The sequence below is a fragment of the Ambystoma mexicanum genome, chromosome 9 (genome assembly GCF_040938575.1).
Source record: "Ambystoma mexicanum isolate Mex_15411 chromosome 9, UKY_AmexF1_1, whole genome shotgun sequence".
Classification (NCBI taxonomy): domain Eukaryota; kingdom Metazoa; phylum Chordata; class Amphibia; order Caudata; family Ambystomatidae; genus Ambystoma; species Ambystoma mexicanum.
The window spans coordinates 589,740,668-589,812,756 of NC_090931.1; positions in this window are offsets into that span (position 1 = coordinate 589,740,668).

A 72,089-nucleotide genomic window follows, 5' to 3' on the forward strand; every position below is an offset into this window, starting at 1 on the left:
TCATGGGGGCTTCTCACGATTAGACCTGATGTGGATCCCAAGTTCTCTGTACCTGTATGTGAGGGGTGTGGAAATAGGTACTTGGACACTTTCCGATCACGCACCGGTGTCCCTCACTCTGACCATTGTAGACAGGACGGCGAAGGCTAGACGACCTTGGAAGCTCTATGATCTGGTGTTGTAGGACCAGGTGCTATGTAGGGAGATAGGTGAGGTTATCACAAATTATTTTCAGTTGACGCCCTTCACCGGGAATCTTCTGTGATGCATTGAAGGTGGTGGTGCAGGGGGAACTAATTAGTAAAACGGCAGCCTATACTAGGGAGCGACAGTTGGTCCGTAGAAGCCTAGAGGCAGAGGGGAAAGTGGCTGAACAGGTACATAAACTAGGCGGTTGGGGGGTTCACATGCCTCGCTGTGTAAACTGAAATTAGTGGACACAAAAAAATGGAATAACACCTAACATGGAACAGCGCAGGCAATGCTAAAAACCAAACAATACTGCTATGTTAGTGGTAACAAGGCTAATTGTCTCTTGGTGACTAAACTGAGAAAGCTTCAAACCTGCAATACTGTCTTGCCTCTGCACGGTGACCAGGGGATGTTGCGGAGGGTAGACGCTGATAAATTGGAGATATTTCAGAAGCAATTCGAGGCAGTGTTGTCGGGGGGGTGCTTGCCCTAGGGATATGCAATTTATATAATTAAAGGAGGCTGGGGCGCCTAGACTATCGAGGGAGCCTTGTGACTCCCGGAAGGTCCCCTTCCTACCTAGTGAGGCAGAATGGGTGATCAAAACCTTGAAAAATAAGACCCTGTCTCGATGGGTTCACAACTCCCTTTCAGAAAAGTTTTTGCTCACTCTTGGTTCCTAATCTTACGGTGCTTTTAAACTAATTTCTGGAGTCTGGCAGGACCACTCCTACCATGGGGACTTCTGCAACTGTTATACTTCCCAAACCAGGGAACGACCCACCTTTCTGTGATTCATTTCACCCTACCAACCTCACCAACATTGACTCTAAACTGTATTCTAAGATTTTGACCTGCCGCTTGATGGAGGTTCTCCCAAGTATCATAGACAGTGACCAAACCGGTTTCATAACAGGGCGCAGCACCCAGGACAATGTGCAGAGGATCTTGAATATAACTGAGGTGGGACATGCAGCGGGGAGTGATGTAGGGTGGAGTGGCCTTGGACACCCACTAGGCATTTAACTGGGAGGACTGGGGGTACATTTGGCAGACCCTTTCAGCTTTTGGCTTAAGCCCCAATTTTACTACACTGGTCTTGGCCAATATCAGGGACAATCAACCTCAGAGTTAATGGGCACGACTCTCCCAACCTAACCATAACCAGGGGAACCAGACAGGGATGCCACCTGTCCCCGCTGGGGTTTGTCTTAACAATGGAACTGCTTGCGTGTTATATTAGAAGGAATGCGGCCATGGTGGGGGTGAAGGCAGCAGGAACTTTCATTATAAGCTGATGATATCCTGCTGACTTTACAGAACCTGTGCGCTCCGGAGGCTTTGCTGCGGTAGCTAGCAAACTTTCGGAAGGTCACAGGCTTTAAAATGAATTACAATAAATCGCATTGGGCTGGATGTCTCGGTGCAGCCAGAGGATCGGGGCCCTCTGGCAGCTCTTTCTTGTATAAAATGGAATCGGGTATCCATCCCGTACTTGGGAGCTCCTCCCTTGTTCAGGGAATTGGTGGATTTGATTAGATGAGGGAGGTGGGGGGTTCAGGACATTTCCTGGTTTGGCAGGATTTCCACGGTTAAAATTAACTTGATTCTCAGGCTGCTCTACTGTTGCTTGGCAAGATGACTGAGCAAGTCCATTCGGCAATGGGGTTAGCCCAACTTCCCTACGTGGATAGGTGTGGGTCTGGGGGGTGGTAGGGCCCTCACTTCTAACATCTACTAGAAACACACTCTATTATCTGGGTAGGGTTCTTCGCAATAGATCCACTCACACCTGTATGGAATAACCCAGGTTTTCAGCAGCAGTGTGCAAAGGGGAGGTTTGTAGCTTGGACTAATAGGGGTTTGGCAAGATTGCAGCAGTTATATAGGGATGTGCGTCCGCTGACTTTCACTGAGTGCAAGGAACCCTTTTCAGTAAATGAAACTGAGCGCTTTTGTTATGTTAAACTACGTCATTGGGCTTCCCACCCTTCCATGAGACGGGGAGCAACCAGACAACTAAACGCGTTGGAACATTTGATCCAGGGGGATATCGAAGGGCAGAATCTCTCAACTGTACAAGGTACTGGATACAGGGGAACCAATAAGGTGCCTGCCTTACATGCGTAAATGGGAGGCAGATCTTGGGGTTGAAATAGATGATGACGCTTGGCTGCGTATATGGGCACGGATGCACAAATCATCCAAATGTGCGATGGATAGAAAGTGCTCCAATAAATTCTGTTATAGGTGGTACCTTACGCCACAGAGGTTGCATCACATGTCGGCTGCATATCCAGCCAATTGTTGGTGGGGTGTAATGAAGAGGGTTTTCTCTTTCACATGTTGTGGACGGGTGGGAAAGCTAACCTCTTCTGGAAGGAAGTGCTGGCAAAAATTAAAGAGATTATGCAGCTGATGTTACGGATGGAGCCAACGCTGGTGTTACTGGGGGGGTTCTCTTTATCGGGGCCCAGGGCCACTCTACCAGGGCACCTTTTACTAGAGGCTAAGTTAATTATTGCCCGCAGTTGGAAGAATCCTAAAGGCCCGATCTTTCAGATGTGGTGACGGAAAATGTGGGGCATTTTAGTTGCGGATAAAGTCACTGCCCTGTGTGAAGGAAGATATGCTAAATATGTATCTGTCTGGAGGCCTTTATCGAATATGCAGAGAACTACCTGGCTATAGTTGCAAAGCCTCCACTTATTCGACAGTTTTCACTCTGGTAACGATTTGAATAATGGGCGGGGATATTGGTCCGGAGCAATGTGTTCTCAGGGAAAGGGGATTTGTGGAAGGTTATGCGGCAAAGTACGTAATGTGTAGGACGAGGAAGTGTTGGACCCTGCATGGAATGTAATGCCATATGTAATCTGTGCTAATTTGAGTAAGATGTGAGATCTATCTGTATATGTCTCTTCCCACAGCCTGTTAAATAAAGGTTTTTGGAGAAAAAAAACGTCTAGCATAAAATATCAGTTACATATAAAACTGTTATAGTGTAAGCAATTCACATAGCAGCAGTAAAAGGATACGGAAGGATTAGTCATTCAGTACAAGCCTTTGTTAGGACAAGAAGGTCCTACTAACCAATCCAGGTTTACTTGGCTATTCTTCTCTGGGCATGAGTAGAGTCATCACAGTTAAAAGTGTTGACAGGTGGAGAAAGTGGATAAAACAGAGAAGAGAGAACAGAGAAGATAATGAGATTGTCCTTGCTCTTCTCTAGCTCAAAGAAAGGGCGTCCCTGCTCTCCTATCTTATAAGAAAGTAGCATACATTTTAGTATAGTAATTCAACAGAGGGGTGCCTGGAATTACGTAATCCTACAGAGCTATGGATAAAAAATGTAATTAGCACAAAATATCATCACTTCGCTGGCACGGTTTGGACAAATTGCTACAGACTGCCCTAAAGTAGGTCAGAGTGGCAAAATATAACAAACTTCAAGTTCAATTACTCACATTACAATGTCAATTACTTACATTACAATGTGGATTTTTACAACCTTACATTGTAAATTCTTTACTTTTTTTTTTAACAAGTAACAGAACCAGAGCACAATGATAATTACATTATTTGGACGATGACCAGCATGATTTGTGGTGCTCTATGATGCACTTTGAGTTCAGTACAACTCTTCTTGAGAGACTTATCTAGATCAAAAACCGATATATCCAATGTTCACAACTTTTATAATCATACTATACAATACTAGCACAGTAATTTAGCCAGATAAACCAACTCCAAGTTCAAGCAAAGATCAGTGGTTTAAAAAATCTACTGATCTATTAATTATGAGACGCAAATTAAAGAATCCAATCAATGCAAAAAGAAATTCCTGATTTTTTATCATATCCTTCTAAGTAACCTCACTCCAATTACTGTGAATTAAAAAAAAAGACCCCCATAGGCACCCGTGATTGTTCTACTTTATTGATATACCAAGATTGCTCAAAACCACTTCATACTGTCACAGTGTCAATAGTAAGGTACCTCACATCACATGGTCCTTAAATCTTGCCCCCAATCAAAACTGTATAATCAGAACAAAAAGCATCAAAATGAAAGTGAATTACATGCCACTGTAACGCACAAGCACACCGATCAAAAAAATCTGAGGTAGAGCAAGTTACCTATCAATTGCTTGGCAGCCACCCATCTGTGTCGGCAGCCACAATGGTAATGATTTAAAACTCTGCACAGTACGACTGTTTAAATATAGTGCCCTGTATCACATTCTATGGACTACCATAGAAATGGAAGAATTACTGACTTTGGTAGTTCACAAACTACAAACTCCAATCTTAGGTAGTATGGGGAAAAAAAGTGGAGGTACAATAAACCCTTTTCCTGCAAAAAAATATTAAGACTCATTTCATGTCAGTTACTCACAACATTCAAAGTTACAGTGCTCAAACTACATTCCATGTGATGTATTATTCATTAAATCACTTCTGAGTCCAAAGTTAACCCAATGATATATGATTTTCAATATCAAGCACCCAACGGTGTCAAGATACTCAAACTTTTTTAGAATTAAAAAATCACCAAGCGTCTTGGAGATGTCCAATGCAAGAATTTTAAGCGCACATTGTATGCTGGGTGGAATCAATTAAAATATAAAGGAAAATAAAAGCAAAAACAAGGAAAACAAATCAGACAAAAAAAGGTTTATTAGTTGGTTTCAGTAGTTCACCCCAAATGTACGCAATGTGTGCCTGCCAGAGTTAATAATTTGTATTATTGGGGTTAGTCAGTCTTCACATGTCATATTTTAGGTGGGCCCGGGATCCCTGGCCCACATTATCACATCAGAGAAAACTAATTTAACAATACAACAAACTGAATTACATTTGTAAATTGAAAACGACTTTAGGAAATTCACTGCATCTTAATCTTTCCATCTATAACAATGCCTTGCATTGGGTGGTATACAAATTGTCCTAGTATCGGATAACTTAGTCCTGCTTGGAATTTCCATCAACCACAATCAGGATATCTCATCTTATTGATATTAAACAAATCACAGGAAACAATTTAAAGACAATGCCTCATTCATCCCTTTAGGGGACACAGTTTCCAACTTATAAATGCAGAACACTTCTCGTTGAAGCATCTTCTGTTCTGTATTGCCACCCCTGTAATATGCTTGAACCTTCTCAAGCACAACAAATTGCATCTGTGCCACTGAGTGTCTATGCTGTGTGTAATCTGATGCAACAGGTGAATTCATATTGGCAGTCCTAACATTACTTTTGTGTTTATTCCATTGGACCTTTGCTTTACGTGTTGTCATCCTGACAGGCTGACATACATAATCTCACATGGATAATGGATACCATAAATGGCATAACTTCTTTCACAACTTGCGTAATGGTTCATGGGAGCCTTATTTCCTGTCTGCAGGGGTGAACAATATGATCAACTCGGTGGAGTCACATCCGCCATTGCGAGCATGATCTTTAAATTCTGCGTATTGCTCAAGGCAAATATTGACTGTTTTGGAAACAATTTATGAAGCATCACGTCATGTTCAAACAACCTCCAATGTTTCTTAATGGCATTTCATATAGAATTGCTTTGACTTGAAAAGTTCATAACATGTATAACTCCTCGATCTTGTTTAGTCACCACTTTTGTCAACAATTTATCTCTAGGGACAGATGATACTACCTCTTTAGCTTCAACTATCCGTTCATTAGGGTATCCCCTCATCAAAAATGTATTTTGCATCTTTGCAGCTTCCTCATCCAACAACGCTGGATCAGGTACAATTCTCCTTAATTGAAGAAATTGTGAGAAGGGAAGAGTTTTTAAAACATGTGCATGGTGAACACTTGCTGGATGCAGCATGTTGTTCCTATCTTTAGGTTTTCAGTAAATCATGGTATGAATCCTGTCATTCCGCCATTGAATCCATACATCTAAGTAATGTAAACCTTCCTTGTAAACATCGGATGTAAATTTGATATGTAGATGCTGAGTGTTCACAAAGTTTACAAATTCATGGAATTTATCGATTGACCCTGTCCACATATCAAAGATGTCATCTGTGTATCAGCGCCACACCTTGAGTTTATTTAACCATAAGACATTTCTCAGAACATGTGTTGTCTCAAAAGAGATAATAAACGCATTAGTTGCCCTCGCTCTTTTCATCCTTAGGTCTCTGATCCAGGAAAAGAAGGCAAGCTTATGTTCTTTGTTATTTTATCCACTTTGCCTTTTCCTTCAGGATGGCTGATATTTAGCAGTGGCAGAAAGGCTGGAGAGAGTGTGGGGCAGGGACAGTGGAGTTTGCTGTCCAGACCTGATAGCCATGAACCTGTGTGAAAATATCATGCACAAACTGTAGCTCTCTTCATTTTGATAGATAGTCAAGAAGGACCACTCTGTACCTTAGTTTACTGGGCATATTGTGCAAAGGTCCGATAAAGTCTAAGACCACTTTTTTCAAAAAGCTTCCATGCATTTCGCACTGTACTTGCCTAGTGTTCAATCTTCTGTCGCTGTTCATGCATTCAACGCAACTATGGACATTATGGTCTATGTCAGCGCCCACACTGGACCAGTATATTTCATAAACACTTCTTTTGTAAGGTTGGGGTCCAGGTGTCCTTCATGGGCCGCTTGGAAACTGCTTTCCTCAATCAACTCAAGGGTATGACCTTAACATTTGGGAAAAGTATTCCCTCGTGTACGAATATGTCTTCTGTTTCTTTTCATTTAGGCTGAAGGATGAGCGGAAGAGTTCCTTCAGTCAGATAATTTTTAACATTACTTCATCAGTTTGCAGATTTTCAGTAAATGCTTCTTTAGACAAACTAGTTGTACTTTTACAAATTACATTGTTCATGGTGGCTACAACACATTCGTCCTTGAGGAACATGTCTGCATCTTTTCTTCAACAGAGCAATCTGAAAAGGCAGTCAGAATGTATGATATGTTGAATGTAAGTCCTGTAGTTTGGCTGCTCATCTGGTTTATAGAGGCAGCAATGCCTTGGTGCCATTCAGACTTAACATATGGATTAGGGTTTTGTAGTCAGTGATCAATAACATTTTTCCGCCCCATATGTATGACCTGAAATGAGTGGTAGCCCACGTACAAGCAATCGATCTTCCTCTCTGATCAAGAAGTTAATTCCTGTGGGGTTAGCCACTTCGATGCAAATGCCACAACATTTCCGCCAAAACTCCTGTTTGGCATCAAGGTGGGTCCGATTCTGTAAGTGCTGGCATCTACAACATTGTGTGAAAGCAGTTAGGGGGAAAGGAATTTAAATAGGGGGCCAGAGAAATGTTAGTTGTATAAGCATAAAAAACTGCTTGAAATTCATTGGTCCAGAGAAGTTCTGGAAAACCTTTGTGTAGTACTCAGCAAACCCTATGAATTACTTTGCTTTCTGGATGTGACCCATTGGTAATGGCTTCTAACAAGTCCCTTTTGCATTTAATCCTTTCAGCTGGCCCATTGTACAATTATCCTTGTGCATCTTGAGGAAAATAACTTTGCAACTTTTTCCAAACATGATCTAGTATAGTGCTCTTCTTTTCAGAGTTTTCACCACAAATGAACATTTAGTTAGGGGAATATGCAGCATGGGCAGTGTTTGAGGCATAAAATCTATCATCCATTGGAAGACAGACCCTGCAGAGGCCAAACAGCACCCTTTTGTACTGCAATACTCCAAATACAGTGATGAATACAGTGAAGGATTTTGATTCTTCATGGGAGGGATCTGGTGAAAGACGTGCTTCATAACAAGTGTCATGAAGAATACTGCCTTAGTAAGCATCAATTTAAATTCTGAAATGCTGTGGTTTTTATAATTATTAGCTATTATATCTCTATTCAAAATACAGAGAGTGACACATAGCCTTAGTTTTATTGGACTCATGCTTCTGTATCAGGACAGCTCGGCTCAGCAAATTGGTTACTTCGACTGCTTTGATGGACCATTCTCCTGCGAGTCACCATTGGTGGTTTGAGTGAGTTGCGGCAGTGGCAGGGCCTCATGCTGTTTCACTGAAGTGGCTCCCTTATGTGATTTTATTTTGTGCAACTATCCTCTAGCACGTCCTGTGTGATAATCGAAGAGAGTTACATAATTCATTATGACTACTACGACTTACTCTCATGAGGGTATCTTCGCTGTCATCTCTTGTTCTTCCCCTTGGATGTCAAGCTTTCTTTCCAGGTTCGCTTGGTCTTCCCATGCCAGGATTGATATTCTCTTTGAGCCACAAATACTTTTGCTCGGTCACATATTTCCTTGAATGTTATCACGCTTTTATTATACTGCAGTAGGTGGACCTTCGCTCCGACATATGCTCTTGGATGAATGCCTTTTTAACAGAAGGGACAGCCCCTGCTGTGGAAGGACGAGGGCTCTAAAACAATGGAGAACAAAAAGGGCTCCAACCACAGATGTAATTCTTAAAACTATCCTAATGTCTGAGTGTCTGCATGATTCTATTATGAATTATTTCAAAGTGGGGCTTCAAATAGTAAACCAAGTATCCTTTACATGCATAATCAGATCACCATATATGGCAGAAAGAGGCACAAATCCCTCATTCTAAGTCATTATTCAATTTGATTTAACCATTGTTCATGTTGTTCTTTTTTATTTTTAATCAAAAAATCATAAACCATAGCTGGCTGGTTTGTAAATAGAGAAATCAGACATAAATACAATATGTGGAACAATACTTTCACAATGAATATTTTCACTTTTCGATAGTCACACAGTGAGTGAGTTAGTATCAATTGGGTGTGCAAGAAACATTTGTGCACAATAGGAAAATGAAAAAGGTGTTTGCATTTATAACAATGAATTGTTCAATATTTGTAAAGCACCAATAGAAGGAGCATACTGGCCAATTGTTTGGTTCCCCAGTTTCAGCAAGGGCTGACTAGTACCCCTGTTTGAAGCTGGGTGTCTAACAAGTTAGGTATAGAGGGTTAAGTTGAATTTAGTCAAAGCAGAACCAAGTTAGACTGACACAGAGATGCATATTAACGGAACACAGAAAGTAAGGGAGACGTATAATGAAGGAAAACCTGATTCGTCAGTCCACAAGTAGAGCAAGGTGCATAAGTAGCCTTGCTAAACTTAGAGGTACGGAGAGGTCAAATCAGGGTGTGAATTGAATTTCACATGCAGAGGACCAAAACCATCGTTCAAAACCTTCTTCAGCCTGACCTGCCCCACACATAACTGTTTTTGTATTTATCAGTGGGGATTATGGTGTAGTACTACCCAGAGTCTGCCAAGAATCCATGTTCTTCCCAATTATTTTGATCTCTCTGTATGACGTTTTACTCATCATTGTCAGAACTACTTGTTTGCTTTCACTTGAGGATTCACTTTCTTGGGCCATGTTCTTGAGAACTTCCACCTGCGTTAGTATTTTGGTCTTGCACGCTTTCATTATATGAGCTATGCGGTTACATATAAAGTCATGTTCAGTATTTAGCTATCCAATGGTCATCATCAGTTAAGACATCTGAAGCCCATTCTGTCAAAGAAGCCTTGAAACGGTTGTTTCAAGTTTTCTCATTTTTTGTTGTTGTTGTTGTGCGGCCCTTTGTTTATGGTACCTTGAATCTATGTAGTGGATTTCAATATGACATGTTTGCTTCTCTGTGTCTTTGCATCTCGTTACAGTTTGTTCTGTTGCTCTGGCAATAGTCACTGCTTCATCCATGCTGTTTTTGTATTTTTTTTTCCTTGGCAAAGTGTTCCTAGGATCTTCGACTTATTGCAACTAACAATGAACATATCACGTGTCAAGATTTTTAAACTGACAGGCGACCAAAAGTTCTTATATATAAACCATAATGTCAGTGTGCCATCCAATGCTTTGAGGTACGTGTTGAACATAGTCATCCAGTGACGCCATGAGCACATCAGTTTCCTTGGATTCTGGAGAAATGGTGGCAAAGGCATGGCACTCTGAATGATGAATGACTGGATGTTCAAGTAATAGAGATTGCATAAAGCTTTTTGCAGATTACAGCCTTCAGGAATTAACATTGGAAAGCCACTGAAGTTCTTTGATGATACTACATGGCGATACATGCCACCTGTAGAGGTATACCAGTGCTTTAAATGGGCAGTCCCTTGCCGCTCCTAAGTACCTTCACTTCTTTTATTTGAAATACAAAGTAACAGCACTTCTGACATGAACACAGCATTAAAGACAGTTTTTCATCTCATGCGGCCTGTAACCATTGAAGCAATGAAAGATGTAAAAGACTGCTTTGCATATCTCATGCGGCCTATAGCCATTGAAGCAATGAAAGATGTTCTTCAAACATACAGTACACTTTAACACAGAAGGTTAGTGTGCAACACTTGCTGAACAAGTATTCGTAGGCTCTGCAAGGTCAGCCGATGTCCAGGAAATTGTACTTTCCTGTTCTGGCAGATGAGCCAACCACAAAATGACAGCTAACGGCCTGTTTTAACTGCACACCAGTAGGTGCTAGTTTTGACTTCACACCATTCGGTGCCATCTTAAAGCACCCATTTGACATCACACAAGGAGTGTCACATCTGATCAGGAATCACAAACAGGAGCATTGTGCTCATTCGCACAGGTAAGGCCCATGGGGTGCCATACAAAGTACTGAGTGACAAGTCAGAGAGATGTCTCTTGATAACAGATAGCCGACTAATATAGCTTGCAGAAGCATACCATGCGTAATGCTGCAGAGCTTCACAAATACCATAGAGTACAGTGAATGCATTTACTAAACAGGCGCAGAGATCTGTGAACTGTGAAGTACAAACACCCACCTAAGGTAGTTTTACATAGGAGGCCTAACTCGAATGAACACAGTGAGACACTAGCTCTAGCCATCACTTTTCCAAATAGTGGAAATGAAGAACGCACATGTGCAGGGAAACCATGTTACTTGATACATATAAAGCCCAGCACAAAAAGGGGAAAAGGAGGAAGCCCAGCAGACTTGTAAGTCCATTCAGGCCGGAGGGGCTGGGGAGGAGTGCAGAGCAGCAGCATAGGAGCGAGACAGCCAGACCCAGCTAAGCAGAACTCATCACCCCAAGAAGGAGCTCTTTCATTTAAGGCATATTCCACTCTAAACATGAGTGAAAGGTGGGGGCTTGCTGTGTGGTGGGGACTGATGGTGTATAGTATAGGGTAGCATAGATTAATGAGAGAAAATGTTTACCCATGCGTTTAAACTAAAACCACAACTTGTTCTATTTACACATTCAAACGTGTTCTTTGCCCACATGGAAATATTGTTCATAGGTGTGATGTTATGTTATATCTGCTGTTGCTTTAGCTTGTTTAATTTAAATAAGAGCCTTCAAAAGATAGGGGGTCATATTAAATGCATTAACATGATAACGCCTGTGTCAAGTGTATGATTCAGACTAATGCATCAGAGTGGTATCTCTATGACTCCAAGTACAATTCCTGACTGTATATGTCATGTTGATAAGCACATGGACCTAGGAATGCCTGTATTTTAGCACTGGGACACAGCCTACGGTGGGTTTTGACATGAATGACTGATGACCAGGGATCTGTTTTCACAGCCTCAAAAGAGGTGGAGATAAGAGGCTCATGGTCACGCCTAATTATAGGCAATCAAGACACTTCTATGAAGGAAGCCAATACGTTTTATGGAAGGGTACCTGCACTTCTCAACAGTAGGCAGGTTCTCTGGCATAGTGAGAACACTTCTGTGCTTCCATTTCAAGCACTGGGTGTACCCCAACTGCATAGCATTCCTGAATACTAGAGACACCCACTGCTGCGTAAAGGCCTCAAGTGCTGCGTACGTACGTACGTACGGGACACCCCACCTTACTGCGAATTTTCACAAGGATCTCATGGGTGTTGCCTGACCAAGAACGAAATTGCAGGCCTTGCAAAGTTTATGGTTATGCAGGATCCTTTCAGCATGCAAAGTATGGTTTGCAAAGAATATGGAAAATATAATTCATGTTAAAATTTGATACGACCGTTGGTGCAAATGGTGGATGAGCCTAGAGCACTGCTCCCACCACGTAGCATAGCATAAGGCCCAGTGGTAGAAGTGTACTGAAAAAAGTAGTAGAGCTGTGGTCTCGGAAGGTGAGAGGGTAGGCGGATGCATAGTGTAACAGGTGACAAGATGTTGCGGCTGGGGCATTGCAATAGTCTCAGTGACTAGTAACTAGGCTCCTATTACAACTTTACACTTGCAGAAGGACATGAAGTTCACGCTCACTGATAGGGCCCTACTCACGTATCCTTCTGCTAGAGTCATGTTATCTGTATTTTTGTAGCATGCTTCATACATCCCAACAGGATGCCCCAGAGTGCCCAACAGAAGAAATCCTGTTGGAAAAATACCCAGGAATATTTATATAGGCAGTATATAGGATTCAACAGTTTGCCGGTCAAATAATTGAGTATAAACAGGAGCCTTTGGGGGTCATTACGAGGTTGGAGGTAAGTACCGGTCATTACCGGCATGGAGCAAACACTGTGTCCGTGCTGGTAATAGACCGCTAAAAGCAGCCTATTACGACTTCGCGAGCACGAGCTTTGCGCCATGCCGGTATAGACCCTACCGCCATGCCGGTAAAGGGAGAAAAATCGCCTTTACCGTCTTTGCGCGAAACGTAGATAGCTCCATCGCCATCCAAATTAGCGGTGACAGCTATTAGCGGTGACCGCAAATAAGCGAACCGGAACCAGCGTCATCGTACAGGAACGGGAAGGAGCGCGGCGGCCATCTTTAAAAACACAATCCATTGCCATCCTCCACAACCAGGAGACATCTGACCACCACAGCTGTACCACACCTCCACCACCTGCTGCATCTTACCATGCCGAAAGCAGTAAAAAAAAAAGCACAGATCACCTGCGCAAGGAGCGCTTCTCCCGAGAGGAGTTGACCATGCTGGCGGAGACGCTGCAGGAACATGCAGATGTTGTCTTCTCCGACATGTCCTGCCCTGCAGTGCAGCGCAAGAAACAGATATGGGCGGAGGTTGCTCAGAAAGTAAGTGCTGTTGACACCACACCCGCACTCCCAAAGATGTCCGGAAGCGCCGGGACGATCTGCGTTTACGCGTGCGGAGCATTCTCTCCACCAACCGCCAGCTGGGGATGGCGACAGGTGGAGGTGCGGACTCCCCCATCAAATTGCAACCGTGGGAGGAGATGTGCGCAAGCACAATAGGGATGGAGGCCATAGAAGGAGTGGGGGACATGGAGAGAGGAGCCCCGTCGTTCGGCAGATGCAGGTAGGTGTCACAAAACAAACACTCAAAAGTACTAAACGATGATGTCCCCGTGCAATGATGGGAGGCAGGGTCCACCAGAAACATAATTGCAAGACTGCCTACAGGCAGTGCACAGCACCAACTCGTCCACATTCCTGATGCACCCCATATATGTCTCTTCCCAGACGCATCCCTTCATTACCCACCCAAAAGCCAAGCAACCCGTATGTCACTACCCCAATGGCAATCTCCTGCCATTCCATAGAGAACAGCAAAACCAATGCATGCCTGATGCACGTTGACCCATCACTAATGCCCTACCTCTCTTGCTCCCCCACAGGCACGCAATCAGACACTGATGAGCAGGACACCAGGGAGGATGCCGCAACGCCCCACAAGAAGGCCAGTGGCATGGAGGGACCAGACTGCCCCTCTACATCAAGGGGAAGAGGGCAAGCTGCAGTTTTGTGCAAGATATCCCCAGTACCTCCACCACCAATTACCATTACGGCCAACACCACAGCACCCACACCAGCCACCAACACCCAGGAGGTAGTGGCTGAAGGCACTGTTTCGGGTGCCAGCAGTATTGTTGGGGAGACAGCTGCCACAGCAGCCATGTCCGACGATGAGGCTGAAAGTCTGACACAAGGCACAACTGCCGCTACTGGGCCAATGCATTCGCCACAACTCACACCAACTAGCATTGACGACATCAACAGGCAAGAGCTGTCTCCTGGGGAGTCATTGGCCGCCAGTTTCAGCCCCCCACAAAGCCTGCCTGAGGAACCAACGATGGCAGTGGCACATCATAGCTCCACCAGTGTCACAATCAGCCAAGAGGGGATGAGGGCGATTCAACAATGGCAGGATGAGCTGGCAGGGCTGTTAACCCAGCATATCATAGAATGTGGACATGCAAGGGATGAGATGCGGGAATGCGCCTCTTCCATCAGATCTGCTATAGAGACAAGCTCCAAAGAAATTTGTAGCGAATTGGCAGCGATGAGACAGGTACTCTCACAAATGGTGGCAGCAATGCAGGCCATGGCCCCGGCACAGGTGAACCACATTAGAAGCCATTTTTGCATTTGCAATACTTATTTGTGACAAGTGGGTCCCTGTGTTTTTGCAACAATCTCAAGAATATTGCTTAAGTACTCATATGATCCCTGGTACCGTGGTTCACAAAAGTCTTTGTATAAAGAAAGAACTCATCACGTTTCATTAGTCACACATTCACGTCCATTTCTTTTTTTTAATGGGAATGTCTATAGATAGCAATTAAGATCCCAATCTAAATTCTTCCCTCTGGGGTTCATTGTGTCGAGCTTCTCGATCCAGAATATTTCTGTTTGTTGTAACAATCTGGTGATGTTACCTCCTCTTTTTGGTAGTTTTACATGTTTTAAGATGACAAACTGGATGTGTGCAATGGAATGTTTAGCAGCATCGAAGTGTTGGGCTACTGGAGATTTCACTGAATGATTCCGAATATTTGATTTATGTTCACACCAACTGATTTTGGCTTTCCTGGTTGTTAATCCAATATAGTAAAGTCCACACGGGCATTTTATGCCATATATGACATTCTTGGCGTCACAAGTAGAAGTGTGTTTCAAAGAGATACTTTGTCCAGTATGGGGATGATTGATAGAATTGCCTTTCATCACATTATTGCAAGAACTACAGTTATTGCACGGTATAGTCCCCCTGTATATTTCTTTTGTCGAACAGTATCTTTGACTGAAGTCAGATTTAATCAAATGATCCTTCAATGATCTGCTTTTGTTATATGCAAATAATGGAGGTGATGGAAATAATTTAGCCAATGTAGCATCCTGGGACAATATTTCCCAATTCTTTTTGATTATTTTCTTTATTGTGCTACTTTGCTGTGAGTAGGTGGTAACATATACCAAATCAGTATATGTGTTTTTTGCTTTTGTCGTTAGTGATTCTTGTCTTGTGATGTTCTGGTCATGGTTCTGGTGATGTTCTGGTCTGAGCATGGTCCATTCTCCCAGGCACTCTCAGCCAGGTGAAGCATGCATCTCCCCCCCCCCACATCTCAGCCAGGTGAAGTATGCATCTCACCCCCAATCACCTACCCACATCGCAGTTCCATGAGCCTAACATGCAACTCACTGAGAAGCCCGGATCTCTGCCCCGCATGTCGCTCCATGTAGCATGGTATCATGGAGTTCCGCAGGACCATTGAATTGTGGGTTGATCCGGGGAATCGGGCACAACTATGTGTGATTATCTTGTTTGGGTCACATACCATTTGCACGTTGATGGAGTGGTATAACTTACGGTTGTGATAAACTACCTCCATGGCATGTGGGACCACCAATTCCACATGGGTGCAGTCGATGGCGCCAATGCAACCAGGGATGCCGGCCAGTGAATGGAAGCCAACTTTGGTGTTGTAGATCTCTTGGGCTGTCCGTGGTAGGTAAATGTGGTCGCCTGTGTGCTTCAGGAGGGCATCAAATACTTGGTTCAGCGTATGTGAGAATAATGGTTGTGATGTGCCATGCATGTGCCCCACTGTGTGCTGGTAGGTGCCTGTGGCCAGGAAGTGGAGCACAGACACTACCTTCAGTAGGGGTGGGACGGCGGTGCGTATTTCAATCAGGCTGACAATGTCGTCATGTATCATGTACACAATGGTGGTGATGGTGTCCCGGTCCAGACGGTACAGGGTGTGGATCTGCTCAGGCGTTAGGTTGAATGGACTGGCTCTGATGCGAGGGATTGGGGGCTGCCTGCGTGGTGCCACTGGCTGCACTGGTGGGGCATGCTGGGCCTGCCGTTGTCGTTGTCTTTGTCATCGTTCCACTGCAATCATGTCCTCCAGCCCCAGCTTTGCTAGTAGTATTGGAATCATTTTGGTGTGTGACTGGGTGTGGGAAGGGGTGGGGTGTGCCCCTTTTGTGCTGGCCCAGTCTATATTGCCTCCACCTGTGCTGATTGTGTGCACCTGTGGCAGTTGGGACCACTGCACATGGCTGTTTACGGGTGGTCCGCAATGCCGGTATTTGCTCCATGCCGGTAAGGTACTTTTCGGGCTTCAGTAGGGCGTTATTTGCATGTCCGCCTGATTTGTGATGTTCCCCTGTTTATGCCATGCCGGTATTGCCGGCATGAAGGGGTGCGTGCCCGCGCTCCTGCCGCTAATAGCGGGTTGGTGTGTCATAATCGTGCAGAGCGGTAAGCGATGCCGGTACTCCTTTACCGGCATCGTTATTCACTTACTGCCCGGGTCGTAATGAGGCCCTTTAGGTTGTCCCTAAATAGCCCATGTTCAGTGATGGAGGGAATGTTAGAAAGAGGCACATGCACCAGTGTGGGGTCTATCAAAGATTAGATCTCGCCCCCAGAATTTGACTCTGTTTTCTCTTGTTACGGTGTCACAGACTATAAACCTCCTGAGGAGGTAGGCGGGTCATATATTGAACTGTGCACTGGCCAGAGGGTGTTTAAATCTCTCCACCCCATCACTGGCAACCAAAGAAGCTGGCATAGATTTGATGAAATACGTTGCCTTGGCTCCGTGAATCTGGTGGCCTGCTATGGCCTGTGCAATATTGGCTGTGGCTATTGCCAGCCTGCTCAGTTGCCTTGCTAAAGCAGAATACACCGAACTGAAATAATCCAATCCCGAAAGTGCTTATGATTTGATCAGCGGATTGCGACTATGTAAAATAAGAAAAGGAGTTATATATGTGGCAACGTTAAGCTGGTCGCTGAAGGCTTTCCCAATCTCTGCAGCGCACTGCTCAGAAGCAGCGGTGTAATTCAAAATGTGGGGGGCCCCTGTCAAACATGGTAATGGGCTCCAAATATTCCCATCACCCTGATAGATATACCAACAATGGACCAATGCCCTTTCCTTTGGTTATTGGTTGCCCCCCTGACTCCCTATCCTTTAGGGGTCTTTAGAGGTGTCTGTTCCAACCCTGCTCAAAAGCTAAGCATTCATCAGAAATGATGTCCTGGCTGAGGCCCTTGCCGGCAAGATGCCAGCTAGCATCTAACTGTCAGGAAAGGGTAAATATTGCCTGTATTCAGGGGAGGTGATAGACTGGCCTGCAGGGTTTCCTGCTCGCTATACCTGGCTCACCTACTGGAAAACGCGGCTCAGCTCTTAGGGGAACAATGAGGTTAAGATAATGTACAACAAACATACAGCATTCAGTAAAAGAATGGCCACACAAAGAGATTATGAAAAGTAGACTTTATCTAGTGTGAAGCGAAGTATGTGTTGTGCAAGTGCAGATAGGTAAACCATAATACAGAAGAGGATCTTTTAGTGTTCTGGGGTGCCTGGTGGCAGGAGCAAGATGGATTTCAATATGTCTGGACACTTCTGCAGTGGTGCAGACAGGCTACCAAAGGATAGTAGGAAAGGTTTTCCAGAACAATGCCAGTGGTTGTGCTTAAATGATAGCCCTTTACCCATTAAATCTTTTGTTTATAGGTCGCCATCCTACTAGCTATGGTCGATGTAAATTTCAAAAGTTCAGGGTAGGGCTCACTTGCACTCGTTAATACCAGTGATGGGCAAAACAGATTTTCAGTGCCACAAACAAGTGCTTTAGAAGTGGATATACCAAACTATGACCAGTTTGGTTCCTCCAGTGTTGGGTATCCTGATCAGCGCTTGAGTCATGCTTGTGAAATACCTCGGGTGCATGCCTCGTGTTGGGCCCAAGCGGCGCCTCCTGAAGAACCTTGGTGTCATGACGCAAGGCCCCCCCACCAACACACAGAGCAGGGAGCTCAGGTGTTGAACTAGGTCAGCACGTTAGGGTCTTCACCTGATATGAAACTCACAGGAGCAGTCCATCCAATGATTACGTGAGCCCTTCTGCTGTTCAATAGTGTGGCCAGAAAAACCTACGACCAGGACCTGGAGCTGTGTAAAATATCAGGTTTAGTATTCTTGTGCTTCTGATTTGTTATGTTATTTTGCTTTTATACTGCGTGGTGCAACAAAGACACAGATCTCCCTGGTCATGACTCATTTCCAGTATGTGCGTTCACGAGTGCGACCAAGTCATACACGGTCATGGCAGCCATCTCTGTTGTCATTTTCTTTTGTTTCTGCACAGCTCACTATTATTTTCAACCCCGATTTTTCTTTTGTCATACAAATTTCACATATTACATTAAATATCCCCAAAAACTGAAAATACTCGGCCTCCGCACTCACAATCACCCCCCATTCCCCATTTCTCTCTCCACCTAAGACAACAAAAACTAGTCAAGACAAAACGAAGCCAGGTCATACCTTCCATAAACCCAAGCCCTTTCCATAATATTTCTTTCCATGCTTCACTACCATCTTCAGTTCTCCCCACAAATGAGTATAACTCTGAGGATTCTTAAGTCACTAATCTTTATTCCTATGTCTACGCCAATGAAGCTCCTTTGTCCCTAATTTTTACTCCACCGCCTCTGAAACTGATTATCCTCCCGATGATCCAGGTCTTAAATATCACTTAGGGGATCCTGCACTAAGCCTTCATCCAAATACCTCATCAACCTCACAATCTGCTTTAATATTTAGTATCTTGCATCCTAGCCAATTTACTATCTTTCTTTAGGGTGCAGTGAAGTCTATTTATAAAACTGCACCTGTGCTATGTTTCAAGATTTTAGTACTTTACTGCCAACTATAAATCAGCTCCTACCATCAGAAATGATCAAATTGAATGGCTGCTTCAATTAACCAAAGTAACCATACCCGCTCATATCATACCCCCAGTTCTACATGATTCTCCAAACCATAATCGAAGCTGCCCTTTATCACAAGTTTCAGTCATAACCTCTCACAAACAATATTACAAGGTATTCTATGCAGAGAGAAGAAGCGTAGAATTGCATGGAGCCAATTGGCAATGTTTAGGTAGAAGGCAATGTTTTATTTTTCAGTTTTCATTGCCGCCACCCAATAGTAAATTGTAAGAGTATCAATCAAAACTGTGCAGAGGCGGGCATCGTCCCGCTGCTAGCCACTATAGTAGCACCCCATACCGTGAACACATATGCAATACAATATAGGCCAAGAAAAGTCAGCAAGGAGGAAAAACTCAGAGATGGTCAATTTTTCATGAAATGTTTTTAGAGGGTAATGAACTACTTAGGTATAGGGGGTAAGGGACCCTGAATGACACCAGATCTGATATTTTCCAGAGGTGAGTAGAGCAGAAACAGTGCAGGACCTATCGTATAATGATGATGTAATGGATTGAGAAGGAATCAAGTGGAAATTATACCCTTCAAAACAAATTGCTTACAGAGAACAAGGAAACAAAGCACAATCCAGGGTATGAACCTGGGGCAAGGTACTGCGTCACATATTTTTCACATGAATAAAAATACATACTTCGTGCCCTGGATGTTGGACGGGGTGTTAATCGCTATTGTGATGGGTTTGGCTGGCACTACTGCGAGTTAATTGACTGCCCCCTCGATAAAGGACCCCCACTGTGCTATGGCTTATTACCACCGGTTGCAGGCCATTACCTCATAGGAGGGTCCGCCAACTGTGTAATTATTTCCTAATGCTATCATGTTCAGTGATTCCCTCTCGCTTATATCGTTCTTCCAGCTTTCCTAGTCTCTCCAGCTTTTCCTCGTCTATTCCCCCTCAGCGCTTTGAAATGGCCTGTGGATTGCATGAGCAGCATGGAAGCCATTCACATGGCATTCTATGCCGCTAGCTGGCAACATTCAAACAGATGGTTCTCTCTTGCCTGGCCTATGTGTAAATGTAACCAAGCCATGTGTTTCTACCTTTTCAGCTGCTAGCGGCCATTCCAATGCTGAGCAAGACTTGCTGAACGAAGCAAACTAAGAACATGTTCAAAATAATCATCAGGATCTCACAAGGTTTGAGGTAATTATTTAATTAATTTAGGGGTATGGTACAGCACTGTCACCTTGTGGCATATTTGCAATGTCAGCATTATGGTCTCATATGTAGATGCATAGGTATATAGGTAGCCACTGTAATTGTCCTCTCCTTAAGTGATGTCACTGAAAGGCAAAATGTTGTCTAAGGCACTCAAATAATCATTGTCACTGGACCCTCCATTGTTAAGGGGAAATGGGGGGAGGTAGTACTAGACTTTAAGAGGAATGTCTGGGGAGACCTCTTTGAACAGTGCCATTTTCAATATCCTCAAGCTGGGGTCCGAGGCATCAGAGTCACAGGCCCTGCGCCTTAGTGGTTTGAGCCTTGTGCTTGTTCCTTCTGAATCCGTACTGGCACATCATGCTGGAGTTGATGGACTTCAGGTTGTGAGTTGATTGTGGTGAGATATGGGGCAATCATTGGCAGTATAATAAAATGCGTACACCTCTTTATCTTCACAGGATCCTCCCCTGTGGAAAATGAGAAATACTTGACCGGGGAGGATCTAATTAGGATGTCAACTTTAAGTGCAACTAACCTTGGAGTTATAGAAAACATTTCAATAAATGCTGGTCTCACAATAGTTAGTCCTGTTGAAGGATGCACTGGCCGAAACACACGAGAGCCTCTTAATTCTCTTCGTATCTTGGATACTGACTTATTTGGCTTCATCGCGATGCCCTCACCTAGTCTAGCTATTCCTCATCACTTGCTCAGAGTTCTGCCCACGGACTCCTCCTTTTAATCTAGATGTTTTCACTCATACAATGTCTCTCTTTGGTTTCTTGTGTCACTTTTACCCCTAGGATTTTCTAGTATTACTCAAACCTCTATCTAATCAGTTACACTGTCTGTTAAAACATGGGTGTCCACCATCCATTGCATCTTAATTAGTTGAAAATGACAATTCTCATCTCCCATGCTCCAGTCTCACCTATGCCACTCTGGTTTCCTATCTTCTTCACACATTGCATATCTGCACACAGTCTGTGTGATCCTTGTACAACTTTTAAGGATACTGCACCTGCTGTTACTTATGTTTAAGCCTCCAGGACCCACAAAGCTCACTCTTTTCTACGGCCTATCTGCTTTTTCAAACTTCTGACTGTCCTTCGCTTCACATCCTACACCCAGGATCACCGCGTTCTCAGTTGCACAACCTGCATCATGTGACAACCAGTTCATTATTGCACTGGGACATACACCTCAGCCCACTTTGTCCCTGTTTGCTGGATTTCTCTTCTGTTTGATTTTTGTGAGTTTGTTGCCTTTATCTTGTCTTTATATGTAAGAATAGAAAAATAACACTCTGAGAAAACCCTTCATATCCCAAGAACCTTAACAGGCTGTTCATTCAAAAAGTGAATATTTTTCTCTGAATGTTTAGGGCATGCATGAGATCTATAAATAGAACAACATTATCTATTTATCCTTCCAGTACTGTTCAAGAGGATACATAAAGCATTGTTTGTTTCTTTGAGAACCGTTTTCTATGTTTCTGAAGTTATGCTTTGACTACTTCTGATGTGAAGTCTAAATGGAGATGGCCAACTGACAGCGCTTCTGTTGGTGAGGTGCTTCCTGACCTATTCTGATCCCTCTCTGCACACACCAGAGACAATTTAGTGACTCACCCTATGCTTCATCAGATTTTCCAGGAATGTTTGTGGCTCAGGGCCCTTCATCATGTGCGTGCTTTGATTACATAGAGATCTCTACCATGCGGTGTGCAAATCAGCAGTAGTGGCAGCCATTGTTGCGCTTCTGCCTTCCAATTGCAACAATGACCACCACCATCCCGCCATTCATTGTGATGGGTTGTGTTTGGCTGGTGACGGAAAACTGGGTATAATCCATCAGAATCGTCAGATTCTGTGGGGATAGGAATAGTCATGCCCGCGGCATGGGGTGATTCTGCACGGGAGCATAAACCCTGTGGCAAGATCCAAGATCCGTGCAGGAACATTCTATGTAGCAAGGCATTGGAATGTACAAATGCTAAGAGCATAGTAGTCTTGTTTTGAAAATACTTGTTCTGCATCCACCATGATCAGGATGAGCATCAGTGGCCCTTGGCTTTTATTTGTGAATAAAATAATTGTGGCCAATGTAATGAAGGTGCTGATTCAGTGCCAAACAGGGGGACGCACCTACAAACTGAGGGGATAAAGGGGTGGGCAAAGACACCTCCTAGAGGGAAGAAAACGAGGGAACTCTGGTAGCTGGAGTCATCTCTCTCTCTCTCTCTTTCCAACTTGGAGAGGGTAAACACACACTATGGAGGACTAAAGGGTGGGCTTCGTCCTGAAGGCCTGCATCGTAAACATGTCCTGTGCACTGCAGCCAAGGGAGGGGGGAGCTGAACCCAAGCTGCTCGTCTAGAGAAGACCAGAGTCGCTGAGACAGGACTGGTGATGTAATCAAGGCCGGCGAACCAGTCTCACGGTTGCTAACGAAAGCTGCAAAGGTTGGCCAGATTCACACACACACACAACAGCACAACTGCTAAATTAACCATTAGCGAACGGGCATGGGAACGGAGAGGTTCTGACGTCCCTGGGAAGTAACCAGCCCTCAGAGAGTACACTACAATGTTTATGAAGGTCGCTATTTTGCCTTTGCCGTGTGAATGTCTCCCTTCTCACTAGTTCAGGGTGTCTCGTGTTCCATCCGCTGTGGTGCTGACCAATGGCAAACTAATAAAGAACCAGAGGTCAGCACAAATGTTTTTACTAATTGCAAACTGTTTGCGAGAGGAGTCAGAAAGCAATGTGGCACCAAATGGGGAGAAAATGAACTAAGTGAGGACAGATCAGTTTTCTCCAATCATATTTGACTAACGTATGCTTAGCTATAAGGGAATGACATATCTTAAACGGTAGTGTTTGTGGGAACTGCAGAAAAATGAAGCTTGAAGTGAAACAGTTTCTAACATTATAAACATTGTATTACGTGTATAAAAATGATGTTCACTGTATGCCAGTTTTTAGCTTTCATCAATCAGTTCTGGTCCACTGTTCTGCTTGATTTTTGCTCACTGAGTTGTAATAAACAGCGTTACTTCTTGCCCCGGTGTGCACTCCTCTTTGGACTGCCTGTGGTAATCATTTTTTGCGAGTTCCGGAGGACCCCTGGTACATTTTTTGGAGGCCCCTTTGAGATCCTCAGTACACTCAATTCATTGAGGGTATCTCAGCCACCCTCCTCGGGGGCGCGGATCCGGTGACTACAGACCTGATTCCTGCACATCACTGAGGAGGTCCTGCAGACGCCAAGTTCCGGAAGGTCTTACGGGCCCAGAGTGCCGCCGGTGCTCAGGGGGAGAGTGAGCACACATCGGAGGCTTGGTGCCGAGGGGATTTGAGGAACTCAAGGATGTGAATGTAACGGCGCAACAAAGCGATGTATCGCAGTTGCATGCCCATAGTGGGGGAGGGATCGAATTTTATGGTGTTTTTCGATGCATCGTCAAGGTAGGACGACGATCAACCTTAGTAGTAGTCGTTTTTAGCACATACTACCCTGTAGGGAGCAGACATCAGAGTGGACACGCCTGCACTAGAGCAGGCGAGGTACGTAGTAAGTGGCAGGCTCTGTTAAACGGGAGTTGCGCATAGCTCCGGAGATTGTATAGTTGCGTCATTGGGGTAGACAGATGTTGTTTTCTTTTATGTTGTTCTTTTGGAGGTATCGAGAGGGACGTGCGTGTGTTAACTAGTTTTGTTCAAGTGGTGTTAGTTTCATGGTGGAGGGATCAACATCGAGGGGTACCTCTTGTAAAATCATGCGCTTGGCATTTCTTTCTCTTTTTCACTAACAGGAAAGGTGAGCCCGTCGAGAGGGCCGTTGCTGAGTAACTCAGAGTGAGTGGTCGGGACTGGGGAGAAGCCCAGTGTGCTCCGTGAGTGGGCCTAAGGAGAATGCCAGAGTAAGAGTTAAAGGGGAAAGGAGTAATGGGTGATGAGTGTAAAAAAAGGGAAGAGGGCCTACTGTAATACGGTGAAAGGGGGTAGGAAAACAGGATAATGGCCTATTTAGACAGTCCCCTCAATCATATGTGCAGAAAATTGCCCCAGTATCACGATAAACTATTGAAATATAATTTAGTTTCAGTGGGTCCAGGAGACTGCAGGTCAGTGCTTCCATGAGTGGCCCGGGGAGGGAACGTTCGACAGTAAAATGATAGAAAACATGTTCTCATACTTGTTAACAAAATACAAGGGTGCCAAGCTAAAATGCAGACAGAATATATTGGGGCTCTGGCAATTATACGAAGAAACAAAGGGTAACAAATGAAAAAAGAAGGACAAAGAACAAAGGAAATGGTCGGACCCAGTGCCTCACCCCCACCCTACAGTGTTTATCTGACATTATGGCCCGTGGCGGGATATACAAACCTACAGCGGAAAAACACAGAAGGAGTTAAAGAAACAACAGAAAAAAAGAGGGACATGGACCCATGACGGGAGGTAGTACATCAAAAGCGGTAGAAAAAGTGCCTAGCAGACATTGAAAAGAATACATGACTACAGGTGAATGCCCTAGTTATCGAAGGGGAGAGGGTAATAGAGGAGGAGGTGAGAGAAGCAAAAGCAGACAAGGGGAAATGGTTGTCAGGGAGGATTAGATGACAAGGAGGAAGAAGACAAGGAAGGGGTAATAGAAGAGGGTGGCGAGGATGAGGGAGGAGTAGGAAGTGAATGTAGCGACGGAGATGGCATGGACACCAGACTAAGACAGGAGAAGGGGACGAAAGCAAAAACGACGACTGGATAGTGGGGAGTGTGGAAGGGACTGTTCAACTTCCCTCTGCAGTAGAAAAGAGAAGAGAAAAGTATGTGTGGTCCTGGCCACCAAATGAGCAGGGGGATTGGGACAAAAACAAGACAAATGCCACTGCTACAAAAGGGAAAAGTGTATGCAAATTACGTTCCCTGGCAGACTATGGACCGAGACAAGCTAATATGTTACCTGCCCTCCCTTCAGGCAGGGGCCAGCAAATGGATACAGGCACTCAAGAAAAAGACAGCCAGGGTGACACTGGCAATAACGAACATGAAGAGCTTCATAGGGGAACAAGGTGGCCATCATAGGGGAACAAGGAGACAAAATATGGGAGCACAAATGCCCACGGTGGGGCTTCATTTAACAACTTCCCAGCACACGTATGGGAAGTGCTGAGGATAATGTATCCCAATAGCTATGATCTAGGGATAGTAATGGCACATAAAATGAAGCCTGACGATGATCCTACAAACTACATAAAACAGGTGCAGCATCTCTGGACACAGAAGACACGAAGGTCCTGGGACGAGTGCAAACCTCTATTTTATCACAAATTGGTCAAGGGGTTGCCAGCTGAGGTTCAAGCATCACTAGATAAGATTGGTATCAGGTAATATTATTCCCACCATATATATAGTCGTGGGGTAAGGCCATAGGCGATATTATTAGTGGGCATAATTTATGGGGTTATTGGGACTGGGGATGACGGGGGTGTCCCCCGCTCCATTATAAAAATTATGGGGGCTGCAGGGGTGTCCCCTGCAGGTTCCATGGCTTAATATTGCCGCTAAAATTTGGCAATATTTTTGTATGGCAATATTTTTGCTGGGATATTAACACATGGAACCATATGATTGTGGGAATAGAAGCAAAGGGATGGCGGGAAATGCAGGCAACAATAGTACATTACTGCGAACGAAAACAGGAGAGCGCGAGACAGGTAGCAGAAAATGCTGCCAAAGCTGAAAACAAACTGGTACAAAAGAAACTGGCAAAGTACACAATGGAAGGAGCAATGTTCCTGCCTGATGCAGCTGCAGTGGTGCCCACCCAACAGCGAGGGTTTCCAGTGGGGAATATGCAGCAGCAAGGAAGTTACATGCAGCCACAATATACGCTACAATGGGGAATCCCACAACAGGGAAATTATATGCACAGGTTACAGGGTCTTTGGACCGTGTTATATATGCCAGAACATGGGGATCAAGTACAAGCACAAGCAATACAAGTGGCACAACAACAGGGGTTTTGGCACAGTACAGCCGCAGTGGCAGCAGATGCAGCTCCTCCCAGCCCAGCCACAGCAGGGACAGATGTCTGTGCAGCAAGGAGGGACACAGACACAAGGGGGGGACAATGGATGTTGGGATAGCAACTCCAACTATGACACAACCTCCAGCAGTAGCGGCAGGAAGTGCAGTGGTGTTAGGACAGGATGTAGTACACTATTACACCGGGGTCAGCGTAGTTAGAGGAAATCCTTTTCCTTTCCCACAGTGTAACCCGCAACAATAGGGGGGCCCACCAAACGCCTAAGTGTGCCCAGCCCTAGCAGTAACTGATGGCCCCGAAGAGGAACCCGAGGTAGCAGTGAAAATAGGATCAAGAGAATTTTCCTTTCTTATAGACACAGGAGAAACTAAATCCTGCATTGGGGAGGGAGTATTCCTGTTATCAAACAAGGTGATGGATACGCAGGTCTTCTCGGGCAGTAGTCATGGTTCCAGTAACACAAGATTTACCGCTAACCATAGGGACACAACACATCGAAGCACCACTACGGTTTTCCAAAGACACTCTTATCAATATACTAGGGAGAGATTTGCTCAGCAAGCTAAATGCAACAATCTCATTCACAGAGAAAGGGATGGTGTGAACAATGCCAGGGATTTATTATATGTTAGTAGCCGCACTCCTACTGGCGACACATGCTCAGAGCACCCATGCAAGCCCAGCCCATGTACCCGAACATGTTCCTGTACGGGGTCGATATCCTACTGGGGTGGGTCCCGGGCATACAAGGGAAGGTGTTCGGATTGAGAGTTCCACAGAGCTTAAAGAAGCACTGGCCCACGCGCCAATATTGGCCACCCCTAATTACAGAAAGTATTTCTACCTGTTCTCACACTCTGATGGCTCAGTGATGACAGCGGTTCTCACACAAAAGAAGCCACAGGGACACAAGCCATTGGCATATTATAGTGGTATTCTAGACCCAGTAATGCATCAGCACTTCCCCTGCAAACAAGTTATTGTGGCTGCAGCATTTGCAATAGAGAAGGCAGCGACAATCACCCTGGGGTATCCCGTAGTACTGTACGTGGAGCACTCGCTATTTGTCATTCTGGAAAAATCAAAAAGCACACTAACAGCACAGAGGGTATCAGGCTATGAGGTCATACTGACAAATCCAGCCAGTGAGGTGCTGTGTGGTCAACCCAGCTACCTACATAGCAGAACCTGCAGAGGAAGGGGATTACATACACAATTGTACAGCGCACATGGATCGAATGGAAGGGAAAATACAGGTAAAAGATAAAGAAATAACACAACATCATTAAATGGCTCAGAGACAAATATCACTAACTTATCCACTTACTGACCCTCCTCTGCTCTACCGTATGATATCAACTATTGTACTCAGATTCTGTATAGCCTTTTAAATGCTGTATTCTAACATTGTAAATTATGTATTTATACCCTTGTAGTATATTTTATATGTATGTACTTATCCGGCATACAATCCTTAGTGCATCTTTATTGCATCTTTGTGAAATCCCTATAATTAACATTTGTATTTTTATTGCATCTTATGTGAAATCCTTGTAACCTTCTGTTGTAACCTGTGTAACCATAAGCTGAAAGTATTCTTGTTTCCCTCAGTTCCCTTGCGCCCTGATACCTTTGGGTCTGGCGCACATTACAAATAAATAAATAAATAAACAAACAAACAAATAAAAGGGGCAGACATTGTGAATATTGACGGGTCATCAAGCATAGACCCTGATACTGGAAGGAGACCTACTGGAGCCACAGTAGTATGTTACAGGAATGCAGAGTATGCATTATCATCTCAACAGCGATCACCATCACATTACACGGCACAGGCAGCAGGATTGGTAGCTATGATCAGTGCACTAAATATGATGGAAGGACATGCAGCTAACGTATCTGATTCTGCCTATGTAATATCAACAATACTTTCAGGATTGGCACAGTGGGAAAGAAGGGGGTTCAGGAGAAGGGACGGGTCCCCAGTACAGTATGCAGAGCTGCTTGGGCAATTGATTGAGGCACGGAAAGTGCCAGTAGAGGTGGCCATAATAAAATGTGCCACCCATAAAGGTAAACAAGACCGAATATCAATGGGAAATGAAATGGCCAACAGAGCAGCCAAAGAAGCTGTCTAGTTAATTGAGGAAGTATGAGGTGGTACCCGGGAGCACAAGGAAGAACCCAACTTATGGCAGCAGAAAGGAGGGTGGATCAAGCGGAAGAGAGAAGCAAGACTTTCAACACAATACCAATCATCCAAATAATAGAGCTGCAAGGAGAGGCCCCAAAAGAGGAGAAAGACTTATGGGTACAGCGTGGGTGCTCACTTTCACCAACTGACCTGATCTGGAGAAAGAATGGCACAGGGAAGCCTGTAATACCCAACAATTTGTTGAGTGTAGCACTACAAGAATTGCACTTTCCAGCTCATATATCTAAAGAAAGTATAGCAGCAGATATAAGTGAAGGATGTTATGTGCCAAATCTGCATTAGAGGGTGGCAGAGTTCATGGGGAATTGTGTAATCTGCCAACAATTTCTGTCTGCTCATACTCTAAAAACAATCAAGGGAACTATACCATGACTGGAGGTGCCCTTCCGGGACTTGCAAATGCAAGACAGATGTGCCTCTTATAGGTACATGCTTACGGTTGTCTGTCCATTTTCACGTTTGATTGATGCGCGATCCCATGCAGAATATGATGCAAAGTCAGTTGCCAAGTTCCTGGTGAGGGAGGTGTTTCCAAGATGGGGAGTTTGTGATGAAATGGGGTTGGATAATGGCCAACATTTTACAAATTACCTATTCGCGGAGGTAACACACCTCCTGGGGATAAAACATAAACTTTGCACAGTGTACCGACTGCAAGTGAATGGGATTGTCGAGAAACTAAACGGCTTGCTCAAAGCACACCTAGCAAAACTAACATTGTCATTGTGCCAAAATTGCCGTTATTGCCTCCCATTGGCGCTTTGTGCCCTTTTAAACTCACCCGGTGCGGATCATCACTGGACTGCACGAAATTGTTACTGGTAGGATGATGCATGCGCCTATCCCTCCTGCACATTCAATTTCGGATGCTAACCTGACAGCAGAGCTTCTAGGAGAGGAAATGAAAGATTACTTGATAGAAATGTATTTTATTTATTTTATTTTGCATTTGTGAGGCACTTATACATCAAGACATTTGTTTCAAAGTGCCCACAGAGCAAATGGAAGGTAACAAGGGAACAGCAAGACAATTGAGTAGGATAACAGTGATGAGCAAAATACAATAGTGGTCCTTCTAAGCCTTGCCAACATTCGTAGCGTGCAAGTGAAGAGAGAGAGAGAAGGGAGAGGGGAGGGGGTAGTGCTAGAGCTTTCATAGAGCGGGGAAGTGCCAGAGAGCCAGTTGCAATGGCAACAGGTAAGTGCCAGGCAGTGACAACTTGGTGGACAAGTGGTCACCAGCCAATACAATATGTTCAGGCTATGAGACATCATGGGCCAGTTGGTGCCCAAAGACAAGTGCAGGGGGAGGGCAAATGCTGTGGGCGATTGGACAGAAGGCCAGGATCCAAAAGGACACATAAGGGCCCAGGCCACCAATAACAGCGACTGTGGGGGCTTTAGCACAGGAGGGAGAAAGGGAAGCAGGAGGAGAAGAGGAAAGTCTTCAGGTGCTTGCGGAACTTGAGGCGATCCGGCTCAAGACAGAGATAAAGGGGGAGGCTGTTCAAGAGGAGGGAGCCAGCCACGGAACGAGAACGGCCACCCACTCTATGCTTGGAGAAGTGCTTGACAAGCAGAGAGTTGGATTCAGAGGATCAGAGGGATCTGGAAGGAGTATATTTGGTGAGAGCAAGTGGTGCAGATAGCGTGGTCCCCAGACAGCCTTATAGATGATGCAGAGGGATTTAAATGTGTTCCTTGCAGAAACAGAGCAGAAACAGAGCCAGTGGAGAGATTTTAGGGCTGGAGGGACATGGTCCCTGGGCTTGATGCCTAGTATAATCCTGAAGCCCTATTCTGGATTAGCTGGAGAGGGCGGAGAGAAGAAGAAGGTAGATTGAGGAAGAGGCTGTTACAATAGTCCAGCCTGGAGGGTACCAAAGCTTTGGAGACATTAAGCTTCTGGGGAAAAGTGAGGAAAGGGAGGATGCCTCTGAAGAGATAGAGTTGGAAATGAGCCTTCTTGGCAAGGTCCAAGATGTGTGGAATGAAAGAGAGAGAAGTCGAAGATAACTCCCAGGTTTCTGGTTTCGGGAGGCGGGGGAGGGGGAAGAGCCCATAGAGGTTGTTCAGAGTGAAGGGAGAAAAGAGGGAACAGTAGTCCCGAAAGCAAGAATCTCAGTCTTGCTGGCATTGAGACAGAGATCATTGGAGGTGTACCAAGACGGGATGGCGGCCAGGCAATCCAGAATGACAGAGGAAGTCCGAAGAGATGCAGAGGGTAGAATAAAGAAGAGTTGGGTGCCATCTGCATAACACTGGAAATGCAGGGAGAAAGTAGAGATAAGGTGAGCAAGATGGGAGAGATAGTTGTTAAAGAGCAAAGGCAAAAGGATAGAGCCCTGGGGAATGCCACAGGTTGAGATAGAAGTGGGTCAGGAGAAAGAACCCAGGATAACCTGGGAGGGATGGTCAGTGAGGAAGGAGGTCAGCCATTCCAGTGCCTGCTCGCAGATACCAAGGGTATCATGGAGCCGCTTTATGAGGATGGAGTGGTTGACTGTGTCATAAGCAGAGGAGAGGTTGAGTAGAATTAGAACAGCAGGTCAGTTGGAGTCGAGGGATCCAAGCAATTCTTCATGGGTCTTCATAAGAGCAGTTTACCTCCCTCTGGATGCTCAGAATACAGATTAATGGTTGTGCAGGCACCCAACAAGCTCAGTATGCTTGGTCAGTTGGGGGAAGACCAGCTTCTCCAGGACAGGGCCAGACAGCGAGGAGACTTGGCCCTTAGAAGGAGACCCTTTGAGGGGGCTGGCGATCACCTGCTGGCTCTGGGGGTCTGAAGGATCTTCCATGAAGGCCAGCCAATTAGACGGTAGTACCCAGGAAGCAGGATAAACTGCTCCAGGGACCACAAAAAGCGGCCATGATTGAAGGTACTTGTTGAACCGAAAAAAGGAAGGAAAGTATAATAATCCACCCCAAGTGGAGATGGGGGCAGGTGCCTCCACACACACAACCAGGCACACAAAAAATGTGATGAAATACATTTCCCGCCAGGTCCAGCGATTGAAATGTCGGCCGACCAACGTTGAGGGACAGACAAATGCCAACAGGGAAGAGGAATTTCCACAAGCAGAGCTTCTTTATCCCGGCGACAACATACTGATCCATAACACTGTGCGGAAGTGGAAAGGCCATCGGTTTTCTGGCCCGTTTGAGATCATCTACACAACGCCACAGTGGTAAAAATCACGGGAAGCAGAGCATGGACTCACATCACAGACGTCCGCAAGGTCAACAACAGCACAACAGAAGAAGAAGGGAGAAACAGTTCTTGATGGGAAGTATATGTTACGCTCACATGGCTCCCACAGAGGCGTCGATCTGGACTGGACTGCTGCAGTCTCCACCAATGTGATGCGTAGGGCCGAGATGATGGACTGGACTGGCCCACCTAGCTTTGTTCGCTTGGCCCGTAGGAATATTCTTCTGCAAGTGGAGAAAGGGAATTAACCACCCGTAGAGTTGAGCGTAGATCCCCACCCCGCTGTTCTCCCCACTGATCACCTTGAATGTTCCCTCTTATAGTCTCACCTGATGATTTGAAAAGATGAGCTCTCCATCCTGCATTGAGCGCAGGGGAGCGTAGATAACCAGTTGCTTCACTGGCTCAAAGGAATTGGTGAGTTCCAAGACAATATTGACTCCGATATTCCCGGCAAGACGCCGTAAGTATGTAGTTCGTAAGAGTTCAAATGCCTGACTTTCACTCTTGTCCGATTCCTTGCAGGTTGCAGCTTGACCCTACTGAAGAGTTCCTCGTGACAACCGGTAATGTTCTGGTAAGGATTTGTATTATCCAACACAGTTCGATAAAATAATGTCCATATGTAACCTGTTGCTTTCTCCCTTATTCAGGCGCTGAGAGAAAGTATGAAGTCTCGGGGAATAATGCCTCTGGCGGTAAAATTAGTTAAGTCTTTTGTGGTGAGGAGGGTTCCCCTTGTTAGTCCCTTGTTTCACCTTGCTGTCCTTTTGTTTCCCCTTAGGGGCTGGGGTTCGGCTAGGATGCAGTGGAAGCTGCACCGACCCGTGAAGAAGAATAGTACCCCCGGTGGTAAAATCAGGTAAGTCTTTGGGGGGTATTTCTCTGTGCATTCCCTTGGCTCACCTTGGTGTTCTTGGCTTCTCCTTAGGTGCCGGAGTGCGATGGTAACATGCAGGAGGATGCGATGAAATGTGAATATGCTGCGAAGGCCGGTGAGTTCAGTGCGGCGCTGCAGCAGGCGAGGCGACGCGCATAAAATAACTTCTTTCTTCCAGCTCGAAGGCGCGATGGGTTGGGAATTCATGTAAGGATCAAAGGTATTGCTCTTGTTCTAACCTTTTCCCCTTCTTTCTCCCTTTTTCTAGGAACTCCAAACTCGAGGAGGTTGTGGCAGAAGACTGGATGCAGACTTACAAGCACGGTGAGCGTTACGCTGCTGGATGTAGAATAACGCGAAGCGTGTGCTGCTCTTCGGGTGTGGTTTAAATAGCCTCCAAAGTAGTCCCAGGTAAGTATTCCTCCCCAGCCCCACCCGTGTAAAAAAAATAGTCCCTAGGTAAAATAGTCCCTTCCAAGCCTCATTTGGCTTGACGCTCTTGCAGCATGGTCTGCATCAGCTAAGTTTGCAGCATGGTCTGCATCAGGTAAGTTTTAATCTTTGAGCCTGGCACCTATGGCGCCAGGACTGACTCTCCATATGAGCCTGGTGCCTATGGCGCCAGGACTGCACCCAAATAGCCCCTAGCGGGGGTTGTTGGGTTTGCTTGGGGTAACTTGATGCCTGCTTCCGGGGTTTACTGGACTTGGTCTGGGTCCCCAGGGGTAGGCATCATGACAGTATATTACAACTGCCACTGACATTCTTTTCAGCTATATATGAATGTATCAAAGGCCCACAGGTGAAGAAGATAGCGGGCAAAAGAACAGTGGGGTTGGGGGGGTTATGATAAGAAAAATAAATAAGTTGAATATGAAAATAATAGGGATAGGATTGTTTTATCTCTTTGTCTTCTGTCTTTTCTCTCTTATCTGGATTTTGCAACATAAAGACAATAAAGATACATTAGCTGACAGTAGTGGGGAGACACGAACCCAGAGAAGCATACCTACATTTGAAATGGTATATGCACCAACTGGGGAAGGAGCGGACATGGCATCTGAAAATATTCGGTATAACGAGATGAAGAGGGTGGGGCAAGGGAGAACCAACAGTGGTTGCTATGTGTGTTCCCTAATCCAAAACATCGCAGGGATACCGAAACAATTCCTGGCCCAACAAGTAACAGCAGAGGAGTGGGTATGCCTGATGCACTTATCTCTGTGTAGAACTAGAAGGCTGTTTCATGGCCACAGGGTGAAAGTGCAATGGATAGACAAGGGGGAAGAGGTTTATACAATTACTACATTCAGCTTGAAACCATGGTCCAGCGAGAAGCTACTATGCATGTGATACTGGAATATCACACTGAGGGGTCTCAGAGAGGAATACAGTTGGCTACTACCCACAAGAGAATACAGTGCAAAAATTAAATGGAGCACAATATCTCGTGGTGCCACACCAGATCCCTGATGCGAATAGGGGGTTTGTGTAGCACAACACGCAATGGGAAAGGGGAATGATGCAGTGCTGTGCAGAGGGGCTGGTGGGATATAAAGATGGGCTGATGGGAAAAGTAAATAGTGAATGCAAAGGGATATGGGATGGTAATGTGCATGCATTGACATGGATAGATGAAGAACACTGCAAAGTATATATAAAATACGCTCACACAGCATCCTTTGTGTTTCAGAGCGACAGGCATGATTGCACTGGAGGTGAACACTGGCTTCGAATGAACGATGAGCATCTGGGCATTACAGAAAGGGAAGGCGGCAGTGACGGACATCTGGTGGGCCTGCGGGTCCTGAAAATATGTCCAGTTGCCACCAGAATGGGGAGGTATTTGCACACTTGTGAGCCTCCATAGCCCTGCCTTGGTTGTACCACGGACCAAATTGCTGCCTTTCAACGAACCTTCAACCCTAAGAGAGAAGAATAAGGGAAGGAAGCAGACGGAGGAAAGAGACCAGCCAAAGCCAATAATAAGGAGAAAAAGTGAAAACAATTATATTTCAGGAGAATCAACACAAAGCTTGAACACAATCCCGCAGCATTTACGACTCTTCAGCAAAGCATATTTATTCTTCACATTTCTCTTGCTTCCCGAGGTATAAACTGCCACCAAAGATAAAAGGATTCAGATCATGCAGTATGAGGTGCTCCAGTCTGCTAACATGACTGAAAAAGGTCTGAACGCTTTGCAAAGAGAGCTCCATGCACTGCGCCTCAGGACCTGGCAAAATCGTTTTCTTTTAGATCTCATGACTGCAATGGAAAGTGGTGTTTGCCACAAAATAGAAAGTAGCTGCTGGGGGGCGTGGCTTGGCAGCCATGGACTAGGCTGCTCTTCTGAAGAGCACTGGGATCCGAACATTGATCCGAGCTAACGCAAGCTATTTGACGGTTATTACAGTAAAACAAATAAGCCTACTGCAGTCGGAACATACAAGGACCCGAACATATGCAGCTGCAGCCTGAACATATGGCCATGTAACGAGAAGACTCGGACGAGCGCTGCGGGGTCGGAACAAAATGGCCACGACCCCGAGACAAAGAAGCCACTGACCGGGAGGACTGGCCCCGAACTGGAGGTTTGCCTGGATGGAACGGCTGCCGTGCGGAAGGAATTGTGCCCGGCGAGACACCTGGGAGGAGCGGGACGAATTTGCCTGCATAGAGGAGTCGCGGGACTGCTGGATCAAGGAGCAACCCCATGGTGCCATGAGGAGGGAAGCAGAACCCCCCGCAAGCAATAAAGTGCGGCGGAGGACGGCAGACTGGCCGGAACGAGCGGGGAAGCCCAGCGGTCCCCCAAGACGGATTGGGAAGCAGCTGAAAGCCCGCCTTAGTGCTCGGACACTGTGCACCCGCCCCTCCGGTAAAACGAATTAGCAGGCATATTAAGGAGGCGAGGCCGCACGGACCTAGCAGAGGAGCTGCACGCTGCGAGGTGAATGCATGCGTGCAGCACTACAACACCGAGCAGGCGGATTGTGCACGGCATAAGCTATATAAACACTCAGAGAACACGGGGCCATGATGAATAAAGTGTCGGATGTTGGTGAGATGGCTCTCCTGACACAACGAGCCTGCAAAATGGGGAAGCCAGTCCTGTGAAAAGTGGCAGGGACGGTGATTTGTGACACGGGGCACGCACCCAGTTGTGGGCAGCAAACAGAAGAATGGATGCAGTGTGCGGTGGTGCTGCAGAGTGGCGCCTAATGTGACATACAGAGGATTTTGAAATAGGGCCACGGCACGCCATAAACACAACAGGGCGTGTAAAGAGCGCCCTACCAGAATTGAACTCATTACTACAGAAGCCCCACTCCGGACACTCCAGTAGGTGCGGGGGCACTGGCTGGAACGGTGTGGTTACAGCTCCACAGGAGTAGGAGGCAGAGAGAAGCTGGGAAAAACAATAGGTGGAGCCGATTGGAATATAGATAGGTGCCCTGCTGGAAGGAAGATGGGCAGTAGTACCCCTTGAGGTGGACATGCAGCTCTGAACCTTGCAGAGGTCCGAGGCACAGTGAAGGTGGCAGGGAAGGTGGTCCCATTGCCTGGCAGGAGGGGGCCACAGGGATGTTGCCTGAAAAAACCAGAAGAAGGGGTATGAGGACACAATCCACTTGAAACGCAACCTCTCGGGCCACCACCTATTGCAGACCTCTGAAGTGGACGCCCCAACGCTGGACAAGACAGCCAGAGGCACAACACCACTGAGCCGAAACTAAACACGCAGAGTAGGCCACACAATGACAGGAAGAGGAGCGAAGGCCAAGAGCAACAATCTACTATGGAAACCTTCGCAAAGGCGCAGCGGACCCCCTCGACCCCGGCGCAAAGTACAGTGACGACCGCTGAGGAGGACACCCCAGCAGGAGAAAGCCAACAGGTCCTGGCTGCCATATCAGAACTGAGCGCTAAATGGGGGACGGCAATGGCGGATATGCGGACGGCCTTGGAAAACAAAATAGACGCGGTTGGAGTCGAAGTCACCTTGCTGCGACAGGATGTCAGGGCACTGGCAGAAAGGACAAGTAGCCTGGAGAGCGCAGTCGAGACTAATACAGAAGTCAATACAAACAATGCGAAGGAGGTCCACATACTGAAACAACAGGTTGCTAACCTCGAAAATAGAGCGGAAGAGGCGGAAGGAAGGGCCAGACAGAACATCCGAGTGGTCGGCCTGCCGGAGGGAGAAGGACAAGACCCCACGGACTATGTTGAAAATATGATTCTGCAGGAGATAGGAGCAGACAAGCTCTTGCAAGAGTTCGCAGTCGAACGCGCACATCGAGCGTTAATGAGGAAGCCACGACCAGGGGCCCCGCCGCGAGCAATAATCGCGAAGATCCTGAATTATAAAGATAGAGAGAAGATCCTGGAGTATTTTCGTAAAGGGGGAACGATAGAGAGAGCATCTACATACATCACGGCATATCCGGACTACACCATGCTCGTGCAGAGAAAGAGGTATAGCTACGTAGCGGTCAAGAGGAGATTGCGCACGGCCGGAATCAAGTACATGCTCTTGTACCCTGAAAGTTTTGCACAAGGGTAGAGCGCTCTTTTTTGACAACCCAGAGGAGGCGGTGAAGTGGCTGGACTTGCAGGGCTGCCCAGAGCAAGACGAGGAACAAGATGGCCAGAAACATGATAGGTGAAGAGAAGGTATTGGGAACACCAAGGGGACAGGCGGGAGAAAAGTTAAGATATGAGGCTGTGGAACATTTGAACTGTAACGTGTGGAAAATGGACTATATAACCCTGTTGGACTGGAATATAGTGATTGTAATGCGCAAGGGAATTGGGTAGCAGTAGGCGTAGCAAACTTTGAATAAATAGGAGCGACAGAATGAAGACAACCTACCCCTAAGTATTAGTAGTATGTCGGCCACTAGGGCGACTTTACCCTGCTGGGCCGCGAGTACAGGCTTTGCCAGAAAGGGCTAGATGCGGGGGTGCCTGAGGTCCAGGGATGGAGCTGGGCAACAGTTGGGGAGGGTGTTGTTGGGGGAAGGTAGAGTGTGTTGTTGTTGTTGGGGGGGAATGGGAGGCGGGTGGTAGGGAGGTGGGGGGGTTTGTTGTGTGGTTTTTGAGTGGAGTTTAAGTTAGGGTATGAGCCTATATAGACGTCTCCAGCAGACGGATTGGGACCAGACGAATTGGGGAATGAGCTTAGATAGATTGAGATGGAAGTGGGATCTAGACTGCACCGGTGGGAGGGGAAGGGGAACTCTAACAGGCCATGGGGGACCTTAAAATAATAACCTGGAATGTCAGGGGACTTAACAGTTATCTAAAAAGGAATAAGGTCATGTTGTACTTGCGCAGGCAAAAGATAGACATTGCACTGTTGCAGGAGACACATCTGACATGGGAAAAGATGAATAAGGTTGTGAAGAAATGGAAAGGGGTTGTGGTGGGCTCGGCATACTCTGCTTATGCTAGAGGAGTACTCATCTGGGTGGCGCTGCATGTCCCGTTTCAACTATTACAGGAAGTGGCGGAAACGGATGGGAGGATGGTCATATTGAGGGGATTAGTGGAGAATAAGGAGATAAGTATTGTAAATACATATGCCCCCAACCAGAACACGGCAGCACATTTCAGAACTCTGTGCACCAACCTTGGTACGTGTATGGGTAGTGCAGAGATCTGGGGTGGAGATTTTAACTGTGTATTAAACCCCACGGTAGATAGATCAGACGACAAGATAGATAAACCCACCCCAGCGGCTAAAGCACTAAAGACACTGCTAGACGACTTTGGCCTGGCAGATGTGTGAAGAACTAAATACCCCTAAGAAAGGCAATATTCGCACTACTCCGCCCCGCAGCAGCTACATACAAGGCTGGACTATGTCTTCGCGACGTCGGAGGTAATAACAGAGATTACTCAGGTAGAATACAAAGTGCGGGTTCTCTCGGACCACTCGCCCCTGGTCCTAGGGTGGCAATATTGCCCCCCGAGAGCACGGATTCCGACATGGCGCCTCCGAGCAGAGGCGCTTAAGGACCCTGTTTTTAGGGAAGACATAAGGGAGGAGATTACAAACTACTTCGAGACGAATACGGGCAGCGTTGACTCGGCAAGTACATTATGGGAGGCCTTTAAGGTAGTGATGCGAGGAGTAGCCATAGCAAAATCAAAAGGCCTGCAAGGTGGGGTTTTGGCTGACCTACAAGGAACAGAAAGGGAACTAGAAAAGGCATTAAAGGGGGGAAGTGAGGACATGGAGCTGGTACTTAAACTACAGCAGAAATGTGCGGAACAATGGGAAAGACTGTGTAACCTCAATTACAAAAAATATATAGAGAGACAGCATGCGGGAGGGGATAAAACAGGACGGCTTTTGGCTTAGTTATACAAGAGCGAAACCCCCAGACCCACAATTAGGACAACAATGAGAGAAGATGGTAGTGTAGTGCACACCCAGGAGGGAGTTAACCAGGTGTTAGCGAATTATTATAAGTTGCTATATGGGGATGAGGAGGGAAGTAGCCATGGGGAGATAATGGAAACATTGGAAGACATAGGATTGCCTATGATAAGTGTTGAAGAAAAAGAGGAGCTGGATGCACCAATTACTCTGGAGGAGTTGGAAGAAGTGGTGAGGCAGCTGCCTACTAGTAAGACTCTGGGGGCGGACGGGTTCCCAAGTGAATTTTATAAAGTATATAGGGAGGAAGTGCTCCCCCCAATGTTAGAAATGTTAAATGAAGCGTTCGAGGAGGGACGGTTGCCGGAGTCACTTAGAGAAACGATCATAATACCGCACCCAAAACCCAACAAGCCTGGGCATAGCTGTGGCTCTTACCGACCTTTGTCGATGTTGAACCAAGACAGCAAAATACTGATGGCTGTCTTTGCCAATAACTCTTCGCAATCTGTTTGCCAACTTATACACCCCGACCAGACAAGCTATGTTCCGAATAGGAATATAACTCATAATTCATAGGCGACTCCATCGGGTTGTTGAATGGGGAAGTAAGAATGAGGGCGAAATGGCGATTGTGTCCTTGGACGCAGTAAAGGCTTTCGATTTGGTCAAGTGGCCGTGGCTGATGGCGGCCCTGGCGGGGTACGGAATGGGGCCTGGATACAGAAGGTGGGCAAAGACGCTATATAGTGAACCGCTGGCTACAGTTAGAACAGGATCAGTGATATCCAAGAGATGGCAACTCAGTAGAGGCACCAGCCAGGGGTGCCCGTGGTCCCCAATGCTTTATATACTAGCTCTGGAGCCCCTAGCGATATACCTTAGACAACAATACGATACTGTAGGTATTGAGGTGGGAGGTGAACAACACTTGATCTCCTTATATGCGGATGATCTTTTGTTGTACTTGAGGTACCTGGAGGAAAATCTCCAATACATCATGGAAGTGATGGAGAGATATGCGGGGCTGTCTGGGATAGCGGTGAATCCACAAAACACCAGTATTTTCCCGTTGGGTAGTTATAAGGGAACCCCTGTGGGACGGCTACCGGTGTACAAATACCATGGGCGGTCAGTACTTTCCGGTACCTTGGGATAGACGTGTACCATATAGTCGAAGAGGAACATAGGCAAAATACTCAGGTAGCTGCTGTGAAAATCGAGAAGTGTATGAATTTCTGGGTGAAGTTGCCCCTAGCAATGATGCGACGAGGTGCAATGCTAAAGAGGGTGGTCCTGCCTATGCTCCTGCATTATTTTGGGTATGTTCCATACATGATACCCAAGAAGTTCTTTGCTAAACTGAATAGCATCTGTAGGGATTTTCTGTGGCATGATACCCGGAATAGAGTGGCGCTATGGAAGCTGCAGAACTTTTATGAAAAAGAGGGGATAAAACTGCCTAATTATGAGGTCTATTATGTAGCGAGCCAGCTGCAATATATTGCCAGGTGGCTCTCAGATGAAGCGACCCCCAAATCCAGACTGTTTGGACATGATTGCGCCCCATTTTATTTAAAAGAGATGATCTGGCTGCCCAAGACAGAAATGAGAGAGCGCCCTGAGATGATGATGATGCTTGGGTGGAAGATGTGGCGCCGGGCATGCCGGATGATGGGGAACCCATTCTCGTGCTCCCCGCAGATACCACTAGTCGCACTGGCAGGGGGAGATAAGCAGCTGAGGATGATAATCAGGAACCATTGGGAATTGGTGGGGCTGATAACATTAGGGTATATCTGGCGAGAGGGGACTATTATAGATTTTGAAGTGCTGGGGGAGGAAACAGGGTTAAAAACGGCCCAGTACATTACATATCACAGAATGGTGCAGAGAATCAAGAAAACATGGCCCGAAACAGTATTGGAAGAAGAACCAGATGCTATTATAGATGCAATATATGATATATCGGAGGGGGGGCATGAGATCTCTAGACTGTACGAGATGGTGATGTCAAAGGTCGGGAAGGATTTAACACAGTTGAGACTGGATTGGGAAGTGGAAGTAGGAGCCCCGATAGAGGATGGGATGTGGGAACGTGCCCTGGGATACCACAAGGTGGTGTCAAGGAATGCGAGGCTAAAACAGATACAACTGTACATTACGCATAGGGCATATATGACACTGCAGAGGATATCCAGGTTTGAAAATGCTAGACGACAAGCATGTCCCAAATGTGACGAAGAAAAGGCTGACATGGTACACATGTTTTGGTAATGCCCAGTAATTGAGCGTTTCTGGGGTGAAGTGGCACAGAAACTAGCAGAAAAGGGGGTCACGATCATCAGACACAGCCTGGGCCGGATTGCTGGGGGGGTTCCCCAGATCGCAGAAACTTAAGCATGTGGGTAAATTGAAAGATCTAGCATATGTGCTCCCAAAAAGAAGGATTGCCATGGGATGGAAGACATGTCACATGCCACGGGTGGCGGTGTGGTGGAAAGAGCTGCAGAAATGGGCAGAGGCAGAAACCATGGTATGGCAAGAGGCAAGCAATATGGGGGGAGAAGAGGAGGCGGGAACCCTGATGGCATGGAAATCATTAATAGCGGAATTGTTTGGAACAATACAAGACCTGACGGAATCCACGGAAAGTGAGACCCCACAATGTGCGGCAGACACAGAGTGTGTGGCACATATAGGCTCATAAAGGGGGGTGGGATGAGGGGAGCAGTGACCGAAAATAAAGTAAAGGACAATTGAACTGTTGATAAATGCACTGCGAGTTCGGTTTGTATTTTTGTTTGCTTGAATGAAACAATAAAAATTCTTTAAAAAAAAAAAATGGAAAGTAGCTGCTGTACCGCAATTCCTGCTAACGATGCCACCAATGGAATACTCACAGTAGCTGTTGAGGAACTATGCACACTGCATGAAAAAATTGTGATATAAACACATGACACGACAATGAACAATTGGCTCAATTCACAATTTGCCTTGGTGCCGGGATGGCTGGCCGCTGTGTTCAAAATAACTGTCGCAATGCTTGTTGTGATCTGTGTCGGCCAGTGTATCATCGGCCAGTGCCAGTATCACAAAAGGAAAGCATGGTATACTAGGTCAGCTAATAAAATTGATGAGGAAAGAAATTAACTAAAAAAGCAGCATTCCAGGATAATTGAGGGGGAGGACGAGTGCGTGAAGTTTTCGTAGCACCCCCACAAAATGTAGAAGATTATGATGCTTTTTGGGTACTCTGCTCCTCAAACGGGCAGGATTGTTTGATAATTGGAAACACACTTGAAGGATATGAGGAGGAAGGAGAAGACATGAGCAAGGTAACTAGGTTATGGATGCTGAAGGAACAATGTTGGAAAAGAAGGCATCGATTGAAAGGTAGAATTCAATGAAGGTGCTGATTCAGCCCCAGACAGGGGGCTGCTCCTACCAACTGAGGGAATAAATGGGGTGGCCAGTGACACCTCCTACGGGGAAAAAATGAGGGAACTATTTTTCTCTCTATCTCTCCGCACACACACTAAGGAGGTCTTCAGGGTGGGCTTCGTCGTGAAGGCCTGCATCGTACACATGTCCTGTGCACTGCAGCCAAGGGAGAGGGGAAGCTGAACCCAAGCTGTTCAGTGTGTATCGTGCTCCATACACTGTGGTGCAGACAATGTTGGGCTAATAAAGAACCGGAGATCAGCACATATGTTTTTACTAATTACAGACTGTTTGCGGGAGGAGTGGAAAAGCAATGCGGTGCCCCATGTGGAGGAAATGAACTAAGTGAGGGCAGATCTGTTTGCTCCAGTCAAATTTGACTAACGTATGTTAAGCTATAAGGGAATTACGTGTCTTAACCAGTAGTGTTCATAGGAACTGCAGAAACACGAAGCTGGAAATGCAACAGTTTCTAACATTAGAAACAATGTATTACGTGTATAAAAATGATGTTCACTGTATACCAGTTGTCAGTTCTCATCAATCAGTTCTGGTCCACTGTTCTGTTTGATTTGTGCTCACCCAGCTGTAATAAAACAGCGTTACTTCTTGCCCGGTGTGCACTCTTTTTTGGACTTCCTGTGGCAATTATTCTTTACGAGTTCCGCAGGACCCCTGGTACACTAAATTGATTAATGCTGTGTCTCCTCTCTATTGTTTTCCCTATCTGTACTTAGCATTATCGCAATACCTCACATCCCTTTATCTCTATTACTTTATCTTACTTTATTCAATTTCATTTTCCAATGGCCTCACCCTTTCCTCTTTGCTCTTTTGCGTGCTCTTTTGTCTCAGTCCTATCCTCTTAATTGCCTCCTCAAACTTCCTTCAGTTTGGACCTTGATCTCTTTCATTTTCTTTTACATAGTTCAATGCTTTTACCCCTAATTCTATATGTTCCTTGGTCTCAATTTGCTGTCTGTCCCACCCTTCCTTCACCTCATCAGCCCTCTCTGTTCCTTGCTCTCTTTTTGGATCTCACTCTCTCATGAGCCCATCTTGTCTTCTCTCTTCTCTATGCCTTTTCCTCTTCATTGCCTACTTTCTCCTTCCATGTTCTCGCCTCTTTTTCTCATTATTAGTTCTCGTTTTTGTGGACACCTGCAGCACATCACCAAATAAACCAATTGGGAGACAGGCAGCAATGGTAGTGGCAAGGTTTATTTCCATACAGTTGTGCAGAAATGGGCTGGGAAACCAGATAGTATCCCTGTACGAAAAAAGACTGGCTCAGAGCACAGACACTGCTGGGAATCGTACTAGTACTGCGACCACATAAGATCGCCTCTTAATTGTGGCAATGGGGGTCAGGGGTTGCTGGGGTGTCCCCCGCTTCCATTACATGTAGAGCGGGTAACAAGTAAGTTTAGAGGGGAAAAAAAGAAAAAAGGGACTGTGCAGCGCCAGCAGTGACCCACGTAAGTGGGTGGGAACTGACGCAGCAGGGATCGAGCGAAGTCGGCGGCACACTTCTGTGTCTGCTACCATTAAGGTAAGTGGCTGGGGGGGGGAGTAGGATAGGGGGATTCGGGCCACAGTTGTCTATATGATCACTGTGCCACGCTTGTCATCAACATTTTTGTCGGCGGAATTACAGGCAGCGCAGTGATCCCATAGATTCCATTTAATCTATTACATTAACAATGGACTTCCTAACAGGACATCATGGTGGCATGGCTTTTCAGGACCATCCAAGCTCAATGCATTACTGCCAGGAAAACCTGCATGCCATAGGCACCTCCTCTTGTGGAGCGTTCCATCACACCTAAGGGTACTTAAAGTGGGGACCCAGGCAGCTAAAGCCTACTACATGATCTAACGCTGGGCATCGAGGTAGGTGTACCTGCATCTCGGACGGTGTCTTCATCCTTGCACAGCCTTAAGGACCCATGGGTTTGCAAACCAATCACTATTTCTGTCTCTTCACCTCATGACCTCACCACATCTTTTCCTTTTTCTTTGGTCTCTTCTTACTCGCCATCTCCGCCCCAATAGGCTTGTTCCTCCTATCTCTATCTTGGCATCTCTATACTGTCCACATCTCAGCCCACATTCTCTCAGTCAGTTGATCTCACTCTACCTTTTCTTAAATGTTCATGATCTTCCCGTACTTATCTCAGTTAACTGGCTTATCTGTATGAACCTTTCATTATCTTTGCTCTCCACTCCCTGTTTTTTGGATTCTCTTTTTCCTTCTCATCCTTTAATTGTCTCACCCCTCCATCTTGCAGTTCCTTTATCTGTCTCATTCCATTATGTCCATTCGCTCCTCACACCCCCTCCTTTATTTATTGGATGTCTCGCTACAATCTATGTCATACTTTCTTGGCCCTCCATCACATCTTTTCATGGCCTCAACCTTCTTTCCATCAGTTGTTTAATCTCTCCCTTTACTCTTTGTCTCATTAAAGTATGTCAATTTATTTATTACAGTATTTATATAGTGCTTTTTTCCAAAGATCTGAAAATAGATTAACACAGTAACAGTAAGTGAACCAGAAAATGATTTGTATGACGAAGTAAACAAGTTAAGAAATAACATTTTGTGGAAAGGCAGTCTGTAGAAAATGAAGTTGAAGCTGTTACTTGAAAAACGCCAAGTTAACAAGAAAGAATGCTATGAGGGAGGAAATTCCAAAGTTTAGGAGCTAACAGTTTGAAAGAACATAAAGGAGAAGATTCAGACATAGGAGGAGGAACAGGAAGAAGAAATTGAGAAGCTGAGCACAGACCCCTTGGTAGATAATACAAAGGAACCTGAGAGCACAGATAGCCAGGAGCCAACGCATGAACACATTTAAATACCAAGCAAAGAAAAAAGAAAGTCAAATCTTAATTTAATAGAAGGCCAAGTTAAATAAATCAGATAAGGAGAAATACTAGTGAAGGGATCAAGTCTGAACAATATTCTTACAGCCGAGTAAAGGACAAAACGGGGCGGAAAAAGTGCATTATTAGGAACACCCACATACGAAGAGACGAGGTGATACAATACTTGTAATATTGTTTTAGTAGTGGCATAGGTTTACAAATGAAAGATTGTCTTAATATTGAAAAGATGACACCAACATGGCTAGACAAACATGGAAATATGTGCCTTGAAAGAAAATGAATAATCAAAAATAAAAACACAGATTCTGAGATTGTAGGCCAACTGAAAGTTTAAGTGGCAGAAAAGAAATAAAGGAAGGAGGTAGAAAGGATGACTAAGCAGGGAAAGAAAAATGTAAATTGTCTTAGAATTGAGACAAACAAAACGTGAGGACATCCAAGATGTTAGAGCTAAAAAAAGGTGGAGAGGTGTTGATGACTAGAATCATCAAGTGAAGGAACGGAGAGGACATTTTGAGTGTCATCATCATAAATGTGTGCCTGAAAGTCATTCCCAGAAATCAAGGAAGCCAAAGATTAAGTATATAGATTAAATGAAAGCGGATCTAAAACTGAACCCTGGGAAACATGATATGAGAGAGGATAACAACGTGAAGAAGAGCCCATTCATGAGACAAAAAAGGAACACTAAGATTAATAAGAAAAAGAACCACTGAAAATCTGTCAGAAATCCTCAAAGAGGACAGACCAGAGTGCAAAGTTATATGATCCACCATGTTGAAAGCCGCACTCATTTCGAACAAAACCAAAATAGATGACAATTTAAGATGATGGCACAAGCAATAGAAAAGAAAGCAGAGCTGTCTCGTTGGATCGACCTGAGCAAAAGAGGCACAGATGCGAAAGAAGTAGATTGTTCAGATTTAGATAGGAAGTAACCTGAGAACGGATCGTACGGTCCAGCAACTTAGACAAATATGGAATAGGAGAAATTGGATGGACATTTGAAAGCTCAGTAGCATCTTAGCAAGGTTTCTTTAATAGACGGATAACAGTGGCTACCTTAAAATAATTAGGACATATCCCAGGTGATAAAGAATGATAAAAGAGAACAGTTAAGATAGAAGCAAATGATCAAGGTAAAACAGATTTAATTATAGGAGCAGGAAGCAATAAAAGACATGAAGAAAATGAATAATCACAAACAAGGGAACTAGAAGCATTAGATACACGGGTTGACAAGCCTAAGTGATGTAATGAAAGTCTGATATCAGGAACAATGGTGATGATAGCTTAAGAGAAGAAAAACTGCATGTGGGAGAGGAAGACTGAATTGTTCCCTTCTGCTCATAGGTCTGCCTTTACTTTCTCTTTTTCTACCCTTCTTTCTTCTGTTCTGTCTCTTTACTCTGTATTCATGTCCCTTGACCTTACACTTCTTGCTAGCTCTGTTAATTAATTAATCTATACGTCTCCCAGCCCATAGCCGTAGCTCTCCTTCTCTCTGTATCATTATCTTTATTTACTCTAAAGCTGCCCCCTAATTGTCTCACTGCTCCTTTTCTGTATTCCTTGCTTGCTCTGTACTGTCTTCTTCTCCCATGACCTTGCCCCTTCTCTGTTCCTTTCTTGATTTGCACTCATCACATTTTCCCATATTTTCACCAATATTTTTCTGTTGCTCGATTTTCCTTCTCTGTCTTGTTTCGTGATTACATCATCTCTCATTATTTTTGTTATTTGCATGCCCTTTGCTCTCCATTTATGTTTTTCCATCCCTCCACCCCTTTCCCTTTCCTAAATGCCTTTTTTCACACACCAGTCACTCAAATGTATTTTTTGTCTTTGCAGGTTGAAATCTTTGGCCATGAGCTTGATGCAGGAGAACTCAATAATGCAAGAAAACAGAATTGAGAGGAGTCTGCATTCAGCTATCGAAAGGGAGCAGAGACACAGTGCAAAGCCCAATTTCCCCTAAGAGGAAGAAAGTTACTAGACTCTGCCACATACTCAAGCCCATTGTAGTTGGTCATTGACAGCATAACTGAAAGTATGTTGTATTATGAGAGAATGTAATGCATATGCAATGTTCCAACAAAGCATGTAATCCATTCCGGTCTACTGTCTATGCCTCTCTCAGTCAAAGAACATTTCCTGCTACCCTAAAAACTGGACAAGTACTTCTGCTCCTAAGAAACCACACTGAATCCTGATGGCCTAAGCAACTATCAGCCCATTGCACACATTCTCTTCTTGGCACGATTATCCAACTTCAATCACACATCAACACCAACAACCTCCTACAGACCTACCATTCTCTCCACACCCTCAATGATGGCCATCCCTACCTCCCGGTACACCTTGATTTCTCCACAGACTTCAACACATGAAGTCCTCATAGATATACTAAATAACCACATGTGAATCATTGAGACTGTCCTCCAGTGGTGAACCTCATACCAAGAACATCACCATCAGTTCATCCAGATGAATACCTCCAGATCACCCCATTACACATCACCTGGAGCCTCTGTGATCCCTCCTTGCCAGCCACAACATCCATATCCACCAATACGCTGACAATTGTCAATTCTACCTCAAAATCTCTTCCACCAAAGACATCAAACCAGCTCAAGGCCTGCTTCACCCTGAAACCAAACTCACCCCCACCAAACTGATTATATCCTCTGCTTCCATAATACCGAACACCCCCACATCCACCCTGGCTGTCAGCTATGAACATAGATGGATTCACTCCACTGCTGACACTATGTGCCAAGTCTCATAGATTCCACAGTGACAGCCATTTCTCCTTCAAACAGCACATAGCAAAGAAACACCAACTCTGCCTTTTGCGGTGGAAAATCAAGCAAATCCATCCAGACAATAACTTCCAAGCCACAGAACAGACCCCAGCCCTTTCTCACCTGGACAGCATACATGCCATTCTCACCGGCCTACCCACCTCTAGCTTGGCACCAGCTGGAAGCGTCCTTCATGCTGCTGCCCACTTCATCAAAGACCTGTGCACATTTGATCATATTACGCCCACACTAATCGAACTACATTGGTGGCTGCTACAAGCATGCGTTACCTTCAAGACCAACAGCATAATTTACAAAGCCATCACTTTGCACGCTCCCCCCTTCCTACCGACAAAGTCAATATCTCTGGTGGCCAATAGTCCACAATAAGCCTAGACATGGCCAGGATAAAGCAGGAAAATGCAATAAAAAATAGGAAATCAACAGTCTCGATCTAGGCCCCCAGGCTGTGGAACCTCATAGTGATAAACACTGGACTTGTACTTCACCTTAAGCAATTCAGAAAGAAGCACCAGACCCTTCGAGTTACTTCTTCACGCACGGTAGGCAGCCCTGACCACACCTCCTGGGTGACCATACCTCACCCCTAATAACTGCTCCTTTTTCTTATTTGTATCTAACACAGGCCACCGCTGTAACGTGTGCCCTTTACCTGTAGTTCTATCAACAAATTGTTCTACAGCACTCTGCTGCTAACTGCTTTGTGATCAATAAATACCCCAAATAGATTAAAACATACATGCAATTGGTGGACGACGCTTTGATTTCTTGCCTATCTAGTAAGAGTCCATTTTATTTACTCAAGCTTACCAGTTAAAATCATAGACAGATCTCGGACACACAAAGTATTTGCCATAATACTCTTGGATTGACTGCATATATTTTTTATAAGCCCATCAACACCTGATATAACGTGTATGAAGTCGAAGACCTCGTTCTTGCTCCAAAGAGCAGAAAATGAACAAGGTTTTTGGAAACTATGGAGCCAAACCGCTTCTCCGTATAGATCTGCCTGCACCTTCGAAGACCAAGTACTTTTGCATTGGACAGGGTCAATATTTTGGATGGACACAACTATTTTAGATGTTGGCCTACAACTGTGAACTTGAATCCACAATCTCCAGGCCTCTTTCAACCATTCCGAATTCCAATGAGCATCAGGCATTCATCTCTTCTCTCCCAAGTTCATTGTACAGAGCCTTTTCATTTTTTCGATCTTGTACAAGAAAGTGTCAGTGATGATTGGGTTTAGCCCCACATGAATATACCGCTCACCTCTCAAAATACTGAAATTATTGTGAATGAGGTACAATGGGGGCAATGGTGAAGCCTGGCTAGCCATGCTCACATTCCTTTTCTTTGTATATTTGCCATGTTTTACAACCACCAGTTACAAGAAATAAAAACAAGTTGAATATTTCCTCCAGTTTTGGTGTTTTATTTATGATTTGCTGAACTTTTAACCAAATTCTGAAAGTACATTGGATCCATCGGGCAGTGCCATACATAGCCATGGCATCTAAAAGGTTTATTTTTGTTGCTGTGAAAAAACACTCAAGAACTTTAACTGGCTGAGAAGGCCTTGAAGTGAAGGTGAAAGGGACAGGGTATGGTGGGTGCACATAGAAGCTCATGCCAGATTTACATAGCAACATGCTGGTCTTGGAAGCAAAACCACTCAGAGCAACAGAGGTTTGAATCGGATCCGTGCTTAGAAACCAAACTCAGGTATTAAGCGGAAGGAGAAAGCAACCTTGCCACCAGTCCTTGAGCCAGGCCAGCCAAAGTGAAACTATTATATTGTTATGTTGATTATTTTCAACATGTTCTCTACATATAGAACCGTGCCTAGAACAAAACAACCGCAGGTGGTCGCCACAGAGTGTAAATTGAAAATGACTTGAGATTCACAAAGTTCAGTAAGCTCACGAGAAAGAGAGAAAAGTAGCTGGACCCTGAAATAGACAAAGACGCAGGAGTTCTCAGTAAAAATCGCCACAAGTATTTTGCCCGGGCTGCCAGCAAAGATTGGGTTGGTGTTGCCAACAATACGGAAAGGCTGAACCCGTTTCCTGAATAGAATCTGGAGACATCAGATGAGGTTCACTAAAGGTTAGATTTAGGCCTTTCAAGTAATATGTGAGATGTGCCAAGTGTCCAAAGGAAATTGGAGGCCTCTTCCAATGGGTAGATTACGAAAATGGGATCACTGCTAATTTGGAATATAGGGGTTAGATGGCAATGTGTGCAAGAGTTAGGGGGATGTTGAGCCCCCATCCTTTGCCAACTCATCTGGGCAGTACCAACTTCGAATATTCTTTAGGGCGGCTGTGAAAAGTCATCTGCAAAGTAAAGAGTATGAAATGGATGGTGTTAGTGCATGAGAATTGTAATGGGTGGCTTACCTAGTAGAGAAGGGAGCACTGTTGGAGGATTGCTTCATCTCGAAGGCTCGGAGCAACTCCTACATACCTCCCATTTAAATTTACAATAGTACTTAGTGTACTCTAGTAGGCTAGGTAGGAGACTGGTATGTGTTACATTCTGCATGCTTTCCAGGAAGGTTTGAGGACACCTTACAATACTTCAGATGCTTGGCGTTCGGTATTGGGTAGAATGTTCCATATGAATGGTGCTAGGAATATAAACTCTTCTCCTTTCCATTTGGATTTCTTAATCTTGGGTATTGTAGAAAAGTAAGTTCCTTGGACACATCTGCCAGGTTCCATAGGTAAGCTTTATTCCAGTTACATTCAGATGGTCAACATGAACCACTGGGTCCCATCACCCAGGCTGGGCCTCTCCAACTGACATCCTCCGAAACTTTCACGACAGGCGTTCCTGGACTCGCAACCAAACATTCTCTCAGGCACACCACATTCTCTCAAGCATTCCCAAGCACCTACATTCACATCAAGCACGATACAACAGGTATTGATAATTGCTTGCGATGTAAAGAGTGTATTATCATGTATACTTTGTCATAAGGAAAAGATGAGTTACTTTTGCACACACATTCTTTAACCAGGAAGGCCAATTTAAAATCCCTTTTTCTTTTTTTACAGGAAGGAAGTGTAATGTCTTAAAGCTGGCATAATGTGATTATCTTGGAGGTTACGCAGGGTACAGGCTGACAAGGTTTTGAGCCATCAGCAACCAAGTGATTGGAATAATTCTGGAGGTCAGCATTGACTGCATTGCACCAACCTATTCAAGAAGATAAAGACGTGTTAACCAGTGAAAAATGACAAGGAGCCACAAAGACGGGCTTTCAGAGTTTTTAACCGAATGTATAACGTCTTTTGAGTTTGTTAATTTGAGGTAAAAGACTTAATTCATTCTAAGAAGCAATGCCAAGATTTCTAACGTGAAGCTCAGGCTGTCAACAAGAAACAAATAAGAAAGGCTAGAGCATGGGATTCCAAGTGGCTTTAGCTCAGCCACACACCAGGGCTTCCATGCCTATGCAGGAGGCTGGTGAGAGGTTGCAGATACAGATTCAAAAGATCTGGCGAAATCGGCGGATCCAGTGGCATCCTGCGTTTCATTAGGTACTTTCTTGATTCAGATTGACTGCACACTACCATTTGCATTCTGTCTGACAAGAACGGCCATAAACACTGTAGCACTGCCCCCTAAAAAGCCCATACATGCAAGATGGCCAATTAGTATGCTATGATTGACAGTGTCGAAGACTGGCAACGGATCCAAACGTATCAGTGCCCCAACGCGTGCATCATCCACTAAACCCGCACACGTCATCAAACCACCAATTTATTTATTTCATTTGTTACACACCCAGACCCTGGGGTATCACAGCGTGGTTACAGACATCTTAGAAAATATTGAGACACATTGAGTTCACAATGTTTCCTTACAAGGATGGCATATCCTGTGGTGTCGCAAGATCATTACGAAACGTACACTTTTCTGCCTTCCTCCCAAACGGATGTAAACCTAGGGAAAGAAATACCACTAATGTCCTTATCCTGTAAGGCAGTTGATATGGATAAAAGGGTAGAAAAGGCAATTCCCACCTTCTTCCTCATTTGTTCCATTTTAGTGAGGGCAGCAAGGATTCCCCAGATGGTGTCAAATCCCATGTGTTAACTCCGAATCAAATTTCCCGCCATGCTGGGTTCCCACACCATGTGGTAAATCCTAATTTAGGTCAACAGAGCCCTGTATTCGGATGGAGTGGCTGGTCTTCAGCAGACACTGCCATTTTTCCGACACCAGGAAAAAGCAGCCGCAATCCATTGATGTCAATGGGGCAAAAACGAACACAATACTGGCCTATGACGAACGCCATTTCTGTTCTCTACCTTACGCATGCAAGCATCTCTCCCAATTCACTGCATGCAGCCATGAAATGCACGGGAACCCAGAAATGAGCCCCTTTTCATGAGCCTTTTTAAAGCCCCATGCAGTCGATCATCCCAAAGAGCCCAAGCGTATGGACATGCAAGGGGTTGGACTCTTTCAGTCCCATTCTCCGCCCTTGCTAAAATAATCCTGCAAGTGTGACATTTAATCCAAGAAATGGGATCACTTCATGACAATATAGGGTCGCTAAAAGTCAAAGTCACCTCTTTGAAGAAAGATGCGTCTTCCCTATCCTCGGAATGTCGTATGTAGAAAGCAACTATGAAGATGCAGGCAACGCAATATAAGCCAAAATGTATTCAGTAGCCTTTATCATCCCATGAAATTAGTCCTGTTGCATCCTACAAATCAAAGCAATCAATAATACTTCAGAATCTTAGGGCCCTGGGAGAGTGCAGAGTGCACGGTTGCACAGGATGCTTGGAGAAGCTCACTCCAGACTTTCTATAACTGATATTTACCTTTCCTTATGAAGATGGCAACTCAATTAGGACACCATTCAATTCCTGTCCTTGTCGATAGACACCACCATATTCCATGTAAAGTGGACAGCCCATTCATTTCTTACCATATATATTTAATCGCCAGGATTTTGTTAGTGATAAGGTGGCCCTCAGCAAGAAATGTCTCAAATTGCAATGTGGCCTCAAGGTCCTTGGGCACACAATGCTTCTCTATGACCCCTCTTTAACAAGAACCACAGAACCAAATTCATCATAAACATACAGAATCTGAAGAAATTATTAGACAGAAACCCATTCATGAAAATGGGACAACCTACTTTATCAGGCAATTTGGTGGCACTGTTGCCCTGCTAGATATATCAAGTCAAGGAACTGGATACAAAGGGGGTGCAGCATTTGTGCTCAAGGGAGTAGATAGTAAACCCTTGTTGTGTCTGAACTTAAACTGAGAGAACATTGGCAGTATCCCTTGATATTGGTCGAACACTCTCCACAGAGCATTCATTTTGATCGTCCTTTTTAGCAGTCATTGGTGGCCAGAGTAGGAATTTGGCAAAAGAAAGAAACATATCGTGATCAGTAATTTTGCGCAGTATATGAAGATTTGAATCATTACCTTTGTTCGCAAGGAAACGCGTGTTTCTCACCAACAGGTGCTTTTTCAAGCTTTTGACAACACACACAGTCTTGCACATTATAGTGGTATAACCACTAATTAGGGATACAAAAAAGAAGTGTGGAGCAGGAAGGGATAAAAACAAAACGGCATGGGCATCAGTTCATAAAATGTTACCTTCTACAATCAATTTAACACAATGCATCATCAGTTGATAGTTATTGAAGTTTATACATTTATGGTACCATATTATAGTTACACCAATTTACTATAATTTCTTTACTAAATAGGGGTATCTGAGATGTCACTTTAGAGTTGCAAAATACAAGGCAATACAACAAATTATTGATAAATCCTTCTCATGTGTATTAGAACCATAGGTGTTGCACTGTATACTTCATATATGTATGACTAAGCACATTTCTTTTTTTTATTGTAGCCTCCAGTGCTAAAAAGATTAAGTCAGGCCTGTATTTTGGAAAATCAACCTTCTGGGTCATTCCAGACAATATTTTACTGCTAGGGTCTTGCAATATAACAACATAGATGCTGGTACATCACAAATCATGAGATTTATAGAGGAATGCAGAGTAAAAACAATAAACAAAAGCAAGAGTTAACACCAAAGCTACCCAGCATTGAAATGTCTCTTCTCAATTATTTTATATTTTTTGATTCGTAAATCTGATTGCTATGTTATGTTGACTTATGCCGCGCACCTCTACCACCCAAGTTTTTTACTGAGAAATCTTTCTTAAAGGGGAAGTTTGCTCAAACATTTGATTTCCCAAATCTATCGGACATGTATTTTTGAGCATATATCAATCGTAAAAAAATAAAATGCTAATGCATTTTACCTTAGTTGTTCCATACTTACACATGCAAAACTGATGGGTCAGGTTCTGCCATCTTGTGCTAAACGTAGCTGTTGATCCCTCATCCTGAGTTCAAGTGCCCACGCGGAAGTAATTCAGAACACCCGCCCCTTGAGCTGACATCACTAGTCAAAACGATATGTTCCAACTATTCTCATGATGTTCGTTGACAGCGTAGCCAAACGTGCCCTGTCATCACCTACGTCATAACGTTTCCTATGGCAAAAACCAGAAAGATCAACACACATCCACACACAGCACGAAAGTTATATTTCTTTTCACAAAAAGGAGAAAACAATGTATACTATGAAGAAAATAGTAATAGTCTGGAATGTAACAAGTAGGTATATTTTTTACATATTGCTCAAAATAGAAGATTACATCCACAAAAAACATTGAGAACAGAATAGAAGTGATAGCTAGAAAACATGGCATGCCTCACATTTTTTCTTTAACTGTCAACTTCCATGAAATATTGCTGATTGCCATGATCGATAGATTAATTCATGTATTCGCATTGTGTAGTAAAAGTTCTGTGTGGTTAAATGTAATGCGCGTATGTTCCATCTCCGATGTTTGATTGACGCACATGGTGTTCCGTTAGTGGGAAGAAAGGACTTTGAAATACAACACTTTTCGATCTGCACATATTCATACCATAAACGCAGGCATTTTGCTCCATATTACTGCCACCGCAAATGGACAAACTGATGCCTGACGATCGTCCCAGAATGTTGATATTACAGATGCATTTTTGATTGTTATTCTCCAATTCTGGTTGAAAAACCCATCCAGGGGGAAGATTGTATCCATGACAAATGCACATCCCAAGGACGCATCTATGTAAATGTGGGAATGCAAAAATATATTTCAGTAACCATCTTAAACAATTATATGCACAGTACATAAATATGTTAATTAACAATTTATGGTAAAATTAACACATACAAGGTTTAGTCTTTATGTCAAAATGAATATTAAATTGGCACATTGATAATCATCAAGCATACAACACACATGCCATCTTTAGTCGAATAAATATTATGTTAAACTTTGCTTACATTATTTGCTGATTTTCCAAATCTCTATGTAAAGATGAGCAACCGTCTCGAACGACCGATCTCAGTAATAGAAACTTAACTTTCCTATGTTCGGTTTCATTATAGTGAATCTTAACAATTCTTTGTGGATATTCAACACCTTGTGTCCTTCAAATTGTTAGCATGGGGGATTCAAGGACAAATAATAAAGATAATTCAAATAAAGGTCATGGGTAGGTGATTAGTATGCGCCAAAGCCTGTATTGGAATAAGTCACTAATTCATAAATAGCTTTATATCAATATTTATTTGACCAGTTGTGTATATTTTGTGTGATTACATTAGTTAGTGCCTGTGTGATTACATAAGTGCCAACATTTTCCGACTGGGGCATGTGGTTATGTTTCTCCCAAATCTGGGTTTCTCAAGGCACAACAGCTAGTAAAGAAAATCGATTCCCAACTCATTTGTATCAAAACATACAGATTGTGCATTTCGCATAAGGGAATTGACTGTTAATTGTTCTTGTGTTAATTGTATAAATAAATACGTTAAAAAAAAGTAAAACATTTTTGCATAAGTGAGCATTCCCTTTTCCCATTTAGTGCATAAAACTATGTTATTTATAATATTTGTATACATCATCGCATTGTTCCATCATAATGGATTACTCAATTTAGTACATAAGCCTCCGTTAATCATCAGAATCCCTTCATTCAATTTGAACATGTTTTTACACTTCATCTCATTGTTCTATCACAATGCATTATTCAATAGTCTATATAAAATGCATTAGTGTCCACATTTTTTAAATAGCTATAGGTATCCTTTATTATATGTTTAGCCTCAATTACTAATTGTTTCTATTTCTGCAGTACATTTGTTTAAATCATCTTGCACAGGTTTACCTGTTGGCATACAACTTTGTTGATTGGATTTTATACAGTATTTTTCTATTCTTGTTTATCTTGCTCCATTCATTGTGAACCTTTCTCTGTGCAAACTTCCCGTAAACTTTGGAAAGGTAGTTCATATTTGGGGTAATTGCCTCACATATCTGCAGATGGTTATCCTTATCTCTGTTCTTTCAGGATGGTGGCGTTACGTGTCTGTGCCGATCCAATCAACAAAGTTACATATTAACAGGTACACCTGTGCAAGATTTTTTAAACAAATGTACCGTAGAAATAGAAACAATTAGCAATTGAGGTTAAACATGAAATAAATTATGCCTGTAGCTAGATAAAAACATGTGGACACCAATACATTGTATGTAGAATATTGAATAATCCAATTTGATAGAACAATGAGATGAAGTGTAAAAACACAATATAAATAGAATTAAGGGATTCTGATGATTAACAAAGGCTGATGTACTAAAATGAATTAAGCAATAATCCATCAGGTAATGCCCTACGGCCCATAGTTACAGGCCGAGTGAAGCGAGGGCGTTAACAAAGGGCCTGTGGCATTACCTGATGCGGTAATGTCCCCCGGTCAAGGGACTTATTGCTATTAGTACCCAGGCCCATTAGACCGGGGTAGTAATACTGTGTTAATTTGGTTGGGAGACACTCTGGTATTTCGCAACCAATAAACAAATGGCCACCATGGAACAGGAAATTAAGTCTGTTCCCCCTTTTCATGGTAGACAGTTAAAACAGTAAAAAAAAAAGTAAACAAAGAAGATGGCCACCATGGCACAGGAGAAGGAACTACATGTAGTCCCTTCTCCCTTTCCATGGCGGCCATTAAAAGATTGAAAAGAAAGAAAAATGGCCACCATGGAACGGTAGAAGGGACTACACATAGCCCCTTCTCCATTTCCATGGTGGAGTGTTGCAGATCGGGAGCAGACGTGCCAGGGACAGAGGTGTTCCTGAGGCGCCCGCTCCCTAAAAGGACCAGGAAGGAGAAGGTAAGTGGGGCTGGAGGAGGGAGCGAAATCTGTGGCAGGGGGGGGTGTGGGGCACTTACCTTGTTCCCCGGCAGGAGAGATGGCGGCCTCCCGCCCTGAGGAGGCTCAGAGCGGTGGGATTATTGTATGGAATGCTCACTTAAGCATATTGCACAATCTGTATGTTTTGATACAATTGAGTTGGGAATAGATTTTCTTTAATCGCTGTTGTGCCTGGAGTAAAACCAGATTTGGGAGAAACATTAAGCACGTGCCCCAGTTGGAAAATGTTGGCACTAATGTAATCACACAGGGACTAATGTAATCACACAAAATATACACAGGAATGGTGTGCCGCCAATGACCTCTGACTTAATGCCAGCAAGACTGAGATTCTACTCATCGGCACACCCACGCCCTCCTTCCCTGCAGCTCTCTGGCCGGCCTCTCTTGGCCCTCTTCCTGCTCCTACCTGCAAGGCAAAAAACCTCAGGGTCATCTTCGACTCCACACTCTCCTTCTCTCCTCACATTTCTGATGTCTCTAAGAAGTCACACTACCAGCTGCACCTCCTCAGAGGTATTCTTCCTTTCCTCTCCTTCCCCCAGAAGCTCACTGTCTCCAGGGCCATGGTTCTCTCTAAGCTGGACTACTGTAACAGCCTCTATCTAAATCTTCCTACTTCTACTCTCCGCCCTCTGGAACTTATCTAGAACATGACTGCGAGATTTGTCCTTGGCCTCAAGCCCAGGGACCGTATCTCTCCAGGACTGAAATCTCTACACTGGCTCCCAGTGACTGCGAGGATCAAGTTCAAAACCCTCTGCATTGTACACAAGGCCTTCTGGGGCCTGGGGCCAAAATACCTTCGACTCTCTTCCTAGATATCTTCCTTCTCAAGCTCTTCGCTCATCCGCCTCCAACTCCCTCAGGGTCAGTCACTTCTCCAAGCAACGATTTGGGGGTAGATCTGTCTCCGCGGCAGGGGCCTCCCTCTGGAACAGTCTTCCTGCCTCCCTGAAACTTGAGGAGAACCATCTCCGGTTCGGGCAGCACCTCAAAACCTTCCTCTTTGCTTCTGCTTTCTCTCCCCCTCTCCCCTGCTAAATTCCTGACTGAAATTGCACTGAATCTGCAACTGGGCCACTCTCACTGATCTCGGTCCCTGGCCCTGCCACTCTCTCCCTGCACTGCCTCCCTGGCAACCCCTGCACTGCGGGACTGTCTCTGTATCCCTACAGCCCACCTTCACAGCACCTATTCTGCACTTACCTTGCACTTGGCCACCAGCTGGCCCTTATTTATCTTGTGATTTACTACCGCTGTACTGCACTTTCCCCTCTTCCCTTTCCCCTTGCACTTTTCCCTTCCCCTCCACCCATGCACTTGTGCGATCTGAATGACACCAGGCCTAGTAGGATCGTTGTCTGTCTTCCCTTTTTTTTTACCCCCTCCCTGCCTCGTCGCGCCTTGAAACACTTGTGTATAGGCGCGTTACTAATACCATATCACATCATAAATGTCCGAAGGTGAAAAAACGAAAGTCATGTGAATGAAAATGACTTTCGGTTTTCTCTCCCCCAGACATTTCTGGTAACCCGCACCCCTCCACTCCCTTTACTTACCTTTTGGCGGCACACTTAACTGTGTGACTCTGACTTCTCATCCCTCTGCGACGGCAATCCCCTTCACTTACATGCATGGGAACCGGCGGTGCAGAGATTTTTTTATTTTTAAATGTACACCTTTATGGTTTAGGTCGCAGGGGACATTCCTGCAAACCCTGTTATGATTATAGTGAAAAAGGGTGACGGAGGACACCACCGCAACCCCTGCTCCCCTTGTTCACTATAATCGATCCAAATTGGATATTTATTCAAAATATCCGGCTGTTGGTAATTTTCGTTCAGCCGAAATTCAAATAAATATCCCATTTGTTTTTTTTTCCATTCATTTCTACGGATTCCCTGATAAGTATGTATTGCTGTTAGCCAACTAGATATTCACTACTCACCTTCAATGCAGATCAAAAATGCACAGACTCATTTTACAAATCTCAGACATAGAGAGATGGTTACAGCGTGAAATACAGAACGGTCAGAATGCATGGAACGGTCGGAGTGCCTGGAACCAATGGAGTGTGCTCGATCTCAAGCACCTAAGGTAAACCACCATATCACATCTCCACGCTTACTCTCTTCTTTTACACCACCTCTCAACTAGAACACAGCGATACTATGACTCCATTCGGTATAGCTGTTCTCATACCATTACTTGCCTCATACTGCCCATCATCCTAACTAAACACAGCTGGTTACGCACCCTCCAACGTAGGCATTCTCCTCAGGCCTAACGCAGCCAGAATCGGTCTGGATAACAACCTGCCAGAACGAACACATACTCTTGATCTCCAAACCACCACACCTACCGCTAAGAAACAGCTATCACACGAATACCTGCTGCACACATACCCAGTTTTGTGTGGTTTTTTTTGTTTTGTGGTTTTTTTCTCTCTCTCTCTATATATATATATATATATATGCAACATAACATACATGGATATTGATGGAAAAAAAACGGTGGGTTAATATATAGAGACGGCATTGGCGGACTGGGAACAGGTCCAAAGAAGTGATTGCCCACCAGGCTGGCTGTACTGTTGATCCCAAGAACAGAGGTGCAAAGGAAACAATAAAAAAGAGAAAATCCTTAAAATTCCAGCCTGCCTAAAATGAGCTGAGTTTTGAAAGGCTTGCTGGATTTTCTGTAGATCAAGTCCAGCAATCATCTTGATTTCAGCAATGTTGCAGGCGCAAATGGGTGGTCTCCACATGTGTGGCCTCCACAGTGAGATGGAAATTAGCATAGGCCACAGGCGCATGTTCATATTGCACATCGGCCAAATATGCATTTCAATTACATATTCAGTCACCCTGGATGTCAATGTTGGCTAACACTGTGGCCAATAAACCTTTGGTCTATTGCAATCCGCATCCACTTACCACGAATCCTACTTGCCATGGAAGTTAGACTTCATATCTTATAAGAGCGTTTCCTTGCTTTGATTCTGTATGACTGCTTAGCCTCTGTTCTGGTGAGATTATTGAGCACCTGTGTGTTCATTACAAAATAAAAGTTTAATATCACTCTGAATAATAACCATGAATATTACAAGTGTGGTATATTGTAGTACTCACTTTTGGGCACAGTTGAATAACACGCACAGAAGAATGTAACAGTCAGGCATAAAATATGACCAGTAATGATAAGTAGTACCTAATAGTCAATAATGTCCCTTTTAAGCATTTCCTGTGAGAATGTGGGCATCTTAAATGCATCCCTTTCACCCCTTTCTATGCCCCTTTCTTAAAACTTTAGTGTTTTAATGGAAAGCGCCTCCTCTTCCTTGAAAACAAAAATGCATATTATCGGTCACTCTGACTCCCTCTCCATCACCATATCCCAGGATGACATCCCTCCTGCAGTTCCCTCTGCTTCCATTAATTGAAATATGAGGCAAACTTTACAAGAAAGTGCAACATGTCAGCACACTACATGCCAAGTCCACTCAGCATCTTTCGCTGTGTTGACCCCATAGCTACAATTACCATTAAGTACCCGACCACAACCTCTTGTCATGTCTTGCAGAGGATGAATGGCAAATAAATGTAATCTACCATGCACATGTGAATCAGTGCAATGGAAGGGAGTGAGTTACAAGCAATTAGTCAATGAGCAATGTGGACAAAGGAAAGGGGTAGCATGCCAGGTAAGGGTAGGGAAATGAGTAAAGAGTCAAGGGGTGGCACAAAAGGGTAACAGAGGTATGAAAGTTAATTGTAAGGAAGCAGAGGATGAGGGGGCATCAAGGATGTGGTGCAAATGAAAAACACCAGAGAGTGATGTGTGTGGAAAATAGGGTAAATGAGGTATAAATCATGAAAGGTAGGTCATTAGATTATTAGATTCAGTGACCGTTGCAAAAGATCTTTGCCGGACTTGCAAGCCAATGCAACTCCTTATGGAACTGGCTCAACTCATTTCTTGTTCTAACAAGGTGATGCACACTTGCATTAAGAACGTAAGTTTCAATTAAGACACGTCTTAATGACTCGTCTTAATGACTCGTCTTAATGCAATGCAACAGCGAAGTAATGGTCATCAAACTTTACATTTAAATGCATCTTTGTTGCATGCTGAAAAAAGTGGGTGGACTCATTAATATACCAATTAAACGTTGTTTCACCAGAAATGAGCATAGGAAGGTGCCCTCTGAAAAAAGTGGGGGGGGGACTCCTAAAAACAGTGGTGCTACTCCGTCCACACTTGTGTCCCCTTGACTTCAGCCCTGTCATAATGGCTGCTTATTATCGACCACACAACTAATCGTTTTCTTTCTGTCAATCCATGATCTGTGTACAAGATAAATTATAACAAATGTGATATTACATCTGGCATCTGTTTTACTGTAAAGATTCAGTTTCGTCAATGCATTCCTTTCTATCGATGTTCTATTTCTTGTAATGAACATCTTACCATGACCCTTTACACATTTTTAAAAAATTAAAAAACATATGCATATAGATTTTTAATGATAAAATACTTTTCCATGATTTTACAATAAAGGCACTTACTTAAAATAATCCCATTCTCATTTCTTGGTGTAATATCAATCGATGATATTGAGAGGGAAAAAATAAAGAAAAGGTCAAGTAAAACAGATTTAGTAATGCATTTCTACTAGGATTACATCACAAACAATAATTAAATAAAATGAAGTTCAACATTTCCATTTCAAGTGTTATACAATAAAATAATTTTGAGCGATCAATACAGTTTCCAAACATTATACAAAAAATTGAAACTTGCTTTGGATAAAATTGTAAAGACTGCAACACATCACCTTACTAAGAAGTCCCACTTCCAGCTTCACCTCCTCAGAGGCATTCTTCCTTTCCTCACCTTCCCCTAGAAGGTCAATGTCTCCAGAGCTCTGGTCCCCTCTAGGCTTGACTACTGCAACAGCCTCTTTCTCAATCTCCATATTTCTTCCCTACACTCCTTCCAGCTCATCCAGAATAGGGCTGCAAGACTTCTCCTTGGCCTCAAGCCCAGGGACGGTATCTCTCCAGCCGCAAAATCTCTCCACTGGCTCCCAGTGGCTGCAAGAATCAAATTCAAGACCCTCTGCGTCATCTACAGTGCCTTCTGGGGCCTGGGACCATGCTATCTCCAACTTGCCCTCCCTAAATATTCCCCTGCTAGAGCCCTAGACGCCTCCAACTCCAACTCTTTGACTGTCAAACGCTTCTCCAAGAGGAGAGTGGGGGGGGGCAGGTCTCTCCCTTTGGCTGGCACCTCTCTTTGGAACAGCTTCCCTGCTCCTCTCAGACTTGAGCCGGACCGCCTTAAGTTCTGGAAACAGCTCTGTTCTCTACCTATTTCCTGATTTCCCTTCCCTGCTAATCACCCAACTGCCGCTGTTGATCCTCATGAATATCAGAGGATGCCAGGTCCTTCTTCCCAGTTGATGCCAACAGCCTCCCCCTTGACTCCCACTGCACTGCCCTTACAGACCCTACTCAGCGGCTCTGCATCCCACCCTTGGGGGTCACCTACACAAGCACCTAGCCTGAGGTTTCCTCCATGCCCCCCCCTTAGCACTTCACTCCCGGGCCTTCCACCTGCACTTGTCCACTCCTCTCCCCCCTCCCTCCCGCACTTTTCCTCACTGCACTTGCACGGCTGAATGGCACAAGGCCTGGTAGGGCCACATCTATATTTTACTGATTTTGCCATTGTTATTTTCCCCTGTTCCCTTCCCATTTAGCCTTGTGGCACTTTGAAACAAAATTCGGATATATAAGCGCCTAACAAATGCTCAATACAATCAAAATAAATAAATCATTTGAATCTTGAAATCAACCTCTCGACAAGTTGAGGTTTTGGAGGACAAACCACTTTTGCAATGTTCTGTGACATAGACTGGGTCCTAGTAACATAATCTGATGCCATTCGGTGTGTATGCATTGCCAGCACAGTCAATATCAGATCTTTAACAAATTCAAAATCCACGGTATGCTTCTTTTGGTAAAAACGAAGCATCCTGAAAGTTCCTGCAGTTTTACCTTGTTCCCTACCTATGTTCTCCTTGTGTTCAAGTACAGCCAATCTTGATCTGGCCTCCATACCATCTATGCCAAAAATGCAACCTGTAGGCCTGTACTAATTATGAAAAACCTCAAAATCTCCATTGTGGCAGAATTCTGTGAGTGCCTTCATGTCTCTTTAAAGCATTTTGTCGCACACAATCTTCTCGAGTGCTGTTTGAGTGTGGGTGACTGGCACCTATCACTTTTTCTTACTCTGTTGCTCCTTACTCAAAGGCCTATGTACACATTCATGAACATTTTACTTTTTCTTCCCAAGAGTGCATGTTTGAACAATGGTGCAGCATTGTACGCAACTTTTCAAGAAGAATTTCTACAGATTCCTTAAGTTTTTGAGCTCCACTGAATATGGTTGTTGATAGATTGTGATTAATTTAAAAGAAATCGGTACCCTTTTTTACCAACAGCTGTTTTTTTTAGATATTGATTTGGTGATGTGCCATATATCAAATTGAGGCTTTATGTGTGGAAACTGCTCTTGCATTGCCTTTGCTATTCCAACGTGGTCGTCAGTGGCCATCAGTTCTATTTGCATTCTCCTTCATTGCAGAAGTTCAATGGATTTAATGAAACCATATTTCTCCATGGCAACAGACGATGTACATTTAGACACTTGCACGACAACTGAACTCACTATTTTTTTGTTTGCTTTCCATGTCTTGGATGTAGTAAGTGCAGTATTTAGCAAAAAAAACAGGACTGTTGCACTGTCCAGCACCAGCAAGCCTGAGCCTTTTGCCTGCGAGAGCGTTGTCCATTGATATCTGTTCGAGATTCCTGGCCTGGCTAATAGCAGAGAACAAGGCATTTCTCTGATATTTGGAGTATGTGGTTTTAACAAGGAACTCAAGTCCCACACATTTACAGAAACTTGAAATTTTACAGAACGTTGATCCACTAAACAACAAAGCAGATGAACAAAGTACATTTCCAGCTGGCACTTTTCCAAGGATAGGTGGAGCGGCCCATGAAAATGTGTTATGTTGGTGGACACAGCTACCCTTGATCTTCAGGTTGATGCCTTTCACTACATGACTAAACTTCACCAATGGCTCCCCACAAATCCTCCTAAGGAGTTAATGATCACATTTAATAATTTTGATCATCTCTAGTACGCAGCAGTTAAATACAAGGTATGTTGGCTCCCTTAATAGCCAATCGTCCTGCAGTACAGTGATTTGTGATTCGTTGATGGTGGTTGGTGATAGAGCTTGGTTGATGGATGGCCCTGCGCACTAGAAAAAGTGAAGTCCAGATCATGAACACATGCATTGTTTGATTCCAAAGATGCTTCAGCTATTTCAATCTGTGATATTTGCGGATTTGCAGAATGTATTGGGGAAACAGGAAACATTGTGTCTTTCTTTGATTGATATTTTTTTAGACGGTGTGGATTATTTGAGTGTGCCTGCAAGTAGTTCTAAAACATCTTCTGTGTCGGCTACCTCTTCTGGAGGACGTTGTGGGTTGTAACCATGATCCATGGTTACTTTCCTTGGGCAACAGGTGACATTCAGTTCAAATTCTGGCCACTGGACATCTGCATATCAACTCTGAATCTTGTGACTAGCATGCTGAGCCTCAAAATGTTGCTCCCAAGGGACATGATTTGGAAAGTGACATCATTAGTTTGTGGTCCGAGTCTTTCTGCTCCTCTTCTTCGTAAGCCTTTCATTGATTAGTAAAACATGCTTAATTTATAGCACACTTACAGAATACATGACTTTCAACTTCAAAATGTAATGTCATTTAAATACATTCTAAACCCCTTTAGAAAAAATGAAAGCCTGCTTATTTCCACTTGTTTACCTGTTGTGCCTTGATACAGTCAACCTTGATTTGCCGGCTACAACACCCAGCTGAAAAAGAGCATTTTGAAAATGCAGCAACCAAGCATTTTTTTCTTCCATTTCAAGATACATACAATTACAAATTGAACTTAATTTCCATATGAAAAGCCATTATCGCATAATAAAAATTAAATAAAAAGAAAAATAGATAACTGATCTTTTACAATATCATATGTATACTTGTGGTCCATGTGTCTCTTCAATCTCAACCGCTTCAGTAGTACACTCCTTGAACATAACAAATTCAACAAAAATAGTTAAACAATTTAATGTTAAAATCTTTGATATCAAACAGTACAACATGAGAATTGTATTTTTATGATTGTAATTGTTTATTTGTAAAGCGTGTGAAGTGCTTTAAAGCACTTTATAACATCAGTTAGACATAGCAAACAGCTGGCCAATCGCTGGAGTAATTTTTTAGTGAAGACCTTTATAAAACATTTTATCAACATATAGTCGAACTCAGTATAGATGTAATGTTTTTAAAAAAGATATTTGAAATTGTACCTGGTGCGCTTCAAAGGTGTCACAGGGAATTGGTGTTAGATTATCCTGCAAAACAAAAAGTGAATACATTGTTGCTGCTAAAAGTATGTTGGTGGACAAGCCTGACTAGGCCGAAACACGTGTTTGGAGTTGCTGTTGGAACTCTTGTTCAAAGGAAGTTTGCCAGGCATTTCGGTGCTGGACTGCTCTTATGGGTGGGATAAAGACGGATATGCAAATAGGTATTCCTCCTTTGTGAAAAGTCCAGTGAGCAAAAAGCGAGGGCTGCAGACTCTCAAAGTGGGATTGCTGTCATTGTTGCAAGCATGTTGGCGATTGACACAACAAGGTTGTTGACTAAATGCTTTCCAATTTGTCGAAATTGATAATTGTGAATAAATGATCACTTTTCGTATTAATTTTAAATATAATATTGTTAATTAACAATTATTAATAGCATTCAATAAATGTTCACGTCTCATACCTCATCCTCCTGCCAGGTTGCAATAGGAGAATAGTACGTTGTTGAAGTACCATGCATTCCCTGTATCAAAATAATTGTTGTTATAATAGTGATGTAAGAGAAATATAGCAAGAAAATGTAATGAAAAAGATAGTTGGTATTGTGATGCGATCCTACAAGCCAGTTTATATCAAGAGCTAATAACAATGATCAATATGTTAAAGCTTGAACTTGACCTTATAAATGTATTGTATAGTTGCATCTGACTGAATAGTATAAAAGAAGTTACTTGAAAGGGATGTGAGGTTGATGTTGATTCCAGAATAGTTGTCGAAGTTGAATCTCAATCCTTTTCTCAACGTATATATTCATAACAGTGTACAATAAAAAAACATTCATTAGTATTAGTATGTAGACAATTTCATACATTCTTAAATCATTTTATGGGCATGTCGGTTGGCCTCACTGTTTGTATATTCGACGTGTCTGTGGTTTCCTGCGTGGTAACGGTCTGTACTTCCATCAGTGTGGTCTAACGTAAAGACAGACGGGGTAATCAACACATTTACCAAAATAATACATTTTCAGATAACGCTATAAATGTTTTAGAAAGGCTCACATTGCATTGAACTATTTGTGTATCCCTAAAGTAGGGATTTATTCAAGAAGAAAGTGTAACATTTAAAAACTACTGAACATTGTATCACAATGGGAAATTGGGGAATAGAATATCAATGTTATAAAAAAAACTCCAAACCATCCATCATGCTACCGTTTGACACTATTTCAATAGATTGTGTGATCATTTAGACGACATATGTATAAACACCAATTGCGTACATTTTATATGAACATACGTGAACATTTCAACGTTAAATACTCACCTGAGTCAGCGTGTGTCGAACTTCAGTTGGAACTGCAGTGGGAAGTAATTTGCGAAGGAGCCTGGGGCAATGCTTTTTAGTGTACTTTGATGGTTTGTACATATCGTCTGAGAAGTTCATGCTGCAGATGTGGAATGGATTGCCCCTCAGGTCCTCCAAGACATCCTTGGCTCTGCTTTATATGATTATAATATGGCATTTGTAAAGTGCCTATACGCAAGTGTTTCAAGGCACGTCGGGACAAGGATGGGAGAACAGAGGGATGACAGAGACAATGATCTTACTAGGCCAAGTGACATTACAATCTCGGACTCTGGAAAACCACAGCATAACAAGCATGTTTTTAGTAACGTCATAGGCTTTGGGAAAACATGCATCCCTGTACCAGGAGTTTTGACATGGCTGATATTAGGGCAATCATGAATGATACACAAAGGCATTGTTTGATTGTCCAGAAGATCTGTTAAAAATATATAAATAAAGATTACCATTAATAAAGTATCACAGTGAGTAATTCAACCGTCACATAACTTTGAAAGTACACCTTTCCTTAGACTATGAAGAATGCCATGTAACCTGGTCTAACCATCACAGCGATACATTTGTAAAAAGTCATTGGTCTACCACAAGAAGAAACGCATTACAGGTACATTGAACAAACTTTGAGACAACTAAAGAAAACATGCATTTAAAACATGGATTACGAAACATTACATTTTACAAACAATACACTGTCATGTGATGTGGTAATTCAAGAGATAGAAATACAGAGAAAGGTTTATAATGGTGAAATCTTTGTGATTCATTCAAATCAAAATGTGATGTACATTGAGTAAAAAGCACCAGAAAAGTACAGAGCTGAAAACAATGACAATCGAGAAATTAATAGTCAACTAACCGTTACTTTGAAAAAAGATGAGCCGATTCAGCAACCAAAGTAAAAAGTGGATAGATGACCGTATCCTTTGTAGATTGCAGAGATGTTTTCTTGCTAACTTTCAAGGTGTTTATAAACACTTACGAAAGTCGGTGTGTATGATAAAGGGAGCGTAACAGGCCCGAAACATAATCAAAGGACACATACATTTGTTGATTTAATGGAAGGGCTCTCAAGGGGGAGTCTGGAAAAACCAGGTCTGGGTTTGCCATGTGGCCAAAGGTCTCCATGAGAAAGAACCCTTTGAGATGTACATGGTATTCAGCACCTTGTTCATTCCCACCCAGCCCCCTTGCGAGTGCACTGTCACAGGTGCGAACTGCCATTGATACCGGAGGGGAGGAGGGGTTGGATGTGGATGAGGGGAGCGTAACAGACCCGAAATATAGCCAAAGCACACAGATATGTTGATTGCAGGGATGGGGTCTTCAAAGAGGAATCTGGAGACACCGGGTCTGGGGCATTCATGTGGCCAAAGGTCCCCATGCAAAAGAACCCTTTGAGGTGTACATGGTATTCAGCAAATTGTATGTTCCCATCCACCCAGCCGCCTTGCGAGTGCATGGTCACAGCTACGAACTGCCATTGATACTGGAGTGAGAAGAATGTGGCTGAGAGGAGCAGAATAGGCCCAGAACATAGCAAAAAAGAGACACCAGGCCTGGGATGGCCATGTGGCAAATTGTCCCCATGCGAAAGAACCCATTGCGGTGTACATGGTATTCGGCACATTGTTTGTCCCCACCCCCCAGCACCTTTGCAAGTGGATGGTCACAGTTGCGAACTGCCATTGATACCGGGGGGGATTTGTGTGGATGAGGAGAGCGTAATAGGCCCAGATTATAGACAAAGGACACATATGTTGATTGCAGGGTTGGGCTCTTCAAAGGAGAGTATGGAGACACCTCATCTGGGGTGGTGATGTGGCCAATGGTCCTCATGCGAAAGAACCATTTGAGGAGTACATGGTATCCGGCACCTTGTTCGTTCCCACCCTCCCAGCCCTCTTGTGAGTACACGGTCACAGGTGCAAACTGCCATGGATACCAGAGCTTGATGGATGTGGATGAGGGGAGAGTTATTGGCCCAGAACATAGCCAAAGGACACATACATATGGTGTTTGCAGGGGTGGGATCTTCAAAGTGGAGTCTGGAGAAACCGGGTCTTTAGTGGCCATCTGGCCAATGGTCCCCAGGATAAAGAACCCTTTGAGGTGTACATGGAATTCAGCAAATTGTTTGTTCCCGGAACATAGACAAAGGACACATACATATGTTGATTGCAGGGGTGGGGTCTTCAAAGGGGAGTCTGGAGAGACTCGGTCTGGGTTGGCCATGTGTTCCTTGGTCCCCATGCGAAAGAACCCTTTGAGTTGTACATGGTATTCGGCACATTGTTTGTTCCCACCCACCCAGCCCCCTTGTGAGTGCACCGTCACAGGTGTGAACTGCCATTGTTACCGGAGGGGGATGGATGTGGCTGGGTGAAGCGTAATAAGGCAGAACATAGCCAAAGGACACATACATATGTTGATTGTGGGGATGGGGTCTTCAAGGGGAGTGTGGAGAAACCAGGTCTGGGGTGGCCATGTGGCCACTAGTCCCCATGTGGGGCTCTTAGCCAGTCGGGCTGCTCGAGCAGGGGCTGACCAGAGTGGATGTCATAAAGGGGCCTAACAGGCCAACCGGATGGTGGTGGGCGGGAAGGGAGACGGGTGGAGTAGGAGGGAAGTAAGGGGGAAAAAACAAACAAAAAAAACAAACAGGGAAGCGGGCAGGCGGAGGGTCGGGCCACACACAGGGACTAGATGTACAATTGAAAGTAAATTTGTGCTCAAGAACAGGTTACGGGCACACAAGGATCAACTGCCCTGGCTGAATCCACACAGAGGTGGTGCTGGAGACCCTCACAGGCAACACACAGAGCCCAATGGCGCCAAGCGGATGGTGAATGGGAAGGGAGGAAAGTGGGAGGGAAGGAAGGGAAGAAAATAAAAAGAAACCCAAACGAAGCCATGGAGAGGGTCGCAAGATGTAAATTGTGCTCCAGAACGGATTACGGGCACACAAAGAGCACTTTCCCTGGCTGAAACCATGGTATACAAACTACTGGATTGCACTAGACCATTCGATACTCTGCCATACATGTCTCGTTGGCAAGGAAAATGGAGGTGCAGATATCCGAAGATTGGTCAGGAACAGGGCACTTAAAAGTACTTAACCATTAAAAAACATGTGTACAAGATTTTCTTTAGGTGGTATTTTATCCCTGCAACAATAAATGCTCTGTGTTGAAGGGGTTGTGGTGACCCGTGAGGCCTGAGTCACGTGTGGTGGGAGTGCCCATTGATTCAAACATTGATACAAACATATTGGAAAAAATGTCTATCCCACATCAAACAAATCATTGGCTGGTCTCTCTAGTCAATAGTACTTAGCAGCATTTACCCAGCAGGAGGCTATGCCTTATCGGGCCACGTGGCGACACACATGCCACACATTTATTAAATGCAGCCCGCCTGACGGTGGCTCATTTTTTGAAGACCTCTACTTAAATTTACTTAAAAACAAAGGAATCTTAATAAAAGGAATTAATTTGAAACAAAATTGAAAGGACACATCTCCAACTAAATTTATGTTAGCAAAACCCTCCTGATGAACCATTTGATTGTTTTGTGAGAAACACGTGTTGAGGGAACTATAACAGTGTGAAGGAGAATCATATCGTGATTTTGTTATTCAAGACAAAAATGTAAAATACAATTAAAAAACATCAAACCTAAAAAAGTGTCCAAGACATCATTTTTGAAATATAGACATAGTAGAGTCTGATGCGCAAGAATAAAGGTGACTAAGTAAACAGTTCTAATTCTGAGATAGAATTGGGCAGCCTCAATGTAAGAGCACCATACCTATGCAGCACGGACAGCAACACAAACAACTTTAAATCCATAGCTTTCACAAGAGCTCGCCATAGGTTGCCGAAAGGCTGCAACCAATACATTTGTTTACAGGTTCACACACATGCAGTGGTTAAGTGAACACCTAGATCAGGAACCTGAACAAATACCAAGGCTATAAAGGTGTGTTGACATAGGAGCCAGCAGTGACTGTCCCTTGTGGTTGGAATGGAAAAAACAAAGAAGGGACCAGTATTCCATTTTCTTTAACCCACCTGCCTCCTTGAAAGTTAACCCTTAGTGACTAAGTGCAAGCAGGAAAAGCAGAAGATATATACGTAACCTATTTTCATTAAGTCCATATTAATAGGGTACTCCAGTTTTGAAAACGTAATAGTCCCCTTTTGAATTTCACAGTTTATCACTCTTTGGTTGTATATTGCGCTTTGCAGCCATTTGCATGGTCTCTTGGCACTCTGTGAGATCTGCATGGGGGGTTTGGGTAATGGCAACAGAGGGGAACATGTACAATAGCTTTGCTGTGTTGCTGCATGAAGTTCAGAAGTAAACAGGTAGTGTAGGTCTCGGTTTCTAGGTGGTGCGTGTGTCGAGAGAACTTGAGGCATTGGTCCGGTCCATAAGAGCTTATTTTGTGCACAGGGTGCCTTGTTGGGACTATGCAAATTGGTTGGAGAGGTGTAGCATTCTGATCTTTGATGTTCGTTGGGAGGTGTGGTCAATTACAAGGTATGTGTGGCTTAGTTATGCATGTTGTGTATTGGCGTATAGAATTTGACCGTATTAGTGGAGGCCTTA